This window comes from Lagenorhynchus albirostris, unplaced genomic scaffold (genome assembly GCF_949774975.1).
Source record: "Lagenorhynchus albirostris unplaced genomic scaffold, mLagAlb1.1 scaffold_78, whole genome shotgun sequence".
Classification (NCBI taxonomy): Eukaryota; Metazoa; Chordata; class Mammalia; order Artiodactyla; family Delphinidae; genus Lagenorhynchus; species Lagenorhynchus albirostris.
The window spans coordinates 113,865-185,953 of record NW_026783431.1 but is presented as its reverse complement, the minus strand read 5'-3'; the positions used below and the strand labels follow the sequence as shown (position 1 = coordinate 185,953).

Here is a 72,089-nt window from a genome sequence, read left to right as displayed (position 1 = left end):
AAAGGCCACAGAAATGGGTGAGACCTAAAAAATGCCAGAACAATGCAACGGCCTTAATCAGACTGTCTTTGCTTTGCCTTGCTTACAAGTCACTGACTTTAAACTGAATATGGTGTCATGTCTTTATGTTTCTTGAAGCTTTTTTTTTCAAAAGATCATATAAAGATTTTCTTCCATGGTAAGACTTTTATATTGTATTTTTCTTAAACTGGACTGTGGTACATTTACCCTCCATCAGATGATTGCTTATAACTCACCTTGCTTTGTTAAGAATACCGCTAGAGGCTTCTATGTCCCTACCTAGAAAAATACATTTTCAGGCCCATTGAAACCAATGAAAATCCAAGATTTCAGAGCACAAGATAATGAAAATTCTCTGTATCGCATCTTTTACTGCTTTTAATCTGTTAACAGTCCCTAAGTGTGTCAGATGAAAGGTACTGTCGCGGGAATTGACATCATTAACAGCATTCCGTACAGGTAAGTCTTGATTGTTCCAAGTTCTCAAAAAGTTGGACATATTTACTGCCTCTATGACATCTCTAGGGTGTGTGGAAAAAATAAAAAAGAGGCCTGTACAATGTATTTCTCCAAATATACACACAAATAGTTTGCACATACAAACAGGGAAACCTTATAAATAATGTATGGGGAGCAAAGGATTGTCGGTAACGGAACTACTCATTTCGAAAGACAACACTGTCACCAAGTGTCCCCTCAACAAAACTGACTGGGAATTTTTAGGGACCACCAAACCAGAGATGGAGATTTTTAGGCACATTCTTGCCAGAAAAGAGAGCCTAGGGCATAAACCACTCAACTTGTTGGCACGAATGCCAGGGCAACCCGAGCAAGTGGATATACAAGCCTACGTAACGCTTGGAAGTAGGAAGCTTTGGAGGACTACACCTGGGCTGGTACTGGCCTCCCTCCCCAAAGGGACAAGGAGAGCAGAAACCTGGATGGAGTCAAGAGAGAGAACAAGGAAAGGCAAGGCTGGGTCTGGAGCAACGTGTGGATCCAGGAGCATGTGTCTCAGAACTGCCGGGGCTCTGCAGACCAGCTGCATCCCCATTCTCCTTGACCCTCATGGGTATAATGAACTCAGGATGGGCGCATCCCGGCTGCCAAGTCACTTCCACCTGTCCATGGAGTTGACAGTTACTTGCTCACAGTGAACCAACCTCTCTGGACCTAACAGCTACTGCAGGAGGCGGTAGTGGAGAACAAGGTGACGACAACGACCAGATGCGAAGGAGGAAGCGACGTTCAGCGGACCGACTGGGTGGACTGATGGTGTGGGGTTAAGTCTGCAGAGCTAAAGGGGCCAGATGTAGAAAAGGGAAGGGGAACCATGAGGATATGGTCAAGCCCCATCGTATGGATATTTCATCCATATATTGTATGCAAATTCCATTCAATTTGCTCTGAGTGAACAAGAGAGAACAAAATTATCCTTTAAACCATGTCAGTGACTTTATTTACCATCTCATTTGATGAGCTCCTAGCCCAGGGTCAGAGGGAAATGGGAGCTGTGAGTCTGCCATCTCTCAGGAAGTCTCAGGCCTCAGAGGCCCCTCAGAGCCAAACTACCTCACCTTTTGCACTTTTCAAGCAACGTTATTCCTAAGTGCGAGTCACCCTCTTCATCAGGTTCTCCAAGAAACAGCAATCTCTCCCAATGAGAGAGGAAAAATGGGCTACTTTGGCTTGCTGAGGCACAATATGTAGTTCTCCAAAATGGTACCTGCCTGGGGATTTTTCAAGAAAATTAAGCATCAGTGGTGATTTGTTAGTCTTCACATAACGTATGACCCAGATGTGCTGAGAAATAAGAAAAGGATGAACGAATCAAGGGCGGCTGATCCAAGGAGGCAAGGGGCAACTTCCGCAGCCTACGTGGAAAGCTAGAGGGAGGGAACATCCAGCTGGTGGGAGCTGAAGACAGGGGCCAGTCCTCCTTGGGCTCGGGATGCCACCCCCTCTTCCTACATCTTCACGCTCTCCTTCTCTGTTGGCCCCTCCCAGCCATATTAAAGAGCCACAAGGAAATGCTCTCCTCCATTCCATTCTCCTGTCCTATCCACCCCTCCCTTCTTTCCCTTTGCCATCAATTTCTTGACTTGCCCCCCATTTCTCCCCTCCCATCCACACTGCGGTCTGGTTTCTGCCCCCCTACTCTCGTGAAACTGATCTCCTTGAAGCCCCCAATGATTTCTCCGTTGACAAGTCCAGGGCACTACTTCTCAATCCTTATCTTTCTGACCGCCAAGCCGAGTCAGATCTTAAACAACGTCTGTGTCTTGAAAATCTCTTCCCTTGGCTTCCGCACCACCTTTCCTTTTCTTTCCATGAGACCGATCACAACCAGTGCTGCAGATTCCATCGAATTAAGGAATGCTGTTGCCTACATGTGTGAATGAGCTCAAGTGAGTAAAGTACTGAAGTAGAGGACAGCTAAAGTGAAACGTCTTCATGAATGTCCACGTGGCTGAGCAGCAAGTTAACCTTTCCTACATGTGCTAAAGAAGAAGAGTTGGGTTTTATTTTATTTACTTTTCCCTGGACTGTGTTGAATGACTATCATCTACAAGTTCAGGCTACTTTTGGCTGAGGATTAATGCACTGGGAGAGCTGAGAGAAAACTGAACAATAGAGCTGTCTTTTTCTTGACCAGTTCACCTTAGTTTCCCAAACTCTAAGTCTTTCCCGAATTCTTTCTCCTTTTTAGTGTAGTAAAAGGAACATAACACAACATCCACCATTTGGATCATTTTACAATTCACCGTACCATTCAGTGGAATTTACTACTGTCACAATGTTGTGCAACTATCACCACTGCCGAGCTGCAAAACATTTTCATCAACCAAGAGGAAACCTACACCCATTTTAAGGAGTCATTCCCTATTTCCCTCTCTTCCAAACCCCGGAAACCACTCATGTAGAATCTTTTCTGTGTGTATGGATTTGCCACTGCTGGACATTTCATATAAATGGAACCATACGATATGTAGCCTTTCATGCCTGACTCCTTTCACTTAGTTGCATCCATCATGTAGCATGTATCAGAAATCCACTCACTGTTATGGCTGAATCCTTCATACCCTTTGAATACAAAATTAAAAATACGTTGAGAGTGAAGCTCTGTTTTAATGGCACATCTATTAGGCCAATTCATTGAAAGAAGCTGAAGATGGAGATATTGTTGTGAAATGATAATCATTGAGAAGCCTCAGCCAATTGGATAACGAAAAGTTTGGGAAATGTTGCAAAAAATTATCTGCTTTACGTTAAAAGCCTATTAAACAAGGATGCAGGAGATTGTCTTTTTCTTGCAGGTAACTTAAATGAGGCAGAAAGAAATAACTGCCCTTTAAAACACATTTTGAAAGGATTCTATTTATTCTTAATAGACGAATGGGAGTACAGGAAGTTCACATCCAATATGGACTCCCTGTCCAAACACTGTTTATCGTTCTAGCCACCACTATCGAATTATATTTCTTGAGAGTAAGGCAGCTCAATTCCTGCATATTACTTTCTAAAATTCATCCATCAAATCCATTAATACAGTATAAACAAGAGTTGTTCATGTTTAAGTGCACTTCAAATATCAGGTATAAAGAACCCCCAGTAAGAAAAAGAATCCTATATCTCTTGCCAGAATGTGGTCAGCTGTGGGGTGCTCTGCTAGCTGAAAGACACATTCATTATTAAGGGGATAGAGGCTGTTTAAGTGGGATGAGAGCCAAAAAATTTTAACTACATATATGTGTGAAGAACAGTGCTAGGTTATCTCATATTCTATATCAGTCAAGGCTACCATTTTACATACGTGAAAAGTAAAGTTAAAAGTGTATTAGTAGGGCTTCCCTGTTGGCGCGGTGGTTAAGGATCCACCTGCCAGTGCACGGGACACACGTTTGAGCCCTGGTCCGGGAAGATCCCACATGCCACGGAGCAACTAAGACCATGTGCCACAACTACTGAGCCTGCGTGCTAGAGCCCGTGAACCACAGCTACTGAAGCCCATGCACCTAGACCCCGTGCTCAGCAACAACGAGAGGCCACCACAATGAGAAGCCCACGTACTGCAACAAAGAGTAGCCCCCGCTCACCGCAACTAGAGAAAGCCCGCGCACAGCAACGAACAGCCTAGGCAGCCAAAGATAAATAAATAAATACGTCTATTTTTAAGAAAAGTGTTTTAGTAACTTACTAAAAGGCACGCAAGCAGGAAACGTGAGCAAGAATTCAATCCCAAATCTGTCACACTGTAGTTTAAGCTAATACTTGAGATTAATAAAAACAGCACTAAATTAAAAGTTCAGAGATATTTTTTATTTCATACTTTCACTAATGCTCTTTGGAGATAAATCATGTCATTTATATGGGCCTTAGTTTTCACAACTTTAATAGTTGGAAGCTTGACTAGATGATCTGTATGTAGTCTTCCAATTCTAAAATGTTCCACTAATTTGGATTGCTACAATAATTGCCCTTGCAATACATGCATGCTGCCACCAAGTAGCAGTAGAGACTACTAGTTCCTTTTTTACCCCTAGTGGGGGTGCATTTTGACAGCAGACTTATCCGTCAATAGTACAACCTGTTAATATAACTATAAGATAACAAAATAATCTGGTATTCTTTCCTGTAAAACAGAAGCTTTACAATGTGTCTGTGAATCGTATCAGAATCACCTGTAGGTTTTTAAATATAGAGGAAATCCTGAACCCATTGAATGAGACTCTTCAGAGACAGGACTTGGGCATCTGGAATTCTGGGTTCCCATCATTTGTATATTTTATTTCATTTCATTTTTGCCTATGTACAATATTTGTCACGTCCTTTTGAATCTTTAAAACTTTCTTTTTGTTTTAAATTTTAGAATATTCCATAATCTTCACCTACTTTTCATAAGGTGTTATCTGTTATGTTTATTCGATCTTGTGCTTCTCCCGGTTAAGACTTCTTTCTTTCCTTGTTTTTGGTTTTTTTCGGGGCCCTGCCTCATGTCTTGCAGGATCTTAGTTCCCTGACCTGGGATTGGACCCCAGGGCCCCAGCAGTGAAAGCGTCATGTTCTAAATACTGGACCACCAGGGAAGTCCCAAGATTTCAGTTGTAAATGACTTCTTTCCCCACTCTAATTCATTCCTGGGATCAGTTTCATGTTTGGACATTAAAGCAACCTTGCATTGCCAGAATAAAGCTACTTTGATTCTGATATATGATTGTTTTACATACCATGGATACAGTTTGTGCTTCTCTTTACACATTTTGCATGCATGTTCAAAGGAGAAACTGGCCTGTGATTCTATTCTCGTAATATTCTTTATCGATTTTTTTGTTGCTGTTTTAAGATTCTATACTTTATGTTTTATTTATTCATTTTTGGCTGCATTGGGTCTTCATTGCTGCATGCGAGCTTTCTCTAGTTGCGGCGAGCGGGGGTCTATTCTTTGTTGCGGTGAGTAGGCTTCTCATTGCAGCCTTCTGACCCCATGGGCTTCTGACACCATTCGTCAGTGCTACTTCAGGTCCTCACCCCTTCCCTTCTGACCCTGGGCGGTGAAATCCTCCTTATGCGGCTGGCGTGCGGCAGAAAGTCAATGAGGCAAGAGTAGGTTTGGAGTATCCAAGGAGCAGAAAGGATGTCAGCGTGTGGAAAACAGAGCGAGCAAATTGGAGAGGAGAATGAAACAGTCAGAGAGGAAACAGAGGCCCAGATTTCTAGGTCTGTGGAGGCACTCTGAGGACTTTGCATTTTCTGTGAAGAAGCCACTGAAGAAATTTGAGTGACATGATCTGACTTATGTTTTAACAAGATCTCTCTGGATGCCACGCTGATTAGAGACTGTAGGAGAGCAAGGACAAGCCCCAGAAGACCAACAGTTGATTCAAAGAAATGATTACTCAAACATCGTCCCCCTCCTCAGTGAAGACGCAGAGCAGCAATTGGCAAATAATGGCCACGAATCAAATCAGGCTCTCAGCCTGGATCTGTGGGACTGTGAGCTAATAATGGTTCTCACGTTTAGAAAGCTTGTTGAAGAGGAAAGAGGAGGAGAAGCTACAGAAACTGTATATGGCCCACAAAGCCTAAGATATTTAAAATCCAGAAAATGCTTTCCAACACCTGATGTAAAGCATGGGGCTGGTAGGAGGTCCTCAACCAAATTTGGAAGAGGAATACATGAGGCAGTTAGTTCCTGAAAACACTGTAAAGTGATAGGTGTCAAGAAACATTTACCCCTTCACCCTTAACCTTCACAAATGATGCCAGTTCCATTGAGCTATTGAAAAATACATTCTGGCTTTCAGAAAAATAACCCAGAGGACATTTTCTCACATACGCAAGGTCATAAACAACTGTCAAGTGAAGTTGAAATAGCAACAAATCAAATAATAACAAAAAACATTTTTACTGATTTTTAAATCTTACAAAGCATTTTCATGTTCATTATCTAATTTAATCCTCCAATCAACGTCATGAGATAGTTATTATTTCCCCATTAGAAATGACCACATATGAAATCCTGAGTGATTGCTCAACAAAAGCTGAAATCTTGAGTGTTACATGTATGAAGGCCATGGTTGGGTGTTTTCCCATGGGAACATTGGATGCTAAAATCCACAGGGATTTTCAGCTCAAGATGGCAGACTAGGAAATATATTTACTTTCTGTTCCTCCTGAAACCATATCTAAATAAAACTGTAGAAATACCAAAATTAATCAACCAATAAAAGCCAAGATATTCTGGAAGTCATCAACCACAGAAAGATTTCAACACATTTCGAGAAGGCAAACAATGAAATGGAGGAGCCATGAATAAAATAATGAAGAAAAAAAGGCTGAGCCTAAGTAAGGTCTGCACAAAGTCACTCAGCTTTTGCTGAGCTCTGGTTATAGTAAAGGGCAGAGGAAAGGAGAGGGGCTGAAAACAAGGAGACAAACGTCATTTTAGGAAAAACACTTCATTTAATGAGCTCCAGGGAACACTCAGCCTGCTGCCATACTAACTCATGAATTACAATGGATTGTTGGTAAGCAAGACAAGAAAACAGGGAAGAAACAAAAGAAACAAAAATCAAGACACTGTTTCTAACTGAACTCTTCTCAAATGAGATCGAGGAATTATGGTTCAATGCCACAGCTGTAAATCATTTCTGCTCTTGGAGAGGTTACAAAGGGCTTATAATATTTCCCTTGTTTTCAGACAGAATTTAGGTCTGAGCAAAAGCTTTTGTGTCCTCCAACCCCCAAATTAATTGGGGATGGAAGCCCAGATTTGCTGGGACATACCATAAAAAGAATCTCAAGAGCAGAGGGTCAAACTGATTTTGGAATATATGAATTATGCCCAGTGTGAGTTTCAATAGGTTTATATATATATATATATATATATATATATATATATATATATACATTTTTACTGATCTATATGATTTTGGGTTCTGAAACTTCTACATGTCACATGCGTGATACATAACAGACAATGTCAGCCCCAGGAGGGAGAAAACACTCCAATGAAGCAAGCCAAAGAAACAAGTTTTAAGCAAGATCAAGTGATGTGTAGACCAGGATTGTTCAATTCCTACCTGTCATGCTGAAGCTTCCAGCTCCTGAATAACAACACATGCTTCCCTTGTCCTAGACAGCCAAGAGTACGTCTCCTCTCTTGGGCATAAGAATCCCTAGAGTTACATATGTGTAGTAAAGAGTGGACCCAGCTGTCATACTCACAATGACCAAATTGTGTTGATCGTACTTTATACCAATACATCGCTCCACGCTGAAGTTGTAATAAATGATATATTTGCTTTCTGGACATATGAATGAGACGCCTTACTGGATATACTCCAGGAAGGCCAGAGAAGCTGGCTTCTAATCCATATGGAACAATACACTGGTGAATTTCTTTCAGGATACCCCATGATTTATCTAGAATATCATCTTTACATATCTGGATCCTTCAAACTAGACAAAGGGAAAATACGGGCTTCAAGCCTCAGTTAGAAATATGGAATGGTGCCATGCTGACAACTGGTGCTCCCTGACCTGTATCTTCTGAGATTAGAACACAGTGTGGTGGATGACCAATTCATGCGTTGAACAAAAGAAGACCTCCTACAGGGCAGTGTAGCTGTTCGTTACAGGTATGGCACTTAGGGCTAAGTACCATAAGGACTACAAGAAAAAAAGAGAAACAAGTAACACATGAAGCATATACGATAAGGAGGCACCACAGTCCAGAGCACAAGCTCTGGAATCACACAGGCTTGGATCGAATCCCGGCTAAGCCACTACCATCTATATACCCTGAAGGACAGGCCAAGGTTTAAATGTTCTTTTACCAAATTTCAAAAAAGAAGTGAAGAAAGAACCTATCCGCCAGGAAGGGACATCGTGGGCTGCAGCATCCAGTCGGATCAGGGCTCTGCATCTCCTGCTCAGAAACCTTGGCCACCTGGCTCATGGTGATGCTGGCAGTTGAGCAGCCCTGGAGAAGGCGATCCTGTCTCCAGGTCTCGCAGAGGAGCTGGGGAGGTCTGCGGACGAGGTGGCCCACACCCTGGTAAGCTCTGGCTGCCTCCTGCCCTCAGGTCTGAGCAGGCTCTGGCCTCTGGGCCCCGTGGTGGGGAAGGCCTGGCCGATACATACGCAGGGCTGAGGGGCCTGCAGAGCCAGTCCCCAGGCAGGGTGAGCTCTGGAGGAGGCTTCCACAGTCCCCAACAGTCTCCGCATGGTGGCCCATCTGGTGCCAAACACCTGCCACCCACAGCCAGAAGTCCCAGCCACTAGAAAGTCCAGAAGGGGCCCCGCCCTTTGCCTTTGGGCCGGGGTTAAGCCAGCAGCTGGGCTTGCATGTGACCCCTGCCTCACCCCCTGCCCCGCCCGCACTTTCTGTGACACGTACAATGGATATGTCATAAAGCCAGGCAGAGCCAGTGCTATAAATTCAGAGGAGTTAGAATCTAGGAAGAGGCTCTCCCACTTTCACTCTCTGCTCTCAGATCAGGCAGGCAGTACCTCTAATATGGAAGCTATGGACACCACACCTCCTTCACACGCTGTCCTCTTCCATTCTGCTCCTGTTTTCCCCAGCACCCCATTTACGGCTTTGGCGGGCATCGGTGCTTCAGCAGGAAGCACGTCAGACCCCGAACCTATGGACACCACACCTCCTTCACACGCTGTCATCTTCCATTCTGCTTCTGTTTTCCCCAGCACCCCATTTACGGCTTTGGCGGGCATCGGTGCTTCAACAGGAAGCACGTCAGACCCCGAACCTATGGACACCACACCTCCTTCACACGCTGTCATCTTCCATTCTGCTCCTGTTTTCCCCACCACCCCATTTACGGCTTTGGCGGGCATCGGTGCTTCAGCAGGAAGCACGTCAGACCCCGAACCTATGGACACCACACCTCCTTCACACGCTGTCCTCTTCCATTCTGCTCCTGTTTTCCCCAGCACCCCATTTACGGCCCTGGCGGGCATCGGTGCTTCAGCAGGAAGCACGTCAGACCCCGAACCTATGGACACCACACCTCCTTCACATGCTGTCCTCTTCCATTCTGCTCCTGTTTTCCCCACCACCCCATTTACGGCCCTGGTGAGCATCGGTGCTTCAGCAGGAAGCACGTCAGACCCCGAACGTATGGACACCACACCTCCTTCACACGCTGTCCTCTTCCATTCTGCTCCTGTTTTCCCCAGCACCCCATTTACGGCTTTGGCGGGCATCGGTGCTTCAGCAGGAAGCACGTCAGACCCCGAACCTATGGACACCACACCTCCTTCACACGCTGTCATCTTCCATTCTGCTCCTGTTTTCCCCACCACCCCATTTACGGCCCTGGCGGGCATCGGTGCTTCAGCAGGAAGCACGTCAGACCCCGAACCTATGGACACCACACCTCCTTCACACGCTGTCATCTTCTATTCTGCTCCCGTTTTCTCCAGCAACCCATTTACGCCTTTGGTGGGCATCGGTGCCTCAGCAGTCAGCACCTTAGACCCCGAACCTATGGACACCACACCTCCTTCCCACGCTGTCATCTTCCATCCTGCTCCTCTTTACCCCAGCACCCCATTTACGGCTTAGGCCGGCACTGGTGCTTCAGCAGGCAGCACCTCTAACACCAAAGCTATGGACACCACACCCCCTCCCCAGGCTGTCATTTTCCAGTCTGCCCTGTCTCCAACAGAACCACTACCCATTTCACACCGCTGTTCCAAGTTCTGGGAACACACCACCCAGTGATAGCAATGCCTCAGCCCATGCCTCGACTCATTTACCTGCAACGTGAGCCAACAGATAGACCAACAATTCAAAGTTATGACAGAAAGTTGAGTAAGTTATACGCTTGGAATTTCATTTATTATTATTAACAAGCACAACTGTAGTGCTTAGACTATAACAAGTACTATTCTAAGGGCTTACCAAATATTAACTCACTTATTCCTCATAATGGCAACCCTAGAGGTAGGGAATATTCATAATGTTCACTTTTCTGGGGGAAACTGAGGCCCAGAGACGTTGAAGAGCTTGCCTAATGCCACACAGTAAGTAGGTGGCAAAACCCGGGATTAAAACCAGACCGTCTAGACTTTCATCACTTTGCTGTGTCACCGTACTATAAGTTGTGGTTAGGGAAGGAACTCAATTGACAAGACTCTGAACTAAAAGGAGAAGGGAGAAATGAGAAAATGAGTGATCCTAGAAACTAGAGTAGAGTTAGGCTCAGAAATTTCTGGTGATGAGACCCGGAAGAACAAGAACTTGGTTGGAATATTAACTTGGGTAGTATCTGAATCCATGGAGAAATGGTTTTGTTTTCTGTAAAATTTAGAAAGGTCAGTTGGATGAAGATTAATGAAGACAAAAGTAGAAAGGAAAAGGAAAAGGTGCCTTAAGGGAGACATAACCGCTTCCCTCTACGTAGCCACAGGTGGGGTCCTGTGGGAAAGGATGGAGCTCTCTCTACCGGGTTGGTCACCAGGCTGAACAAGGAGAAACATGGCAACCATTGTACTGGTTTTGATGATCTCTCAAAACCAAGGCTTCAGTTTCCAAGAACGACCTACGGTAGCATAACTAGTGTGTGTCACACATGCCACTAAGTGTGTTTCCACTCACACATTTTAATTGGAGAACTACTTCCTATGAGGTAGGCATCAGTTCCCTATGGCTGCTGTAACAAATGACTACAAATGTGCTTGCTTCTAACAAAACACACTTATTTTCTTATGGTTCTGGAAGACAGAGGTCCAAAACCAGTTTCCCTGGGCTGAAACCAGAAGTCGACAGGGCCATCCATCCTCCTTCTAGAGGCTCTAAGCGAGAATCTGTTTGTTTCCTCGCCAGCATTCCTTCACTTCTGGCCACATCAATGCAACCCCAACTTCGTCATCACATTCTCTTTGGAGTACAAATTCCCTCTGCCTCTCTCTTACGAGAACACCAGTGGTTATATTTGGGCCCATCCAGGTAGTCCAGGAGAATCTTCCCATCTGAGAACCATTACTTTCATCCCACTGGCAAAGTGCCTTCTGCCATTTAAGGTGACATCCACAGGTTCTGGAGAGTAGAATGTGGACATTTGGGGGCAACGGTATTATTCAGTCTACTACAAGGTAGATACTATTATCTTTCTCAGACGTAGGAAATGACGTTTAGGGAAGTAGTTTGTCTCAGGTCTACAATTTCCAGAGTAGAGACTTAAATTCTGCCACTGACACTTTAGGACACACCCTAAACAACTTGAATCTGTGTCCTTAACTACTGCATAATCCTTGGTTAAGAGTCACACTTAGGTATCAAGACCCAATTGAATACAACACAAGTACTGTCTCCTCTTTCACTATGTTTGCCTGGTGTACTGATGAATCTTGCCCAGAGCAGAAGAGTTCAGAAAATTGTTATGCAGGTTTACGAAGAGAAAGCATTTACTGTTTGACGTGCCTGGAGTAACGGAAGGCTTTTTCAAATAAAATATGCCCCCAAATAGTCAAGTGTCACAACAGAGGTAACCCCGTGGGAGTCACGAGGAGACTAAAATTAGCTCCAGTTGTGCAGGAGAGAAAAGTTTCACTGAAGGCAGGTGTAGTTCAGCCAAGCCCTACAGCACAGAAGTAGGAATGTGGGTATGTACGAATGGGAAACACTTTAATGCAGAATGGATGAGAAATATGCATTCGACCTATTCTAAAACAACTGGCTTATTAACTCAGTAAATCGATTTAGTCAGTCAAACTAGCTTTAGCTGATTATTTATCCAGGGAATAGCTGTTTAGAGTAATTTTTGTCATAGAACAGTAAATAAAATGGTTGAACTATAGCTTTAGGCTTGCTAAGTGAAATAGATTGCTCTAGATGATTTTCAAGTTACTTACTTGGTAGTACTCACGAAATTGGGGGTTAACAATTGCTTAAGAAAACAAAGAGAATTGATTTTAAATAAAGTACTTACTGTGTTAACTCTCTGTTCAGTAGCTCATGTTAAACGGATGTTTATAATCCCCATTGGACAACCAACTACTTTTTTGCAAATGGCAATGTGAATTGCTCTCGCATAAACTATAGCAATGACCACCTATCTAATTTGTTGTCCAAACCAGAAATCTTCTAACAATACTGGTGTCCTAATAAAAATAAGCACGAAGGGAACACACACTGGGTGTCTCCCGTGTGCCTGTGCATGCATCTATATCTCACTGAAGCCCCATAACAGCCCCCAAGAGAGGGACTCTGAGTGTCCCCATGCTGCTTGTGGAGAAACAGGCACAGGAAGGTTCAATAGTCTATCTACCTAATATCACACAGAGGGTGGGAGAGCCCGTTTTTAAACCACCTGCCTCCAATTCCAGGTGCCAGGAGCCAGGCTCAGCCCACAGCTCTCTTCTGCTCGCCTGGAGGTGAAACAAGGTGTCATGATTAGTCAAATCCCGGTCTTCACTCATCAAGGTAGCTTGAACACCTGCACGTCCTCCAAGTAGCATGTAGCATAAGCAATAAGATGTTTGCCCCGTGATCGTCCAGGAACTTGGAATCAGCTGTGCCTGGTTAGGCTGAGCTGGTTTAGAGTGGAGAGGACCACCGATCTTCCACCTGGGCAAGTGCCTTTTGACCTCCTGCCATCAGAGGGCCGAAAACTCCAGCCTGAGAATGTGCTGAGGCCTGTAGCCTCGTTACGCCAGCTCAGAACAATGATGAGCACACGTTTTTCCAATCACCTTTCCTCATGCTCCCCATGCCTCATACTGCCCTGCTTCTTTATTCTTTATCCCACAGATACCCAAAGCCCCTTGCCTTTGGGGAGGCGGATTTGAGACCTATTGTCACGTCACGTCCTCGCTTGGCTGCCCTGTGAATAAACCTCCTCTTTGCTGCAAACCTCAGCATTTCAGTGTTTTGGCTTGCTGCGCCTCAGACGGAATGGTTGGGAGCAGTGGTACAGGACCCTTGCATGTGAGGGAAGCTGGTTCCTAGTAGTCACATTGCGGATGTTTTCTCCTCTCGGGGTGGGGGTGGGGCAGACATCCTGCTCTTCCGGAAAGGGAGAAACACAGGTGCCAAACCCTTGCCCTCAGCGTCACCGTCACGTAGGAGCTTGTTAGAAGCACAGAATCCAGGCCCCACCCAGAACTACTGAATACCAGCCTGCATTGAACAAGATCCCCAAGAGAGGCGTACCCATATTAAAGTTGGACAGGCACCAAGCTGTCATCGTCTTCTCCGCAGCTAATGAAAACGAAGCAAAGATTCATCCCGAGCCGACTCTGCCTCAGTCACCTGGATATCCCATGAGCTCATTTAATCCTCCCCAGAACCTGCAAATGAGACTGAGGGTCAGAGTGGTCTAGCACCCAAGGTTCCATAAGAGAACATGACGAAGGCTCACTGGAGCCCAGACTTCCAAAAAAGAAGGCCCCTGAGCACAGCATGGCACCACCACAGCCCAAACCGTGGGCCTGGAGGGTAGGCCAGGCTCCCCACGCAGAGTTCACACCATTCGACAGATGCCCACAGCAGACCACAAGGCAATATGAGAAGTAACTTCTGATTGTGGAATCTCTGAATTTTGAGATTTAAAGAAAACAATCTGTTTTCGGGGGATGGTTAAAACAGTTCTACCAAGGAGTAAAGAGAGGGCATCTCAAGGCTCCTTCTGGACTAAGAATTTAAGGCCTACTTATTGAGAAATGCTCCGTGCATTTGCTCAGCCCTACGTCAAGATGAAGTTCTCTGTGCCCTAGAAGCTTAGGTTCTAAAAAGGCCACAGAAATGGGTGAGACCTAAAAAATGCCAGAACAATGCAACGGCCTTAATCAGACTGTCTTTGCTTTGCCTTGCTTACAAGTCACTGACTTTAAACTGAATATGGTGTCATGTCTTTATGTTTCTTGAAGCTTTTTTTTCAAAAGATCATATAAAGATTTTCTTCCATGGTAAGACTTTTATATTGTATTTTTCTTAAACTGGACTGTGGTACATTTACCCTCCATCAGATGATTGCTTATAACTCACCTTGCTTTGTTAAGAATACCGCTAGAGGCTTCTATGTCCCTACTAAAGAAAATACAATTTCAGGCCCATTGAAACCAATGAAAATCCAAGATTTCAGAGCACAAGATAATGAAAATTCTCTCTATCCGCGTCTTTTACTGCTTTTAATCTGTTAACAGTCCCTAAGTGTGTCAGATGAAAGGTACTGTCGCGGGAATTGACATCATTAACAGCATTCCATACAGGTAAGTCTTGATTGTTCCAAGTTCTCAAAAAGTTGGACATATTTACTGCCTCTATGACATCTCTAGGGTGTGTGGAAGAAATAAAAAAGAGGCCTGTACAATGTATTTCTCCAAATATACACACAAATAGTTTGCACATACAAACAGGGAAACCTTATAAATAACGTATGGGGAGCAAAGTATTGTCGGTAACGGAACTACTCATTTCGAAAGACAACACTGTCACCAAGTGTCCCCTCACCAAAACTGACTGGGAATTTTTAGGGGCCACCAAACCAGAGATGGAGACTTTTAGGCACATTCTTGCCAGAAAAGAGAGCCTAGGGCATAAACCACTCAACTTGTTGGCACAAATGCCAGGGCAACCCGAGCAAGTGGATATACAAGCCTACGTAACGCTTGGAAGTAGGAAGCTTTGGGGGACTACACCTGGGCTGGTACTGGCCTCCCTCCCCAAAGGGACAAGGAGAGCAGAAACCTGGATGGAGTCAAGAGAGAGAACAAAGAAAGGCAAGGCTGGGTCTGGAGCAACGTGTGGATCCAGGAGCATGTGTCTCAGAACTGCCGGGGCTCTGCAGACCAGCTGCATCCCCATTCTCCTTGACCCTCATGGGTATAATGAACTCAGGATGGGCGCATCCCGGCTGCCAAGTCACTTCCACCTGTCCATGGAGTTGACAGTTACTTGCTCACAGTGAACCAACCTCTCTGGACCTAACAGCTACTGCAGGAGGCGGTAGTGGAGAACAAGGTGACGACAACGACCAGATGCGAAGGAGGAAGCGACGTTCAGCGGACCGACTGGGTGGACTGATGGTGTGGGGTTAAGTCTGCAGAGCTAAAGGGGCCAGATGTAGAAAAGGGAAGGGGAACCATGAGGATATGGTCAAGCCCCATCGTATGGATATTTCATCCATATGTTGTATGCAAATCCCATTCAATTTGCTCTGAGTGAACAAGAGAGAACAAAATTATCCTTTAAACCATGTCAGTGACTTTATTTACCATCTCATTTGATGAGCTCCTAGCCCAGGGTCAGAGGGAAATGGGAGCTGTGAGTCTGCCATCTCTCAGGAAGTCTCAGGCCTCAGAGGCCCCTCAGAGCCAAACTACCTCACCTTTTGCACTTTTCAAGCAACGTTATTCCTAAGTGTGAGTCACCCTCTTCATCAGGTTCTCCAAGAAACAGCAATCTCTCCCAATGAGAGAGGAAAAATGGGCTACTTTGGCTTGCTGAGGCACAATATGTAGTTCTCCAAAATGGTACCTGCCTGGGGATTTTTCAAGAAAATTAAGCATCAGTGGTGATTTGTTTGTCTTCACATAACGTATGACCCAGATGTGCTGAGAAATAAGAAAAGGACGAACGAATCAAGGGCGGCTGATCCAAGGAGGCAAGGGGCAACTTCCACAGCCTACGTGGAAAGCTAGAGGGAGGGAACATCCAGCTGGTGGGAGCTGAAGACAGGGGCCAGTCCTCCTTGGGCTCGGGATGCCACCCCCTCTTCCTACATCTTCACGCTCTCCTTCTCTGTGGCCGCTCCCAGCCATATTAAAGAGCCACAAGGAAATGCTCTCCTCCATTCCATTCTCCTGTCCTCCTATCCACCCCTCCCTTCTTTCCCTTTGCCATCAATTTCTTGACTTGCCCCCCATTTCTCCCCTCCCATCCACACTGCGGTCTGGTTTCTGCCCCCCTACTCTCGTGAAACTGATCTCCTTGAAGCCCCCAATGATTTCTCCGTTGACAAGTCCAGGGCACTACTTCTCAATCCTTATCTTTGTGACCGCCACGCCGAGTCAGATCTTAAACAACGTCTCTGTCTTGAAAATCTCTTCCCTTGGCTTCCGCGCCACCTTTCCTTTTCTTTCCATGAGACCGATCACAACCAGTGCTGCGGATTCCATCGAATTAAGGAATGCTGTTGCCAACATGTGTGAATGAGCTCAAGTGAGTAAAGTACTGAAGTAGAGGACAGCTAAAGTGAAACGTCTTCATGAATGTCCACGTGGCTGAGCAGCAAGTTAACCTTTCCTACATGTGCTAAAGAAGAAGAGTTGGGTTTTATTTTATTTACTTTTCCCTGGACTGTGTTGAATGACTGTCATCTACAAGTTCAGGCTACTTTTGGCTGAGGATTAATGCACTGGGAGAACTGAGAGAAAACTGAACAATAGAGCTGTCTTTTTCTTGACCAGTTCACCTTAGTTTCCCAAACTCTAAGTCTTTCCCGAATTCTTTCTCCTTTTTACTGTAGTAAAAGGAACATAACACAACATCCACCATTTGGATCATTTTACAATTCACCGTACCATTCAGTGGAATTTACTACTGTCACAATGTTGTGCAACTATCACCACTGCCGAGCTGCAAAACATCTTCATCAACCAAGAGGAAACCTACACGCATTTTAAGGAGTCATTCCCTATTTCCCTCTCTTCCAACCCCCTGGCAACCACTAATGTAGAATCTTTTCTGTGTGTATGGATTTGCCACTGCTGGACATTTCATGTAAATGGAACCATACCATATGTAGCCTTTCATGCCTGACTCCTTTCACTTAGTTGCATCCATCATGTAGCATGTATCAGAAATCCACTCACTGTTATGGCTGAATCCTTCATACCCTTTGAATACAAAATTAAACATACGCTGAGAATGAAGCTCTGTTTTAATGGCACATCTATTAGGCCAATTCATTGAAAGAAGCTGAAGATGGAGATATTGTTGTGAAATGATAATCGTTGAGAAGCCTCAGCCAATTGGATAATGAAAAGTTTGGGAAATGTTGCAAAAAATTATCTGCTTTGTATTAAAAGCCTATTAAACAAGGATGCAGGAGATTGTCTTTTTCTTGCAGGTAACTTAAAAGAGGCAGAAAGAAATAACTGCCCTTTAAAACACATTTTGAAAGGATTCTATTTATTCTTAATAGACGAATGGGAGTACAGGAAGTTCACATCCAATATGGACTCCCTGTCCAAACACTGTTTATCGTTCTAGCCACCACTATCGAATTATATTTCTTGAGAGTAAGGCAGCTCAATTCCTGCATATTACTTTCTAAAATTCATCCATCAAATCCATTAATACAGTATAAACAAGAGTTGTTCAAGTTTAAGTGCACTTCAAATATCAGGTATAAAGAACCCCCAGTAAGAAAAAGAATCCTATATCTCTTGCCAGAATGTGGTCAGCTCTGGGGTGCTCTGCTAGCTGAAAGACACATTCATTATTAAGGGGATAGAGGCTGTTTAAGTGGGATGAGAGCCAAAAAATTTTAACTACATATATGTGTGAAGAACAGTGCTAGGTTATCTCATATTCTATATCAGTCAAGGCTCACCATTTTACATACGTGAAAAGTAAAGTTAAAAGTGTATTAGTAGGGCTTCCCTGTTGGCGCGGTGGTTAAGGATCCACCTGCCAGTGCACGGGACACACGTTTGAGCCCTGGTCCGGGAAGATCCCACATGCCACGGAGCAACTAAGACCATGTGCCACAACTACTGAGCCTGCGTGCTAGAGCCCGTGAACCACAGCTACTGAAGCCCACGCACCTAGACCCCGTGCTCAGCAACAACGAGAAGCCACCACAATGAGAAGCCCGCGTACTGCAACAAAGAGTAGCCCCCGCTCACCGCAAGTAGAAAAAGCCCGCGCACAGCAACGAAGAGCCTAGGCAGCCAAAGATAAATAAATAAATACGTCTATTTTTAAGAAAAGTGTTTTAGTAACTTACTAAAAGGCACGCAAGCAGGAAACGTGAGCAAGAATTCAATCCCAAATCTGTCACACTGAAGTTTAAGCTAATACTTGAGATTAATAAAAGCAGCACTAATTAAAAGTTCAGAGATATTTTTTATTTCATACTTTCACTAACGCTCTTTGGAGATAAATCATGTCATTTATATGGGCCTTAGTTTTCACAACTTTAATAGTTGGAAGCTTGACTAGATGATCTGTATGTAGTCTTCCAATTCTAAAATGTTCCACTAATTTGGATTGCTACAATAATTGCCCTTGCAATACATGCATGCTGCCACCAAGTAGCAGTAGAGACTACTAGTTCCTTTTTTACCCCTAGTGGGGGTGCATTTTGACAGCGGACTTATCCGTCAATAGTACAACCTGTTAGTATAACTATAAGATAACAAAATAATCTGGTATTCTTTCCTGTAAAAGAGAAGCTTTACATTGTGTCTGTGAATCGTACCAGAATCACCTGTAGGTTTTTAAATATAAAGGAAATCCTGAACCCATTGAATGAGACTCTTCAGAGACAGGACTTGGGCATCTGGAATTTTGGGTTCCCATCATTTGTATATTTTATTTCATTTCATTTTTGCCTACGTACAATATTTGTCACGTCCTTTTGAATCTTTAAAACTTTCTTTTTGTTTTAAATTTTAGAATATTCCATAATCTTCACCTACTTTTCATAAGGTGTTATCTGTTATGTTTATTCGATCTTGTGCTTCTCCTGGTTAAGACTTCTTTCTTTCCTTTTTTTTTGTTTTTTTCGGGGCCCTGCCTCATGTCTTGCAGGATCTTAGTTCCCTGACCTGGGATTGGACCCCAGGGCCCCAGCAGTGAAAGCGTCATGTTCTAAATACTGGACCACCAGGGAAGTCCCAAGATTTCAGTTGTAAATGACTTCTTTCCCCACTCTAATTCATTCCTGGGATCAGTTTCATGTTTGGACATTAAAGCAACCTTGCATTGCCAGAATAAAGCTACTTTGATTCTGATATATGATTGTTTTACATACCATGGATACAGTTTGTGCTTCTCTTTACACATTTTGCATGCATGTTCAAAGGAGAAACTGGCCTGTGATTCTATTCTCGTAATATTCTTTATCGATTTTTTTGTTGCTGTTTAAAATTCTATACTTTATGTTTTATTTATTCATTTTTGGCTGCATTGGGTCTTCATTGCTGCATGCGAGCTTTCTCTAGTTGCGGCGAGCGGGGGTCTATTCTTTGTTGCGGTGAGTAGGCTTCTCATTGCAGCCTTCTGACCCCATGGGCTTCTGACCCCATTCGTCAGTGCTACTTCAGGTCCTCACCCCTTCCCTTCTGACCCTGGGCGGTGAAATCCTCTTTCTGCGGCTGGCGTGCGGCAGAAAGTCAATGAGGCAAGAGTAGGTTTGGAGTATCCAAGGAGCAGAAAGGATGTCAGCGTGTGGAAAACAGAGCGAGCAAATTGGAGAGGAGAACGAAACAGTCAGAGAGGAAACAGAGGCCCAGATTTCTAGGTCTGTGGAGGCACTCTGAGGACTTTGCATTTTCTGTGAAGAAGCCACTGAAGAAATTTGAGTGACATGATCTGACTTATGTTTTAACAAGATCTCTCTGGATGCCACGCTGATTAGAGACTGTAGGAGAGCAAGGACAAGCCCCAGAAGACCAACAGTTGATTCAAAGAAATGATTACTCAAACATCGTCCCCCTCCTCAGTGAAGACGCAGAGCAGCAATTGGCAAATAATGGCCACGAATCAAATCAGGCTCTCAGCCTGGATCTGCGGGACTGTGAGCTAATAATGGTTCTCACGTTTAGAAAGCTTGTTGAAGAGGAAAGAGGAGGAGAAGCAACAGAAACTGTATATGGCCCACAAAGCCTAAGATATTTAAAATCCAGAAAATGCTTTCCAACACCTGACGTAAAGCATGTGGCTGGTAGGAGGTCCTCAACCAAATTTGGAAGAGGAATACATGAGGCAGTTAGTTCCTGAAAACACTGTAAAGTGATAGGTGTCAAGAAACATTTACCCCTTCACCCTTAACCTTCACAAATGATGCCAGTTCCATTGAGCTATTGAAAAATACATTCTGGCTTTCAGAAAAATAACCCAGAGGACATTTTCTCACATACGCAAGGTCATAAACAACTGTCAAGTGAAGTTGAAATAGCAACAAATCAAATAATAACAAAAAACATTTTTACTGATTTTTAAATCTTACAAAGCATTTTCATGTTCATTATCTAATTTAATCCTCCAATCAACGTCATGAGATAGTTATTATTTCCCCATTAGAAATGACCACATATGAAATCCTGAGTGATTGCTCAACAAAAGCTGAAATCTTGAGTGTTACATCTATGAAGGCCATGGTTGGGTGTTTTCCCATGGGAACATTGGATGCTAAAATCCACAGGGATTTTCAGCTCAAGATGGCAGACTAGGAAATATATTTACTTTCTGTTCCTCCTGAAACCATATCTAAATAAAACTGTAGAAATACCAAAATGAATCAACCAATAAAAGCCAAGATATTCTGGAAGTCATCAACCACAGAAAGATTTCAACACATTTCGAGAAGGCAAGCAATGAAATGGAGGAGCCATGAATAAAATAATGAAGAAAAAAAGGCTCAGCCTAAGTAAGGTCTGCACAAAGTCACTCAGCTTTTGCTGAGCTCTGGTTATAGTAAAGGGCAGAGGAAAGAAGAGGGGCTGAAAACAAGGAGACAAACGTCATTTTAGGAAAAACACTTCATTTAATGAGCTCCAGGGAACACTCAGCCTGCTGCCATACTAACTCATGAATTACAATGGATTGTTGGTAAGCAAGACAAGAAAACAGGGAAGAAACAAAAGAAACAAAAATCAAGACACTGTTTCTAACTGAACTCTTCTCAAATGAGATCGAGGAATTATGGTTCAATGCCACAGCTGTAAATCATTTCTGCTCTTGGAGAGGTTACAAAGGGCTTATAATATTTCCCTTGTTTTCAGACAGAATTTAGGTCTGAGCAAAAGCTTTTGTGTCCTCCAACCCCCAAATTAATTGGGGATGGAAGCCCAGATTTGCTGGGACATACCATAAAAAGAATCTCAAGAGCAGAGGGTCAAACTGATTTTGGAATATATGAATTATGCCCAGTGTGAGTTTCAATAGGTTTATATATATATATATATATATATATATATATATATATATATATATATATATATACATTTTTACTGATCTATATGATTTTGGGTTCTGAAACTTCTACATGTCACATGCGTGATACATAACAGACAATGTCAGCCCCAGGAGGGAGAAAACACTCCAATGAAGCAAGCCAAAGAAACGAGTTTTAAGCAAGGTCAAGTGATGTGTAGACCAGGATTGTTCAATCCCTACATGTCATGCTGAAGCTTCCAGCGCCTGAATAACAACACATGCTTCCCTTGTCCTAGACAGCCAAGAGTACGTCTCCTCTCTTGGGCATAAGAATCCCTAGAGTTACATATGTGTAGTAAAGAGTGGACCCAGCTGTCATACTCACAACGACCAAATTGTGTTGATCGTACTTTATACCAATACATCGCTCCACGCTGAAGTTGCAATAAATGATATACTTGCTTTCTAGACATGAATGAGACGCCTTACTGGATATACTCCAGGAAGGCCAGAGAAGCTGGCTTCTAATCCATACGGCACAATTCACTGGTGAATTTCTTTCAGGATACCCCATGATTTATCTAGAATATCATCTTTACATATCTGGATCCTTCAAACTAGACAAAGGGAAAATACGGGCTTCAAGCCTCAGTTAGAAATATGGAATGGTGCCATGCTGACAACTGGTGCTCCCTGACCTGTATCTTCTGAGATTAGAACACAGTGTGGTGGATGACCAATTCATGCGTTGAACAAAAGAAGACCTCCTACAGGGCAGTGTAGCTGTTCGTTACAGGTATGGCACTTAGGGCTAAGTACCATAAGGACTACAAGAAAAAAAGAAAAACAAGTAACACATGAAGCATATACGATAAGGAGGCACCACAGTCCAGAGCACAAGCTCTGGAATCACACAGGCTTGGATCGAATCCCGGCTAAGCCACTACCATCTATATACCCTGAAGGACAGGCCAAGGTTTAAATGTTCTTTTACCAAATTTCAAAAAAGAAGTGAAGAAAGAACCTATCTGCCAGGAAGGGACATCGTGGGCTGCAGCATCCAGTCGGATCAGGGCTCTGCATCTCCTGCTCAGAAACCTTGGCCACCTGGCTCATGGTGATGCTGGCAGCTGAGCAGCCCTGGAGAAGGCGATCCTGTCTCCAGGTCTCGCAGAGGAGCTGGGGAGGTCTGCGGACGAGGTGGCCCACACCCTGGTAAGCTCTGGCTGCCTCCTGCCCTCAGGTCTGAGCAGGCTCTGGCCTCTGGGCCCCGTGGTGGGGAAGGCCTGGCCGATACATACGCAGGGCTGAGGGGCCTGCCGAGCCAGTCCCCAGGCAGGGTGAGCTCTGGAGGAGGCTTCCACAGTCCCCAACTGTCTCCGCATGGTGGCCCATCTGGTGCCAAACACCTGCCACCCACAGCCAGAAGTCCCAGCCACTAGAAAGTCCAGAAGGGGCCCCGCCCTTTGCCTTTGGGCCGGGGTTAAGCCAGCAGCTGGGCTTGCATGTGACCCCTGCCTCACCCCCTACCCCGCCCGCTCTTTCTGTGACACGTACAATGGATATGTCATAAAGCCAGGCAGAGCCAGTGCTATAAATTCAGAGGAGTTAGAATCTAGGAAGAGGCTCTCCCACTTTCACTCTCTGCTCTCAGATCAGGCAGGCAGTACCTCTAATATGGAAGCTATGGACACCACACCTCCTTCACACGCTGTCCTCTTCCATTCTGCTCCTGTTTTCCCCAGCACCCCATTTACGGCTTTGGCGGGCATCGGTGCTTCAGCAGGAAGCACGTCAGACCCCGAACCTATGGACACCACACCTCCTTCACACGCTGTCATCTTCCATTCTGCTCCTGTTTTCCCCACCACCCCATTTACGGCCCTGGCGGGCATCGGTGCTTCAGCAGGAAGCACGTCAGACCCCGAACCTATGGACACCACACCACCTTCACACGCTGTCATCTTCCATTCTGCTCCTGTTTTCCCCAGCACCCCATTTACGGCTTTGGCGGGCATCGGTGCTTCAACAGGAAGCACGTCAGACCCCGAACCTATGGACACCACACCTCCTTCACACGCTGTCCTCTTCCATTCTGCTCCTGTTTTCCCCAGCACCCCATTTACGGCCCTGGTGAGCATCGGTGCTTCAGCAGGAAGCACGTCAGACCCCGAACCTATGGACACCACACCACCTTCACATGCTGTCATCTTCCATTCTGCTCCTGTTTTCCCCAGCACCCCATTTACGGCCCTGGCGGGCATCGGTGCTTCAGCAGGAAGCACGTCAGACCCCGAACCTATGGACACCACACCTCCTTCACACGCTGTTATCATCTATTCTGCTCCTGTTTTCTCCAGCAACCCATTTACGCCTTTGGTTGGCATCGGTGCCTCAGCAGTCAGCACCTCAGACCCCGAACCTATGGACACCACACCTCCTTCCCACGCTGTCATCTTCCATCCTGCTCCTCTTTACCCCAGCACCCCATTTACGGCTTAGGCCGGCACTGGTGCTTCAGCAGGCAGCACCTCTAACACCAAAGCTATGGACACCACACCCCCTGCCCAGGCTGTCATTTTCCAGTCTGCCCTGTCTCCAACAGAACCACTACCCATTTCACACCGCTGTTCCAAGTTCTGGGAACACACCACCCAGTGATAGCAATGCCTCAGCCCATGCCTCGACTCATTTACCTGCAACGTGAGCCAACAGATAGACCAACAATTCAAAGTTATGACAGAAAGTTGAGTAAGTTATACGCTTGGAATTTCATTTATTATTATTAACAAGCACAACTGTAGTGCTTAGACTATAACAAGTACTATTCTAAGGGCTTACCAAATATTAACTCACTTATTCCTCATAATGGCAACCCTAGAGGTAGGGAATATTCATAATGTTCACTTTTCTGGGGGCAACTGAGGCCCAGAGACGTTGAAGAGCTTGCCTAATGCCACACAGTAAGTAGGTGGCAAAACCCGGGATTAAAACCAGACCGTCTAGACTTTCATCACTTTGCTGTGTCACCGTACTATAAGTTGTGGTTAGGGAAGGAACTCAATTGACAAGACTCTGAACTAAAAGGAGAAGGGAGAAATGAGAAAATGAGTGATCCTAGAAACTAGAGTAGAGTTAGGCTCAGAAATTTCTGGTGATGAGACCCGGAAGAACAAGAACTTGGTTGGAATATTAACTTGGGTAGTATCTGAATCCATGGAGAAATGGTTTTGTTTTCTGTAAAATTTAGAAAGGTCAGTTGGATGAAGATTAATGAAGACAAAAGTAGAAAGGAAAAGGAAAAGGTGCCTTAAGGGAGACATAACCGCTTCCCTCTACGTAGCCACAGGTGGGGTCCTGTGGGAAAGGATGGAGCTCTCTCTACCGGGTTGGTCACCAGGCTGAACAAGGAGAAACATGGCAACCATTGTACTGGTTTTGATGATCTCTCAAAACCAAGGCTTCAGTTTCCAAGAACGACCTACGGTAGCATAACTAGTGTGTGTCACACATGCCACTAAGTGTGTTTCCAGTCACACATTTTAACTGGAGAACTACTTCCTATGAGGTAGGCATCAGTTCCCTATGGCTGCTGTAACAAATGACTACAAATGTGCTTGCTTCTAACAAAACACACTTATTTTCTTATGGTTCTGGAAGACAGAGGTCCAAAACCAGTTTCCCTGGGCTGAAACCAGAAGTCGACAGGGCCATCCATCCTCCTTCTAGAGGCTCTAAGCGAGAATCTGTTTGTTTCCTCGCCAGCATTCCTTCACTTCTGGCCACATCAATGCAACCCCAACTTCGTCATCACATTCTCTTTGGAGTACAAATTCCCTCTGCCTCTCTCTTACGAGAACACCAGTGGTTATATTTGGGCCCATCCAGGTAGTCCAGGAGAATCTTCCCATCTGAGAACCATTACTTTCATCCCACTGGCAAAGTGCCTTCTGCCATTTAAGGTGACATTCACAGGTTCTGGAGAGTAGAATGTGGACATTTGGGGGCAATGGTATTATTCAGTCGACTACAAGGTAGATACTATTATCTTTCTCAGATGTAGGAAATGACGTTTAGGGAAGTAGTTTGTCTCAGGTCTACAATTTCCAGAGTAGAGACTTAAATTCTGCCACTGACACTTTAGGACACACCCTAAACAACTTGAATCTGTGTCCTTAACTACTGCATAATCCTTGGTTAAGAGTCACACTCAGGTATCAAGACCCAATTGAATACAACACAAGTAGTCTCCTCTTTCACTATGTTTGCCTGGTGTACTGATGAATCTTGCCCAGAGCAGAAGAGTTCAGAAAATTGTTATGCAGGTTTACGAAGAGAAAGCATTTACTGTTTGACGTGCCCGGAGTAACGGAAGGCTTTTTCAAATAAAATATGCCACCAAATAGTCAAGTGTCACAACAGAGGTAACCCCGTGGGAGTCACGAGGAGACTAAAATTAGCTCCAATTGTGCAGGAGAGAAAAGTTTCACTGAAGGCAGTTGTAGTTCAGCCAAGCCCTACAGCACAGAAGTAGGAATGTGGGTATGTACGAATGGGAAACACTTTAATGCAGAATGGATGAGAAATATGCATTCGACCTATTCTAAAACAACTGGCTTATTAACTCAGTAAATCGATTTAGTCAGTCAAACTAGCTTTAGCTGATTACTTATCCAGGGAATAGCTGTTTAGAGTAATTTTTGTCATAGAACAGTAAATATGGTTGAACTATAGCTTTAGGCTTGCTAAGTGAAATAGATTGCTCTAGATGATTTTCAAGTGACTTACTTGGTAGTACTCACGAAATCGGGGGTTAACAACTGCTTAAGAAAACAAAGAAAATTGATTTTAAATAAAGTACTTACTGTGTGAGCTATCTGTTCAGTAGCTCATGTTAAACGGATGTTTATAATCCCCATTGGACAACCAACTACTTTTTTGCAAATGGCAATGTGAATTGCTCTCGCATAAACTATAGCAATGACCACCTATCTAATTTGTTGTCCAAACCAGAAATCTTCTAACAATACTGGTGTCCTAATAAAAATAAGCACGAAGGGAACACACACTGGGTGTCTCCCGTGTGCCTGTGCATGCATCTATATCTCACTGAAGCCCCATAACAGCCCCCAAGAGAGGGACTCTGAGTGTCCCCATGCTGCTTGTGGAGAAACAGGCACAGGAAGGTTCAATAGTCTATCTACCTAATATCACACAGAGGGTGGGAGAGCCCGTTTTTAAACCACCTGCCTCCAATTCCAGGTGCCAGGAGCCAGACTCAGCCTACAGCTCTCTTCTGCTCGCCTGGAGGTGAAACAAGGTGTCATGATTAGTCAAATCCCAGTCTTCACTCATCAAGGTAGCTTGAACACCTGCACGTCCTCCAAGTAGCATGTAGCATAAGCAATAAGATGTTTGCCCCGTGATCGTCCAGGAACTTGGAATCAGCTGTGCCTGGTTAGGCTGAGCTGGTTTAGAGTGGAGAGGACCACCGATCTTCCACCTGGGCAAGTGCCTTTTGACCTCCTGCCATCAGAGGGCCGAAAACTCCAGCCTGAGAATGTGCTGAGGCCTGTAGCCTCGTTACGCCAGCTCAGAACAATGATGAGCACACGTTTTTCCAATCACCTTTCCTCATGCTCCCCATGCCTCATACTGCCCTGCTTCTTTATTCTTTATCCCACAGATACCCAAAGCCCCTCGCCTTTGGGGAGGCGGATTTGAGACCTATTGTCACGTCACGTCCTCGCTTGGCTGCCCTGTGAATAAACCTCCTCTTTGCTGCAAACCTCAGCATTTCAGTGTTTTGGCTTGCTGCGCCTCAGACAGAATGGTTGGGAGCAGTGGTACAGGACCCTTGCATGTGAGGGAAGCTGGTTCCTAGTAGTCACATTGCGGATGTTTTCTCCTCTCGGGGTGGGGGTGGGGCAGACATCCTGCTCTTCCGGAAAGGGAGAAACACAGGTGCCAAACCCTTGCCCTCAGCGTCACCGTCACCTAGGAGCTTGTTAGAAGCACAGAATCCAGGCCCCACCCAGAACTACTGAATACCAGCCTGCATTGAACAAGATCCCCAAGAGAGGCGTACCCATATTAAAGTTGGACAGGCACCAAGCTGTCATCGTCTTCTCCGCAGCTAATGAAAACGAAGCAAAGATTCATCCCGAGCCGACTCTGCCTCAGTCACCTGGATATCCCATGAGCTCATTTAATCCTCCCCAGAACCTGCAAATGAGACTGAGGGTCAGAGTGGTCTAGCACCCAAGGTTCCATAAGAGAACATGACCAAGGCTCACTGGAGCCCAGACTTCCAAAAAAGAAGGCCCCTGAGCACAGCATGGCACCACCGCAGCCCAAACCGTGGGCCTGGAGGGTAGGCCAGGCTCCCCACGCAGAGTTCACACCATTCGACAGATGCCCACAGCAGACCACAAGGCAATATGAGAAGTAACTTCTGATTGTGGAATCTCTGAATTTTGAGATTTAAAGAAAACAATCTGTTTTCGGGGGATGGTTAAAACAGTTCTACCAAGGAGTAAAGAGAGGGCATCTCAAGGCTCCTTCTGGACTAAGAATTTAAGGCCTACTTATTGAGAAATGCTCCGTGCATTTGCTCAGCCCTACGTCAAGATGAAGTTCTCTGTGCCCTAGAAGCTTAGGTTCTAAAAAGGCCACAGAAATGGGTGAGACCTAAAAAATGCCAGAACAATGCAACGGCCTTAATCAGACTGTCTTTGCTTTGCCTTGCTTACAAGTCACTGACTTTAAACTGAATATGGTGTCATGTCTTTATGTTTCTTGAAGCTTTTTTTTTTCAAAAGATCATATAAAGATTTTCTTCCATGGTAAGACTTTTATATTGTATTTTTCTTAAACTGGACTGTGGCACATTTACCCTCCATCAGATGATTGCTTATAACTCACCTTGCTTTGTTAAGAATACCGCTAGAGGCTTCTATGTCCCTACTAAAAAAAATACATTTTCAGGCCCATTGTAACCAATGAAAATCCAAGATTTCAGAGCACAAGATAAAGAATATTCTCTCTATCCGCGTATTTTGCTGCTTTTAATCTGTTAACAGTCCCTAAGTGTCTCAGATGAAAGGTACTGTCGCGGGAATTGACAGCATTCCATACAGGTAAGTCTTGATTGTTCCAAGTTCTCAAAAAGTTGGACATATTTACTGCCTCTATGACATCTCTAGGGTGTGTGGAAGAAATAAAAAAGAGGCCTGTACAATGTATTTCTCCAAATATACACACAAATAGTTTGCACATACAAACAGGGAAACCTTATAAATAACGTATGGGGAGCAAAGGATTGTCGGTAACGGAACTACTCATTTCGAAAGACAACACTGTCACCAAGTGTCCCCTCACCAAAACTGACTGGGAATTTTTATGGGTCGCTAAACCAGAGGTGGAGATTTACAGGAAGCTGAGATGTTTGAAAAATGGTTTTGGACGTCCTCCTCGAGGAACGCACCAAGCGCCATCCCAAATTGCAATAATGGCTCCAGGTTGACTCCTTGTGTGCTCACTCGTTGCAATGTGACATTGCAACTCCTCCCATCGAGAGGCAGAGTTGATCTCCCCCCCCTGAAGTTAGGTGACTGGCCACGGCCAACAGAAGGCAGCAGAGACGACGGTGTGCCAGCTCAGAGCTAGGCCCCACGCTGCTTCTGCTCTCCCTCTCGGAGCCCTGCTACCCCCAGGAGCACAAGCCCCAGTTACTAGCTGGGGCATGAGAGGCATGTGGCCCCGTCAGGCCCCCGGCCCGGCTACAGCCAGCCCCCAGCTGACCCACAGGGGTAGCAGCAATTCCAGCCATGAGAAGCAGGGTTGTGAGGAAGAATTAAGAGCATAAGCGTATGCTATAATTTATAAACCACTCTGTCAACCTACGACATTATTTTTCAAAAGCATTTTTGTTATTTTGAATCCCTGCGTGGACATATTGAAAACAGCACCCCAAGGATTGCTGGAGAGCAAAGGACGCAACCTGAAATTGAGAGTAAAATATATTAGTTTATCCAGATTCACATATTTGTATAAATTACTAGAAAATCATCTGAAGAAAAACAGACCCCCAAAGAAAAAACAGTCCAGGGTCAGCTGGGGAGTGGCTGTGTTTGGGAAAGTGGTCACACCAGGGACTCTCCAACAGGAATGGTAATGTTTCACTTCACACAGTGGCTGGAGGACACAGGAGTGTCTGCGATGTTATAATGTGAGCACGTTGCATGTAAAAGCCACTGCCGACCACATCTAGGGGATCTGATGCGTGGGAGCTGGTAGTGGGTGGAGGCATCCAGAAGGTGGTGGTAGAAGAGGAACGTTGTACACGTAACGCCTAAGGCCTGACCAGAGGACGACCACTGTTCTAGAAACTGGACACAAATCCAACTTCTACGGCCAATCTTAGAAGACAAACTGAGGCATATTTAAAGTTTTCACACTTTATGTGAGCAAAAATAGATTCAATTCAGGCACCACAAAGCGGAAGAGGTGAGGAGCACTCCAGCCACAGGAGCTGCAGAGATGTTTATTTTAAAAGGGCAGAAGCAAAGCAAGGAAATGACTGATTTGCTATGGCTTTAACGCCTAGTTGGTGGTTTGTGACTGGTTGTCCTCAGCGGTTTCGTCACCCTGAGGCGTTGACAGGCTTAGATTTGGGTTGGTTTACGTAAGCAGCCGCATCACTAGAGCCACTGCGGTCTAACGGCCTCCTTGCAGGGTTAATTTACTGACACCAATCGTCTGAGTCCTTCCTCTCACTCAGTCACTTCACTTCCTACGCCTCAGTTTCTCCTCTGTAAAGTGGATATTCAGTAGTAAATTCTCGGAGTTGTCAGTACAAATAAATAAACAAAGTGATTATTAGTAACCACGATCATGTCCTGAATGCATGGAACACGTCACCGTTTGCCAACCACCGTGTCAAGTCAGCAGAAACTACAGAAATTAAGGGCTCTCCGCAGAAATTCACACACCCGCGCACCAGGTAACGGACCACAGGCAAACGTTCACTCAGCCTTTCCTGTGTCCCTCACGAAGTGCACACTCTCTCCTGGGCGGCGCGAGCACAGACACTTAGTGGGAGTTTACTTTTAAAATGCGCTGATACAATCATGTCTCACTTTTGTTTGGATCAGTCAGCAAACGCGTTTTCGAAACCCCAAATTCTCCACACCTCCTACCTTTCGCGCCGTCCTAGTCTCGAAGTTCCCACCACTGCTCCTCAAGCCGGGTCCCCTTGGGAGGCGGGGCTGCGTGCTGGCGCACAGGGCGTGCGCTGACGTCCTCGAGCCCCGCCCCAAGGGCCCGCCCGGAAGTTTAAACCGCCGCGCCGCGTCTCGCGGGGCGTTGAGGCCGGCGCCAACAGCCGGCGATGCGGGGTCGCGGGGTCGTGGCATGGAGGGGGCCGGCGTAGCTGGGGCCCGTGGCCCTGCGTCTTCCGCCTGCTACGTGGGTCCTGCCCACGCTGCGGCGCCGCAGCCGCCGGGCGGTGGGCGCCCGAGGGGCCGGGAGGCGAGCAGGGACCGCCAGGCGGCTGTGGGCATCGTGTCCGCAGCCAGCGTCCCCGAGGCCACGCTCCGACCATGATCACTCGGTGAACCTGCGCCGCGACAGCGTGGCCGACTTCTGGCGCTGTGAGGAGCTGTGTGCGCTGCAGGACTCGCTGCCTCTGCCCGCCGTTCGCGCTTCCCTGCGGGAGGGCTGCTGGACTTCAACGCCGACCGCCTCCGTGGGGTTGACTGGACGCCGCTCTTGAGCACCCTCTGCCCGTGATCTGTATCCAGAGTTTCTTCCAGCCACGGCTTGGCGAGACAGGTTTGTAGTTCCCGCTTCCAGGGGCCCTCATGTGGGCGCTGAGAAGCGGGGTTTTAGATGGTGCAGGGTGGAGGGTGGGCACTAGAACCGGTGCCCAGTGCCCGGGTGTGCGCGCACTAGACGGGGCGTGCGGCTTAGGACCCCTGCCAGCTCGGTGACCCCGGCCGAGTGCTTTAAGGCTTCTAGGTCTCAGTGTTCTCATCTGTTGCATGGGCTTAACAGGACCCACTCTCTGTGGAGGTTACAAGGTCTCACTCTGTTAATGCTTGTAGACTCTACAATGTAGAACACTTAGCACAGTTTGGAGCGTCGTTAATGGTTGCACAGATGTTACCTGGTGTGTTGAATGACTTTGCCTGGTACAGACCAAAGCGATTAGGAAATTGATATATCCCAGCTTCATTTCCTTTCCATTCAAACAGGGCTCAGGAAAAAGAAATTTTTTTCAATAGTATCCTATAGTGGAAAGCGCACCAGTGTGAAGGCAGCTTAGGGTTTGAATTCCAGGGCTTATGCTCTCTGTGGCCTGGGCAGGTTTCTTTTGCGCTACAATCCCCACACTTGTAAAATGACATTAAAAACCACTCTTTCTGTGGGTTCTTAGAATTAATTAAGCAGGTTATGTGTGTAAAGTATCCTGGTACTTGAATGAGTTGTCAGAACCAAGGGCTGCTGGAGACGACGCTTCTGCCCTAGGTAAGCTCCCCTTCTACTGGGTGGCAAGTAAACACAAGCACAGTAGTCAGTGTTCTGGAAGAAGTGAGTTCTGGTGCTACAAAGCATAGAATCTCTTTTTTCTTTAATTTAATTTTTATTTTATATTGGAGTATAGTTGATTCACAATATTGTGTTAGTTTCAGGTGTACAGCAAAGTGATTCAGTTATACATATATCCATTCCTTTTCAGATTCTTTTCCCGTACAGTTTGTTACAGGATACGGAGTAGAGTTCCCTGTGCTATGCAGTAGGTCCTTGTTGATTATCTATTTTATATATAGTCGTGTGTATATGTTATTCCCAAACTCCTAATGTATCCCTCCCCGCCATCTTTCCCCTTTGCAGAGCACAGAATCTTGGAAGGGAAAGTTCAGGGTAGGCTCTTGGAGGAGGTGCCATCCTTTCTAAGGATATGTAGAAGCTCCTGGGGTGGCAGGAGGGAGCAGTGTGTGTCAAAGTTTGAGAAATATAAAAAAATATGGCAAAACTCAGGTACAGGACTGGAACTCAGGGTTTGGGAAAGCAATGAGAGTTGATACTGGAAACCTAGTGGGGCCCCACAGAAAGGGGCCTTGTTTGTCATGTCAGAAGTTTGGATGTTTATCCTGAAGGCTGTGGGAAACACCAAAGAACAGTGAAATGGAATTCTGGTTTAGAGGCTCACTGGGACCTCCATGTGGAAGGCAGTTGATTGGGTGCAGCGTGAATTGTAATCAAAGGGTCCCACTTAAGTTATAAAAGGTGGGACTGGATTTTGCAGATCTGAGAGAGAATGGGTGAGGCCTGGTGACCAGTTAGAAAAGGGAGGGCAGCAAGTGTGGGTGACAGTTTACAGCTGCATCTTTTTGTGAGACACAGAGCACAGTAGCGAGGGATTGGAGGTGGGGAGAGGATCTTACTTGATCTTCAGTGCTTTAGAGGGGCCTGGTAGAGGGGCCAGGTCTGGGCCCAAGATACAGATCTGGGCTTTCTGGAAGGACAGGTGTTTGAAGGCATGGGAGAGACTTAGGTTATCCACAAGAATATCCAAAGAGTCATAGGTCTGAGAGTTTTTTAAGTGGGTATATTTGAGGATGTTTATAAGCTGAGAGAAAGTAGCTAGCAGAGGAAGGGTGTGAAGATCTAGGAAAGGAAATGATTGTTCGTTTGTTTTCGAAAAGCTGAATACTTATCGTGTGCCTGGCCCTTTACTAGGATCTGGGGTTCACACCATCTGTTCTCTCTCCTGCAAAGACAGTTCAATTCATCAAATCAAGTCAGATTCATCAAAACAGTTCAATTCATCAATTCAATCAAGTCAGATTATTCTTTGCATCCCATTCAGGTGTAAGAACTGTTCTGTACCTCTGAAGGGACTTTACTTAAGCAGATTAATAAGTTAGAAATCAAAAGAAATTAGAGCTGGAAGGGACCTTAAAGGCCACTGTACTTAATTTTGCCACATATTTTACATTGAATGTAACAAAAATTTATTGTTGAGCCCATTCTTTTCAGAGTTCCTTCACTGAACTTCCTTTATGTCTTGCATCCAGTGGGGCTAGCTTGTAGATTTTGGCCTCCTCTTAAATTTGCTTCTTCATCCATATTACATTTTGCCCAGACTATGGCAGAAACTCCTGGGTGGTTTCGCAGCTCCTGGGCTCAGCTCCTCTAAGTTCATCTGCCTACTCGGGTTGAGTGATCTTGTAACATAAAAAGCTATGCTTAAAATAATGCTGCTAATGGCTTGCCCACACAGAGTTAGTGCATACTAGCCACGCAGCGTTTGCCCTGCCTAGAGGCGTGTAGTCTGAACTGTGCTGGGCCAAGCCTCATGGGGCTCTTTTTTTTTTTTTTTTTTTTTTGCGGTACGCGGGCCTCTCACTGTTGTGACCTCTCCAGTTGCGGAGCATAGGCTCCGCACGCACAGGCTCAGCGGCCATGGCTCACGGACCTAGCCGCTCCGTGGCATGTGGAATCTTCCCGGACTGGGGCACGAACCCGTGTCCCCTGCATCGGCAGGCGGACTCTCAACCACTGCGCCACCAGGGAAGCCCCGTCATGGCGTTCTTTGGCCCTGAGGAAGGGGAACTTTCTGGGATCACTCCCTTTGTCTAATTGGTCCTTCAGCAGCGGGGCGCCTTTTTCTAATCAGCGGAGGCACCCTTACTCAGCTAGTGGTAGTCCCAGGCCTCGTCACCTGTGGGATAAAAGCCATGCTCTCTCCCAGGCTTGCTTCTGCCAGCATCTCTATTTGCCTTTGTGTCTCTTCTCACACTTGGACCCCTGGCCTTTAGTCGTCCCCGCCTGAAGTATTTACAGTGCCCAGCAGGAGTCAGGCTTGAGTGTCTTTTCACAGATGTTCCCTCTGCAGTTAATGCACCTCCTACTCCAACTCTGCGTAGCCTCATCTTTCTAGATTCTACTTCAGGGTTCTCATGAAGCTGTCACTTAGATATAACTCTTTGCCTCCATAGGCACCTCTGTGCATAAAGGTTATGTTTATTTATCTCATGTGATTGAAATTTTGAGTTTATACATCTTCCTCCTTAATGAAGGCTTTAAGGGCAGGAGTCGTTTCTAATCCTTAGCACAGAGCAGATGCTTTTTTTCTTTTTATTTAGGTGCTTTTCAATAATGATAAAATGTATGGTTTAAACCACTCATTTTACAATATTTTTGCTTTAGGTTGTGACAGAAATGAAGTTTACAGAAGTCGTGTTCCTGCGATAAGAAATAAAGATGTGACCTTCCAGTTGTGTAAAGCTCATGAAGGCTGTGTAAGTGCGTCGGGTGCGCTAAGGAACCTGGAGCTAAGTGGGCTAGTTCTGAGAGAGAGAGACTTAACTATGTTGACAAAATTAAGCCTTCATTGTGTCCTGCCAACCTTTGATAGTTGCTTTTGGGGCAAACTAAAGCAATGAAATTTTAAACTGTTCCTCCCCATTAAAGGGATTGAATATTTGGCCACTTTGGTGAACCTGTGTCTTGCGAATTGTCCAGTTGGAGACGGAGGTTTCGAAAGTGAGTTTCAGTCTTGTTTAAGTCTCTTCCCATCGGACTGGTCTCGTGATTTCCTACACACCATGTCTGTCTACCTTTTCTTGGTGTTGTGCATGCGTGGATTGTCTCCTGTACCTGCTCAAACCTTGGTCCATTCTCATCTGTACCATGGAAGTTTGTCATGCTGGATACTGTCAGAATTAATCTTACTTAAGTTTGTGTTAAGCCACAAACCACACGTTTTGTATATTTCCTGTTTTTTGTGTTTCTTTATATTTTTATGGTTTCTCTTCAAGAAATATTATGGGACGGGAAATAGCAAGATGTAAAGAGCAAAAAAGTCATCATTCTCTTTAAATTGTTAGAACATCTATCTGCAATCATAATTATAATGCACTGTGGTATGTGTTCAAATAGGAAATATATGTAACGTCCCGTAGGAGCAGCAAACTCAGTGGTGTTGGTGAGGGTGTATGATGGACCTAATCACAAAGCAGGTGATTCTTGATTGGGGTCCTGAAACATTAGTGTACGTTCCCTGTGTCCATTAGTGGTCTGAAGGGGTAAGGAAGCCTGCCTTTCAATTTGAGGAAACAGAGGGTTTGAGGTCCTCCCTCTTCTATTGCTCTAGTATACTGCATAGCAGCTAATAAAATACTGGGTTTATAGTTGACATTTAAATCGCTGATTGATCATCAAGGTTGGCATGTATCATTGGAACTGAAAATCGGAAGAGTCTTATGCTCTTTAGGTTTTTCTTTTTTTTCCTTTGTCTCAAAAGTATGTAGTACTTTACTGAGTGGTTGGTAAGAAAGTTTGCAGTATCCAGTGTATTCAGTTTTAGTACTAAATAGAATTAAACTGTTGCTGTAAACTGGAATAACTTTGTTACTGACAAGCTTTAGAATGCATCAGTTCATCAATTACCTGTTTGGGAAGATTGTAGTTAATGATTTTAAGAATGTGGCTGTAAACCTCCAATTGACTCAAGAAAAGCAAATAAGTCAAGATTGACAAACGTATAGGCTCTTCATCTTACTGTGTGTGGGGGTTTTTTTTTTCCTTTTAGTTATTTGGCAAGGTGTAAATAACTCTATCACTCTTAAGACAGTAAACTTCACGGGGTATAATCTGACATGGCAGGGAGCAGATTACTCCTGGCCAGGATCTTAAAGGTGATTTTATGTTTAAACTTTCATGAAAACATATGTGATTGAAGCACATTAATACATTGACACAGATGGCAGTTAATTTTCGTCTTTTGATACCTGTGAGTGCATCTTTCGTTTTGTTGAAAGAATAAGACCAGTTTTCAGTTTGGGATTCTACCATTTAGTAAAGATAGTCCACTTAATTTTAGAAATAGGAGATTTAATATATAGTACATAATAATACTTCTATGTATTTTTAGTTACTGAAAACATTGATTGTGATGCTGTGAAGAAACTATTATAGTTTATAATAGTCTTTAAGATTTAATTTAGTCTTCAAGACTAAATTATAGTCTTCAAGATTTAAATGAATCAAGTGTCTATTAGCTGCTGTAGTTTATAAACTAATAAACATCACTACATCGGCAACTTGTAAATACAGTTTTTAAACTAATGCCTTAACAACTTTACAGTGGTTATAATTACTGTATTGAGGCCTAAGTTATTTAATAATTTGACATGAAGTCTTTTTAATAGTTTGGTGGTGCAGATCAGGGATAGGTAAACTATGGCTGGTGGGCCAGATCCGGCCCGTCGCCTGATTTTGTAAAGTTTTTTGGAACATAGTGGAACCCATTGTTTACATGGTAGCTATGGCTACTTTCAGCCTACGCCAGTGGGGTTGAGTAGTTGCAACAGAAACTGTATAGCCCACAAAGCTGGAAATGTTTAAATTTAGATTTTAGAAATTGAAAAATTCTTTGAGCCTATACAGGGCAAGTCCATTGACCCCTCGGGTAGAGAACAGTCAAGAACTTGGGTGCCGAAGCCAAATGGTCTAGGTTCAAATTCCCTTTCTCCCTTTTCATAGCTAGTGACCATGGACAAATCACTTAACGTCTGTGCCTCGTTGTGAGGTTTAAATGAACTCATTTGTATAAATAGTGCTTGGCACATACTAAGCACTGTGTAAGTGATTGCTGTTATTTCTGCTTGGAGCTTTTATAAGCCATTGTTAATAGGAAAATGACACTAATGATTTTGCTTTTAGAGTGTCAAAGGCACTTTGAGTCTTTTATGTTTTCAAGAATGTAACAAGACTTTTTTGATTTAAAGTCAGTGTTCCCTGTTACCAAAATTGATTTTATGAATATAAAGAATTGAATGTCTTTAAGACAAGACTTGTGGTTAAATGTCAAACCATTATCTTCCCAAGGCACATCAAACTGGCTGTGCATAGTCCAGGCCTCTGAAGTTTGCGTCCACACCCTAGGTAGCATGTAAGATCCATTTTGTAAATATAGTTTTAAAAATAATGCCTGGGACTTCCCTGGCGGTCCAGCAGTTAACACTCTGCGCTCCCAATGCAGGGGGCCTGTGTTCGATCCCTGCTCAAGGAACTAGATCCCACATGCAATAATTAAAAGATCCGGCAGGCCGCAACTAAAGACCCGGCACAGCCAAACAAAGAAACAAATAAATAAATAAATACTTTTTAAAAATAAATAAAATTCAATAATGCCTTAGGAGTTAGGAAAAGAAAATACTAGAACCTATTTAGCTTTGTATCATTTAAAAAATATCTGTGTAGTTTATAATGTACCTAAATTATATGTATAGAACTTTGTGTATATAATTTGTTAAAAAATAAGATGCATATTAAAAAGTTTTCTTATGGGTTGCCCAGTCAGGTGTTTGGAGACCATTGGAGGACAGAATGATGAAATTTAGAGCCTCAGCAATGAGAGAATTTAGAATCAATTCCCTGACTTAGAAGATAAGGAAAATAATTCTTAGACTGTAATTGAGTTATCCAACTTTACATAACTGTTCAAAAACAGGTCATCCAGTGGCTGGAATCTAATCACTGACCGACTAGAATGTGGGTCACTGGACTCGTAAAGCAGAACTGACTGTTTAATTTCTCAGCTTGATTCTCCTGGCATATATGCGTGATGTGTGTGTGTGTAAATCTCTGACATAATAAGCCATGCTCAGTAGGCACATCCTGTTTCCTTATTGAAGCATCTTAATTTCATCCCATTAGATCTTTGAAGTATCAGACTACCAGAAGGCATGAAGAAACCTGAGCTGAGAGTCTTCGTTCCAGGAGACCTGATCTTGACTGTATGCCTGGTTTGAGGCACATCGCTCTGAACTGCAACAAGCTCATTGGTGACCTGGGTGCTCGTGCTTTTGCAGAATCTCTTAGTGAGGATTTATGGCTTGGAGGTAAATTCTTAAATTGAAAATACTGAATTTTTAATATAATATATGCTTAGCTTTTGGCATGATACTGTTGTGATAGGACTTTTTTTAAGGCCTCATTTTTCTGATAGCTTTTATGTTGCTTTTAAACTTTCTCTAAGAGTTACATATATTCTTTACAGAAAATACAGAGTAACAAGAGAAAAATTACCTATAAATTTAACACCCAGACATAATCACTGTTCATTTTGGTGTATATATTCTCAGTCTTTTTATTGTTTTCTATAAATATATTTGTACACTTAGGGATTACAAAAATAGAATTGTAGTATACTTGCTATTTCATATTCCTGCTTTTTTCATTTAATGAGGTATCATGTAGTGTTCCATCATATTGATGTCCTATAATCAGTTCTTTGCAATTAGATTGAGACAGTTTGCTTTTCCATGTCAGAAACAATGTGAATACGTTGTATATACATCTCTGTGTCCATCGGGCTTACTTCTGTAGAATAAGGTACTACAAGTGGAATGACTAAGTGTGACATATTTTTAAGACTTTTCATACACATTGCCAAATTACCACCCAGAAAGGCTATGCCAATTTGTAGTCCACCCCAAGAGTGGATGTGAATGAAGCCTGCCTCTCACAAACACTGGCTGGTAGCACTTTTAAAAAACTGTAAGACTACAAAAATGAGTACCTCTCCCTTTTTTATGCAAGTGGGATTACTCCAAATTTTATAACTTTTTTCAGTTAATTCAGTATGACCATCTTAGCAAGTCAGTAAATTTGCATCTTTTTTTTTTTTTTGTGGTACGCGGGCCTCTCACTGTTGTGGCCTCTCCCGTTGCGGAGCACAGGCTCCGGACGCGCAGGCTCAGCGGCCATGGCTCACGGGCCCAGCCGCTCCGCGGCATGTGGGATCTTCCTGGACCAGGGCATGAACCCGTGTCCCCTGCATCAGCAGACGGACTCTCAACCAGTGCGCCACCAGGGAAGCCTTACTGCATCATTTTTTTTGTGACCCTTCAGTGTTCCATTATATGAATATGCCACAGTGCACATAGCTTATCCGATCTTGTATAAAAGGTATGTCCAGTTTTTCAGTTACAAAAAGTACTCTGATATATATCCTTACCTATATCTCTGACTATTTCTTTTGGATCAAAAGGGTATAGACATTTTAAAGACTTCTCTTACAGAATCTTGGCTTAATCTGATAGGAGAATAACCACATTTTGTTTTATTTTGTATTCATTTGATTTACTGGTGAGTTTTACTGGCTGTTTGTATTCATTTGGCTAGTTGGTTAATTACACCGGGCGTCCCTTCTTCTGTAGTGACAGTGTGTAAGGGTTGTATCATATGCTGTTAGATCCATATGTCTGACTCGCTATTTCTGTATGTCATGGGGCGTTGAAAGACTCTAGTTATTTTAATGTGATGGTCCACTCAACACTTAAATGACTCATGATAGTTTCCTTTCATGTAATATTTTTAAATACCTGTGCTTTTGCGATGATCCCTTTTGATTAAATGAGTAGGTTGTTCAGCCCCAGAACTACTAGAATTCATGATCATTTGTTCTGGTTTTTGTCTGACCTTTTACCGCGAGAGTTCTTGACCATCATACTTTCATGATAGGTTTTTAGTGTGTATTCTCTATACACACGTTGTTTGAATTTGTTAATTGTTTGTATCCTAGAAAACAGTACTTTTCTAATGTTGTACTTCCCTTATGGTTTGAGCAGATAATTCACTGATTAAAGTGATTTATACTTGTAAATTGTTCTTATCTCTACTCTGAATAGAGGTGAACCTAGATACTAAGCCTGCTTCCACCAAGAGCATTATTTGCTTCTTGTGCAACCTCTGAATTCTTGCAAGGAGCACTTTATTCACTTGTCAGTTTCACAAGGCATGTTTTTAATACCTTCTGTGTGCCAGATGCGGGTTTAGGCACTAGGGATAAAGCAGTGAACCAGACACACAGAAGTCTTGCCCTCGTGGAGCTTACGTTCTAGTGAAGGAGTTCAGATAGAAATGAGTAAAGAGATAAGTCATATAATTTTAGAGAGTAGGAAGTGCAAAAATATCTAAATGTAAGAAGAGTGAGGGGGGCAGGTAGGACTCCATTGGACAGGTTAGTTAGGGGCCAGCTTCACTGGAGAAGTGGCATTTGAACGGAGACCTGAATGAAGAGAGGAGCAAGCCATGGAAGATCTGGGGCAAGCACATTCCAGGACAAGGGGGCAATGAGTATGCAGGCATGTAGGTGGGTGGAGAATTTAAGGAAAAGCAAGAAGGCCAATCTGGGCAGAGTACTGAGTGAAGAAGAATGTGGTGTGACATGAGGTCAAGGAGCTAGCCAGGGGTCTGCTCTTGTAAAGTCTTGAAGGCCAGAGTAAAGATGTGGATTATTCTAAATGAGTAGAGGGTTTCGAACTGGAAAAAGGCATGATCCAAATAGTATCTGAATAAGGTGACCTGGTATAGAGAATGGACTTGGGAGGATAAAGAAGAGAAACAGGGAGACCAGTTAGGAGACTATCACAGGGGTCCAAATAAGAGATGTTTATGGCCTAGGTTAGGTTGGAAGTTTGCAGCAAGTGAAAAGTGGTTGAATTCAGGTTGTGTTTTCAGGGTGTAGCTAACAAGACCTGCAGATAGATTAGTTGTGAGGTATGAAGGGAATAGTAACAAGGAGACAAGTCGTTGATGATTATGTGTGCAACTGGGTGGTATCACTTAGAAAAAGGGGGCTGATGGGAGGAGCAGCTTTTGAGGGAATATCAGGACTTTGATTTGTTATCTTAGATGCCCTTTAGGTATCTAAGTGTCTGGACAGTGCTCAGACTGTACTTTCTATGCAAAGGTATCCAAAGCCACTTTAGATGCAAAATGTTTAAAGTTGACCTTTGTTGCTGCCAAAATAGTAGCCATTGTGGGCAGTCTGCAAGATGGCATCTTAGGTTTCTGAGGAAGAAATTAGAATACACAAAGGGGTATTAAGGGTATAATTACATAATGTAGATTTCATATTTAAATTTATGGGAAAAGCAATAATTAGTTGGCTTTTGGTTTTAAATGGAAATAGCCACTCATTGGGAAATAATTACTCTAACTTCAATTCATTTTACTTTAGATCATTCTGTGATGAAAGCAATTATCAAAAAAGTTCTCCAGATGGAAGGAGTGCCAAGTCAGACATACATAACATGTTTCAGTTCGCTCAGAAGAATTTCTCTTTAATGGCTTGTTTTTCTTTCTTTCTTAAAAGAAAATTATCAAGGTACTTTCTGCCATCTTAAAACTAAGCTTTTAGTCAAATCAAATGGCTTTTCTGTTTTTGAAAATGTTGTGTGATGCTTTAATTTAGGTTCCCAGAAATGCAGATTGAAAACCTTTTAACTTTTTATTTTCTGGAACATATTATCGTTAGTCACAAATAGTCTTTTTTTTTTTTGGTGATAAGAATGAATAGCAGGAGCAGCATTTATGAAACCAAATCTAATATGAAACTGACTCTTTCTTGTGAGTAAATTTGAACTTGAAACAGCAAAACAATAAGGTTTGATATAAAGCAAAATAAATATTTTATGTTTATGATCTGCCAATTTCCCAGAAAGAGTTTTGTGGTGACTTTAGTTATATACCGGATACATTAAAATCACCAATGGACAACTCATCTTTTATTCAGGTTCCCTCTGAAAGTTTTAAAAATTTGTTGACTTAATATCACTGAACGGTTCACTTTAAAATGGTTAAAATGATAAATTTTCTGTTTTGTGTAGTTTACCACAATTTTTTTAAAATGTGTTGTTTGAAGATTTTTGGGTTTTATAAAGGTATTGTATTAGCATAAAAATGAAAAATTTAAAAGACCACCTCTAATTGCATTATCCTATCTAGCAATATTTACATTTTTATTTTCTCTTCCTGCTGTCTATAAACATAATTCCACATAACTTCAATATAATTTGCCATTCTTATCTTTTCATACTAAACTTAAATTCTGTGATTCATAGTTATACTTTTTAACATTGTATTCACAAGGTTTCATTGAGTTGGTCAATTTTTTAAATTGGTGAACAATTGGAAATAACCTAAAATAAACTATTGTAAACATCTTCATAAATACAGCTTTTTTTTCCTACTTAAAGATGTATGTTTTTGATTCTCTGTTAATCAACTTGCTTGGACAATAGTGTATGAAATAAGTTGTTAAGAGTGTTTATGAAGTCAAAAAAAAGCTTATGATTGTCTGCCAGTTGTTATTTCAAGAGAGTGATATTTTAATAATCAAATAGTACATACAAAGAAGTTAAGATTTGTGGTATCACACTAATTAGATATTATTATTAAAAATTTATATCATGTGTACAGTATTCTTAAAATAGCTAAGTTGACTTTTGCTATGATATTAGAAATGGAAATATATATATTAATAAAGCATGTATATTAGGAATTCTGTAAAATTAGTACCTGGTGGTATATAATAGGGCATCATGGAATGAGAAGAAAACAGTTAAACGTTTTTTTTTTATTTAGCATGATGAAGCAAAGTGGAAATATAACTGCAATGTACAAACTCATTGAGCTATTTTAAGAGTAATTTTATTTCTTGGGCTTTTTTTTTTCTATTTGCCTCAGTTATTTGGAGACATAGAGGTAAGCCAATCAGTATCTGGGTATATACCTAGATCCTGGTGAGTGTAGGGTGAAATAATGGTGTGAATTCTGTCACATTTATATTGTCATGATGTATGCCTAAAAACAGATGGGAACTTTTATTAGAAATTTTTTTTATCTCCTAACAAGAAAAGTGTAATTTAAAAAACTTTTAATACAAATGTATTTGCATTCGTTTCTGAAAGTAAAGGAAGGGTATACACATACAAACCACATGCATACAAACATTTTTTTTGACCGTAATTAAGTTAAAAAACACAATAAAATAGCACAAAATGAACTGAGCTCCTATATAGTTTTAAGAGGCATGTAAATCACACAGGATCGTGTGGTGATTATCAATAAGCTACACTCTATGAAATATTTGTCCTATATTACCACATACACTCCATTTTACCCTGCATCCTAATGTTGCTAAACTATAGTAGAAAGCAACAGCATAGCACAGGGAGATCAGCTCAGTGCTTTGCGATGGCCTAGAGGGGTGGGATAGGGAGGGTGGGAGGGAGGCTCGAGAGGGAGGGGATATGGGGACATGTGTATGCATATGGCTGATTTGCTTTGTTGTGTAACAGAAACTAACACAGAATTGTGAAGCAATTATACTCCAATAAAGATCTATTAAAATAAATAAATAAAATAACACAAAATATAGTAGCTTTGAAGGATAAATATAACCATTTTAACCTATGATGTTTGTTTTCAGTAAATTCAAATTAAATATTTAAATGTGAATTTTAATATGTGGCTTGTTCTAAATAAAATATTAACACGTAGGTCTAGTTTTTGCAACCAAATATTTCATATAAAGATACTTGCCTCTTTACTACTGAAATATAGGATAAGTCTCCACATTTCACTCTTTTATCCAGTGGGTTTCATTTGTTTTTTTGTGTGATTTCTGTATGAAATCAAAGGAGCAGTGAAGGTTGACAGGCTTATAGGAGAGTAACATTGACTCACCTACCACCCAGCAACTTGCAGCCTTATAACTTTTATTGTTTTTACATAGAAAAATTCATCTTAAATTGAAATTTTGGTCTAATTCTGAAGATTCTGTTTGGCAGAAGTCATGGGTGTATCTGTGTTTCTGTGTCCTTGAGATTCAGAAATGCCAAAGGTGTTCTAAGATTCAGTAAACTTGAGTGTTTCTGCATAATACATAAAATGTATCATACTTCGGGATTATTTTAAAAATTTATTTTTGCATTTCTGCACATCTCAATACTTTTGTTTTAGTTAAAATAACTTGTTACTGTAGAGAACTTATATTTTTTAAAAATGCTGGCTTATGTAAAACCTTTGTACAAAACGATCCTCTTTTTAATGGCCTTGGCATCATTGTCAAGTGCCTGTTTGATTCCTTTCAAAGTGTACACATGTGACAGTTGCTCTGTAGACCTTTGGTGCATCTTGATTCCTTCTTTTCATGCTTTGTCAAACATAGGCTTGGCCGCAAAGCAACCTGTAAGTAATGGAAGGAAACACTCTGCTGGTAAAGAATGTTATGGTCCTGAACCTCTACCACCTGGTGTGTCTGGTTTCCAGCCGTGGCGTACTGCAGAACGTGCAAAAAGCAACAGGTAACGTGTTTGCATTCCCTGTCTTTTTCAATCATTCAGAGTCCTTTATTTTGGAACTTCTGTTATGTGAGCGGTCTCTGGTGCTTTCTATAGAGGAAAAAAGATAACTCACACATGGCTTCTGCCCAATGAGCCCTCTAAGGAAGAAAAACAAAAGGTAATTGGGAGTTTCAAGTTGTTTCTCAAGTGTCACAACAGAGCTAACCCCGTGGGAGTCTTGAGGAAACTAAAATTATCACCAATTGTGCATGTGAGGAAAGTTTCATTAAAGGCAGGTGTAGTTGCGTGAAGCCCTACAGCACAGAAGTAGGAATTTGGATATGTACGAATGGGCAAAAAGACATTTTAGACAGGGGAAATAGTTTAATACAGAATGGATGAAAATTATGCATTAGACCTATTCTAAAACAACTGGCTTATTAACTCAGTAAATCGATTTAGTCAGTCAAACTAGCTTTACCTGATTTCTTATCCAGGGGATAGCTGTTCATAGTAATTTTTGTCACAGAACAGTAAATAAAATGGTTGAACTATAGCTTTAGGCTTGCTAAGTGAAATAGATTGCTCTAGATGATTTTCAAGTGACTGACTTGGTAGTACTCACGAAATTGGGGATTAACAATTGCTTAAGAAAACAAAGAGAATTGATTTTAAATAGTACTTGAAGTAGTTACTGTGTAAAATATCTGTTCAGTTGCTCATGTTAAATGGATGTTTATAATCCCCATTGGACAACCGACTACTGTTTTGCAAATGGTAATGTGAATTGCTGTTGCATAAACTATAGTGTTGAATCCCCAGTCTTTGCACTTGAGTTTAGCAACTTTGTGGTTTCCTATCTTCTTCCTGAGACACTTAATCTCACATCCATCCTCCTCACACAGGGTGGTAAATTAGAGAATGATTAATATCACCATTTAAAGAAGTGAGACTGAAATCTCAAGCATCCTGAACATAGGAACTGAAGGGGCCTCTCAGCAGTTCAGAGAGTTATTACCGAGCCAGTCACCTGAATTCTGTTCGGTTTTCTCCATAGCAGAGCCCTCCAGGTCCTTGTTTTGAGCTTATTTATTTTTATACACAATTCTGTGTGGATACTGTACATAATAACTAAATAGTTGTATTAACTGGGTTTAGCTGGTGATGTATTTACATGAAGATCTAACTTCGTTTTGTTGATATCTTTTTAGGGGCTTTCCATTCATCAAAGCTCGTGATGTATGTAATCAGTTGCTGGTGTTTAGCTATCATATTTATGATATATAGGACTTGAATTGGGAAAGGTGGATGGTCATTCTCCTTGCTTTTTAAACTGACAGAGCCTTACAAGAAGCATTTCCCTCTCTGAAATAAATCCATGTAAAACATGTTTGGTCGCTCTCCCAATGCAACTGTGTAGTTGTGTGGATTTGGCACACAACTGGCAGCCTTGTGGTTATGCCTGTAAACAAGGAAGCCTGTTTTCCAGTCCGCAAATCAGCTGTTACCCAGTGAAACGAACTTGAGTGCCATTTCTGACCCCCTCACATGGAGCTCTCATACTGAAGAATGTTCACATGTTTTCAAGAAACGTTGTTTGCGGGCTATATGTACAAATTCCTGATCTGAAAGCCAATATAAAGCAACATCTCCCAAACCTCTGCTCTCTCACCAAGGCCACACACATTCCCTCGCTTATGGCCTCATGGCAAGCTAATACTGTCAGTATCAGATTCTCCTTCCCAGTGGTTCGGGGAGACTGCATAGTTGCTCTGTGAAAGGCACCACTGCTGAGGTTGAGAGAAGAGCACCGTGGGTGTCAGTCCTGCCCTTGCATGCCCAGAGAGAGAGGTGTGCACCTCGTTCTCCTGTTACGGTTTTCCTGTGCTGCAGGGTTTGCTGCTTGTTGTCAAAATGATGTCCTAGTGACTTGTCTTCTGCGTGGTTATATAATCCCAGCACGCTTCTTTATGATCTGTAGACTTTTATGGGGTTGTGGCCAGGTCAGGTTTTAAATGTTTGGAACTGTCCTATTGAACAACATTGCAGTGGCAGTGAATCTTGATGGGAGAATTGTATTACTGTTACCCTAGTTTTGGCTTAAGTGTGGTGAGAAGATGAAATTTTTGATGGGTTAGTTTTAGTTGTGTATGTGTATGTGATTTCTTTTTTAAAATTCTAATGTCTGTTATTCCCAGCTTAGATATGTTGACTTTCTGATTATTCATCAGTCCCTTTACTGATGTATTTTCCTCTGAAAAACTACATTTTCTTCCAGACTGTTTGTGTCTGATGGTGAAGAATAAATTTTTCATTTGCAGTATAAAGTTGATCTGAGAAAAAATGTTTACCTTGGCTCTTCACTTGGCTTCTGTGAAAGAAACTTAATAAAATAATATGGGCAATTCCCATTACTAATCCTAACCATGTACAACAGAGGTCTGTACAGTAACATAGCAAAAATAAGTTCCTGTAATTTTACTTAGTCATTGCCTGTTTTAGACTAAGGAGCAGTGAGAGACATTTATAAATAATGATACCTCAGATCACTTTTGTTAAATGTTCTCTAATATTTGGATATTTGGATTTGGCTTGTGTTATCTTTTTTTACAATCTTGTCTTCTTTCTTTGCACTTTAGTGTAACAACTCTGTGATTTCCTGTCTTCTTCTTCAGACACTCAGGTCCATCAGAATTTCCTGTGACTGTGACAGTAGAGAGTCCTTCCTCCTCAGAAATCGAAGAGGTCGATGATTCCTCAGAAAGTGTTCAGGAAGAGCCAGAGAAAATCCGTTTGAAACAAGAAGCACTGCTGGTACAAAGTTATCACTTTAAAGCTATAGAGAAGATTCTTTTTCAAATGGAAGCCTGATTGCAACACGCCACAGCTTGTGTGAGGGTTCTGTTTTCCCCTCCCATCTGCATTGTATCCCCTTGAATGGTTCCTTAAGCTTAGACCAAGGTGAATGGTGGACATTTGAACTCTAAGAAATAAAAATAAAAACATGTCGTTAGTAATATATTTTCCTTTCCTTAGAACCTTAGTATATTAGATTTAGGGAGAACCTTAGTGATCATACGATAAAGAAATTGAGTTCTGAATGAATATAGTCAGCTGATTCAGTGTTCTTGTTTTACAGATGAGGAAATTGACAGTTCTAGCTGATCTCTGTTTTTATAAGAGGAAAATATGGCCTCATTTTAAATAAAAGTAAAAAAAAAGTTTTGATGTTGATATTCTCCTTTCCTAAAATAAAAAATATCAAGAAGCTACATTCTGTTACCAACTAAACCTGACCTCTAATGTCATTCCATATTTTTGTTTGTATGGACAGAAAAGAAAAATTGATTTTCATAAGAAATTTTTGTACCTCAAAAATAATATATTTCTTTTTTTTTCAGCTTTAATGCAGAGCTGAACATTTCTAGTAAATAAAGGGACACCATTTGGGGGGACCTTGTCTTTGTGCTACAGAGTTCATGTTTAATTTTTAAAAATTATTTAATGTGATTTTCTTTTCATATGAAACATGAAACTTGACAGGTTTCAGAACTAATTATCCCATTATTGTAGGACTATGGGAATTACTCTGATTTTCAAAAGAGAAAGTTAGATTTTTATTTTTTTAATTAAAATTAATGATAATATAGAGAAATTTTAAGAAAAGAACTTAGAAAATTATGAAATGTTAGAGTAGGAGAAATCTATAGTTCGTGTAGGGTTACCCCCTTTCGTTTTATAAATGAGCACCTACAATTTGTAGCACGTAGTGGTTTATTAGTAAATGGCAGAGTACGACAAGACCCTAGAGCATCTAACCCGCCTTCCTTGTCATTTTAGATGTGATGTATTCATTTCCTTCACGAATAGACCAGGAGATTGTATTTCTAAAAGCAATGATAGACACTGGGGAAGACCAAGAAGTTTAAACACTGGACCACAGAATAGCAGATTCAGAAGGTACTGAGAACCCTTTTAGCTCTTCTCCGTTTTCACAAGACACTACAATGATGGTATCAAAGTGTTTAAGTATATAAGCCCACAAGAATCAAGAGATTTCAACATAGTTTTGAAAGACGGAAGACAAGTGGAAGAGTGTGAAACTGAAGCAGTAGGACAGAGGACAAGCATCACCTAGAATATGCACAGCGACCACCTGCAACTGAGGAGGATTCTGACCCCACCTGCAGAAGTAGGCCCATGCTCAGATGCGCATGTAGGAGAGAGGGTGGAGTTAGTTAAAAGTGTGACTGAAATAGGGGAGCTCATTGAAGGGTTGTGTTTGGAGGAGTGGACTCCCAGCCCCGCCCTCACACTCCTGAAATGAGATGATTTCATTTTGAAACCAGTGAAACTGGCAAGAACTAGGGCAGCTAGTGTGAGTTTTTACACCCTAGAAAATTGTGTTTGGGGGAGATCCTATTACAGTTACTCCCCGCTTTTTCCTGCATAAGAAACCAATCAATCGTTGACTTCAGGGAGCTTTCTGCACTCATTCTTAAATAGAAAATAACTGTCATTTGCGTGATAGTTGAGTAAAGCTTCCAACGTGAGAGGGGGAAAAAGAGTGAAAACGTATCCTAGTAGGGCGAGGGACAATTTAGGGAACAAAATAATTTAAGAAAAAACCCTAATTAGTATCCTGAGAGAGGTTTAAAAAGAGCTGTAAAAAAGCTATAAAATAAGATTAGGGTGTTAATTAAAAAGAGAATGGTCAGAAAGCAAGAGAGGTCTCTCGGAAATGAAAATATGGTTGCTGAAATAAATTCAGTAGGAATTTAAAAAATTTCTCAGTATATAAAAAAGAAAGACACAATGGAAAAAGTGATGATAGAAATATGTTAGAGAGGCTGCATCTGGGAGATCCAACATGTTACTATTAGAAACTCCAGACCCAGAACAAAAATGGAAGGAAGCTGTCAAAGGGCAACAAAATTCCCCACAGCTGAAAGTAGACATCAGGCCTCAGATTGAAAACAGTTACGCAAGATGAGCAAGAATAGACTCATACCTAGGCACCCTTCATTGTGAAACTTTAAAATACTGAAAAAATAAAATAGAATAAAATACTGAGAGGATACATCCATTCCAGAGAGAAAAATACTGGCCACCTAAAAAAAGGAGTTAAAATCTGACCTTATCATACTTGTCGTCAGCGCCATGGATCCTGGAAGGCATTAGAAAGATACCTCCAAAGTTTTTCAGGCACATGATAATTTTCACCCTAGGGGTTTGTATCCAGCCAAACTATCAGTCATAAGTGGAGGCTGAAGAAGATATTTTGTACCCAAAGAAATTTGAAAATTTGACCTCCTGTGCTACACCTTAAGCTATTTATAGAAATAATCCAGCAAAATGAGGCAATAAACCAAGAAGGAAGGTAATAGGGGATTCGGTGCAGACTGCAGCTAGTCTAGAGTGGAGAGGCTTCTATTGATTGTGTGATTGAGAGCTGAGAAACACCTTGAGGCGTATTGTACTTACTTGGTATTAGGCACTGTTGGAAGGGAGGAGGGAGAGGAAGAGGAGAAGGAACTTGAACTCCAGAGGACGAAAGGCTATATGGACATAAACATGAAGCAAACTAAACTATCATTGATTTTTAACGTACTATTGGTGAGGAAGAGAAGAATCCACTTAAACTTGACACTATAGATGTGCCCCTTTTCAGTGACACACAGGGGTAATGACCACCTGTCTAATTTGTTGTCCAAACCAGAACTTGTCCAGACTCCTTACACTTGAGTAGTGTAAGGAGGCGCTCTAATGCTGTGACATCCGGACAACAGGTATAAGCTGGAAGAGCCCAAGGCGGCTTGGGGTATGTGGTCGCCCTGCACAAGGGCAGTGGCACTGGCACAGTATGGAGCAAGGTGTAGTCTGTACACAGAGACACAGTACATCTGCAGTGGGCAATATTGATTTAATTGTAATAATGGCAATACTGTCTCGGTTTGCAGCTCTTATCGTCAACTTGCATGTAATCACTAATAGCTAAAGTAAACTATACTTAGTGTGTATTAGTATTAAGTTGGTATGTACTGAAATGTATTGTGTACTAGTATGTACTTAGTATATATTAGGCTCTAAGTGTTTTTGCATATATTAACTCATTTAATCCTCTGAGTAGCCTTATGAGGTTGGTGCTAATATCATTCCCACTTTTTTTTTTTTTTTTGGCGGTACACGGGCCTCTCACTGTTGTGGCCTCTCCCGTTGCGGAGCACAGGCTCCGGACGCGCAGGCCCAGCGGCCATGGCTCACGGGCCCAGCCGCTCCGCGGCATGTGGGATCCTCCCGGACCGGGGCACGAACCCGTGTCCCCTGCATCGGCAGGCGGACTCCGAACCACTGTGCCACCAGGGATGCCCCATTCCCACTTTTGAGAACAGGTAACTAAGACAGGGAAGGAACTTGCCCAGGCTGTCCCTATTTTAAGGTTGGATTGAGGCTTTGAGTTGAGGCTCTCTGCCTGTTCTCTTAAACCTTACTCCTTACTGACTCTCGAATAACAGAAGACTTAACTGCACATAGAACAGAATATAAATTTCAACTTTGACAACGTAAAAGCTAGGTTTGGAAGGTAGACAGGAGGTAGAAAAGAGGGAAGATGGTATGAATGTCCTCATTTTACAAAGCGTGACGTTGAGAGAGTTTATAGTTGATCAACAATGTAGGTTTTTAAGTATATCACTACAAGTCAAAGAGATCATGAGCAGTGGAATAACTCATGATGACATTACAGAGCAGTGTGGACACAGGAAAGAGTGTAAAGGAACTAAACCCTTACTTAGTAGTAAGTTAGAAAGTGAACAGATAATGCCTCCAAATTAGTGAGAAAATAGTCATGTAAGAGTATTACTTGGAAATGGAGAAGAATTCAAATAACAATAGTTGGACCTCCCTGGTGGCGCAGTGGTTAAGAATCTGCCTGCCAAGGCAGGGGACACGGGTTCGAGCCCTGGTCCGGGAAGATCCCACATGCTGCGGAGCAGCGAAGCCCGTGCGCCACAACTACGGAGCCTACGCTCTAGAGCCTGTGAACCACAACTACTGAGCCCACGTGTCACAACTACTGAAGCCCGCGTGCCTAGATCCTGTGCTCCATGACAAGAGAAGCCACCGCAATGAAGAGTAGCCCCCACTCGCCGCAACTAGAGAAAGACTGCACGCAGCAACGAAGACCCAACACAGCCAAAAATAAATAAATAGTAATAAAAAAATAAATAAAAAATAACAATATTGATGTAAACCTCATGAAAAAGGAAATCCAAACAGCCAGTAAACACAGAAAAGTGTATGACTTCATTAAGTAATAAGAGAAAAGTGAGTCAAAACCAAGGAAACTACATGCCAATCAGATTGACAAATACCTAAATATAGTCTGGTAGTATCAGGTATTGTAGACCTGAAGTACTATGAGAATCTTCTACCCTGTTTATACTGGAGTATAAATCGACACAACTACTTTGGAAAGCATTTAGCACTCTCCATCATCAACTGAAGGTACATAAATAGCCTGTGAGCCAGCAGCCCTCACCCCCGCCCTGTGTAAATGCACCAGAATAACCGGTACAGCAGGATTCCTGTCCATGATTTGCATTAGCACAAACTGAAAACAAACCAAATGTCCATTAAGAGTCAAAAATTAAATAAATTTTGTGTATTCGTACAGTGGGAAAACTATCCAGCAATAAAATTGAATGAACTAGAGCTACAGGCAGCAATGTGGATGAATTTTTTAAACCAACGTTGAGAGAAAGAAATAAGATAGAAAAGACTTCATATACTATGATCCTCTACATAAAGTTAGATGTTGACAAAACTAAGCTCTTTTGTTAGGGATGCATGCAGGTTAAAGGAAAGGATTGTCAAGAAGTGAGGATGGTGTTTAACCTGGAAGAGGGAAGGAGCTTGTGATGAGAAAAGGATATGGAGGGGGCGGTTTGAGATGCTGACAAGTATCAATACTTTCAGATTCGAGTAGTGTTTATGTGAGTATTCTCTTTTTATTTGTCACATTGACAGTTTTTTTCTGTGCACTTCTCAGTACTTCTCATATCGTATTTTACAATTAAAAACCTGCGTAAAGAATCGGTCACTTCTTGAGTGCTGGATGTGGGAGTGGGATGAGACCGTTTCATTTTAAGCCCTTCACTACTGTTTGCATTCACATGTTCATTCATTCAGCATTAATTGAACATATTCTATGTACCAAGCGCTCTTCTAATTTTATATGTGTTTTAACTCATGTAATCCTCACAAGAGCTCTGTGATATGGGAGCTTATCTCCATTTTATAGATGAGGAAGTTGAGGCCTAGAGTTATAGAACTTGTCCAAGGTTATATAGCTAATGGGTAGTGCCAGGCCCATTTGCCTCAGAGAATCTGAATTTTTACAATACAATCTAAAAGAGAAATTTAATTACTAATTATAAGCAAAAAAATTGCACATTAAAGAAGATGACACGTTTTCATCTATCCAGTTAGAGAAAAACACACAGTCTGTCTTTCACACACATACATCTTGTATTGGCAGGGATTTTCCTTATTAAGCAATCATTTATTGACCGTCTACGCTGTGCTAGGCACAGGTGCTGGGGGTAAACACTTAATAAAATACACCCCCTATCTTCAAATAACTTGCACTCTAAGTGAGGAAGTAAGCCAACAGTTATAGTAGAGGTTATATACCAAGTGATACATCGCTGATGGCAGTGTAAAATCTCAGAAATCTTTTGGAAAGAAGTTTGGAGACAGGTACCTCAGAGCCTTAAAAATGTTCATTTGCTTTGATCTCAAACTCATTTTTATGGATTTATTGTAAGAACGTTATTCTCAATATGGAAAAAAGCTTTCATGCATAAAAACGGTTATTGTCTGATAATATTGAAAAGTTGGAGAGAATTTAAATGTGTAAAATGGTTAACCAGTAAACCCACTCAGTGGAATATTTTGTAGCCCACAAAAAAAAATCACGGTTATGAATCCCCTGATTGTATGAGAAATGATTGATTTCAATGTTAAATGGAGAAAAGTTGAACATAAAATTTGATATCCAATATGATGGAAGCTTTGTCCCAGAAAAATCACCCTAGCCAGTGTACAGAAGGGAGGAAGGAGAGCAGATGACAGGAAGGAAAATTATTCCAAAGCCTTATCATTAGTCTTACTTAAGTAATAGAATATCAAGCAATTTTACTTTCTAACTTTTTTGGTTCCATATTTCCGTGTAAGGGACATGAATTATGAATACTTTGTAGGAGGAGGATACACTTTTTCACAAAAATTTAACACTTCTAACACAATTAGAAGATTGATTAAACCATCGTATTAAAAGTAGAGGAATTTTGCATTTTTTTTTTCCTTTTTCCCCATTGAAAACTTGACTGGCTTTAGTAATGGAACATTAAAGAATTTGAAGTTCTTAGACTCTCAATTTTTTAAACATGTTCTGAATATAAAAATATATGCTCATTGAGCAAATGTTTGTAAACAATGAACAGCTTCTTGAAGGAAATAGAAGCCACCTCTGCATGTACACACACCTAATCTGCTCTTTTGTCTTAAAAAAGTATCAAAAATATTTTGCCATGTCACTAAATACTCTTCTACATCAGAGAATTTGATTGATTAAGCTTTTGCATCATCTCCCAGGAAAAACGCACAGATATATTATGAATGTAGAACTCCTGAAGCCCATTCATTAACTCTGGTTGAGACCTCTTGTCATTCTTTTCTTAGTGGCTTCATAGCGCATTCCTTCAGACGGTGAGCTGTTTTTCTTTAAACCAGTCCCAATTTGGAGGCTCTTAGCTTTCTTCTAGGGTTTGGTTATAAACAATCTTATGACATCATGCTGGTAGATAAATCTTTGCCCACATCTTTGATTTCCTTAGGGTAAACCCCTGATGTAGGATTATTGTTAGGTACCAAGAGTTACTCTTCAGAAAGTGATACCAGTTCCTCTCCCAATGATGGCATATAATAGAGTTCCTCATTCTTTAAGTGATTGTTCAAAGCAGTTAAAAGGTATAAATATACCGTACTGTTTTCATAAGTATAGGAATTCTGATTGTTTATCGCTGCATAAGAAACCACCCCGAAACAGTGGCCTAAAACAATGACAGTCATTTATTTTGTTCACGAACCTGGAGGTTGAGTAGGATATTGATTCTTTTACTACACTCTTACTGACTGAAAACAATACCTATTTGACTAGCTCACAGCTCTGCAGGTCAGAAGTCCAGGCACAGCATGACTGGGTTTCCTGCTCAGATACACACGGGAACATGTGAGTTCCCTCCTGAGAGTGTTAAAGCACGTGAAATTTAAGTGTAAGACATTGAGCCCCAAACGTTGGATGTTCACCATAGTTTGTGTGGGTCACAGAGCTGAAATGAAGATGTCAGTCTGGCTGTGTTAGCATCCAGAGGCTCTGGGAAAGAATGGCTCCAAGATTCTTCGGCTCGTTGGCATAATTCAGATTCTGCAGTTGCAGGACAGAGGTCCCCATTTCCTTGCTGGCTGTCATTCGGGGGACAGTCTCAGCTCCTAGAGGCCTCTCACTTGCCTTCCCTGCCACACCATTGGACTTCCTCAGAGCCAGCAATGGAGAGTCTCCCTCTTGTCCCTTTTGTACTTCAATTCAGGAAGAGTTCAGGTCCTTTTCATGGGGTGCCTGAGTAGGTCACATCCACCTAGAATAATCTCCCCATCTTAAAAAAAACAACTGATTTTGAACGTTAATTCCGTCTGCAAAATCCCTTCACTGCAGCACCTAGATTTAGAGTTTGATTGGATAAGTGGAAGGTTTGTGTACTTCAGTAAGTAGGAGTCTTAGGGGCTCTGTTAGAATTCTGCCTATTGCAAGCAGTGTCCCCACTTCACGGACCGAAGTGTCTTATTTCCTGAAACTCCTAAGGGAGTTTATCAGTGTTCATTTTATTTCAGTGACCTTGGTGAATGGGAAGACTACCACCTCCGTGAGCAGGAATGGCACCCAGCTTCCTGAGTCCACAGTGTGGCTCTGCTACTTAGTGGTGTGACCTTGGCTGTGCTGCTCTACTTACTCTACTTCTCTGCCTCTGTTTCCCTCATCTGTAAAATAACATGGAGTTAGTGATTGTTCTTTCCTCGTACGGTTTGTTTTTTAAATAAATTTATTTTATTTATCTGTTTTTGGCTGCGCTGCGTGTTTGATACTGCTCTCGGACTTTCTCTACTTGCGTCGAGCGGGGGCTACTCTTCGTAGTGGTGTGCGGGCTTCTCATTGCGGTGGTTTCTCTTGTTGCGGAGCACGGGCTCTAGGCGCGCAGGCTTCAGTAGTTGTGGCACGCAGGCTCAGTGGTTTTTACTCGGGGGCTCTAGAGCGTAGGTTCAGTAGTCGTGGCGCACGGGCTTAGTTGTTCCGAGGCACGTGGGATCTCTCCGGACCAGGGCTCGAACCCGTGTCCCCTGCACTGGCAGGCAGATTCTTAACCACTGCGCCATCAGGGAAGCCCCCTCTTAGGGTTTTGATGATTAGATTTAATGCCCAGGGAACTCCAGGAACAGTGCTTGACTGTAAATTGCTTTAAAAGTGATCACTTTTGGAGCTTCCCTGGTGGTGCAGTGGTTGAGAGTCCACCTGCCTGCCGATGCAGGGTACACGGGTTCATGCCCGATCCGGGGAAGATCCCACCTGCCGCGGAGTGGCTGGGCCCGTGAGCCATGGCCGCTGAGCCTGCGCGTCCGGAGCCTGTGCTCCGCAACGGGAGAGGCCACAACAGTGAGAGGCCCGTGTACCGCAATAAAAAAAATAAAATAAAATAAAGTGATTACTTTAAAAAAAAATGCTTTTGAATCTGCAATTATGCAATTCAGGTGTGTTAAGCATGTTCATTAATAGGAGTTCCTACTATAAAGAGACCCACAAATAAAAATAGAACTTTTCTTTCTTGTTCTTAACTATTTATTTCTGACTTGCTATGTTATACGCATATGCCTTTTATGGTGGGCTGCCACAAATTTATGTTGGAAAAAGTGGAATTTAAATAAATCTTTACTATGCTAATTTGATAGATTTTGATAACTCATTTCACTAGCATGGTACGATATTACCAGTAGCAGACTAAAATCTGAGTTCACTTCTGGCTCTGCCCCTAAATCCTGATGAGTCCTATAGCTGGAAAGGCTTTTGGATATTATACTACGAATTAGTTATAACATTTACTCTGTTTAGGAAAAACTGGAGGAGTGCCTAAAGCAGTTAAAGGAGGAGAGAGTAATAAGACTTAAGGCTGATAAATGAGTCAATGAAGTAAACAATTTCTTATACTTTTGGGAGTGTTTTGGTTTTATTTCGATTTGATTTTAATCCATATACACATAGTTTGTAAACTTTAAAACTGTAATATGTTGCAAATTGGTTGTATCATCTGGACTTTTGCATTTACTGGTATTTACTGATCATATGATCTATATTCCAGAAAGCATGTTTTTAAAAATATGAAAATCTCGTTGTGTGTGTGTGTATGTGTGCGCGCACACGCGCTTTATGACATTAGCTTATGATCTGTTCATGATTCTTTGATTCAAGAAAGCACTTTTTGTGCATATACTATATATACAGTAGCATAAAAGACATGATGAGACTCTCCTGGCAATGAATTAGGAAAGTGAATCATTTAAATAAATTTAAGATATTGGAAAACTTCTAAGAATGCAATGAAAGATAAAAATATATACTATAAGAATTACATTAGGTAATGTGCATGAAAGCAGGGCATAATCTAAAGAGTTCTAAATATACTTTATCAGAGGTTGAGCGTAGGGAGGAATTTTTCAAAGTGCATATCCACTGGATTGGCGGACACTCATTCAATAAGTGGAGAGCACCTGCTTATATAAGGCAAAAGGGGCATCATGAACATAACAGCCTTTCTGAGAAATACTGGAGTTGAGCTTATAGGGGGTTTTAAGTGCATAGGTGATGAGCGGAAGGGGAAGAGTGCACGGGAGTGAATATTTTGAAGGAGCCGAAGAAAACATTGGTGATCGTACATTTAATAAATTGGGTTGGGTATGATTTAGGACTTTTAAACGTAAGCATTAGATATTTTGTTCACTAAAGTTAATTCTTAACATTCAGCAGAGTTGTAATATGTTTTGTTCAGATCAGATTATATAATTCACTTTCTAATTTAAGGGAAACTTAAAGCAGGTAATTTTCTGATGTGGAATGAGGCTCCATTATGAATTGAACCAGTTAGAAATGTGATCTTTCGTGAAAGATCATTAATAAAACGATAACTTTGGTTTACTTATATACCACCTAAGCCTTATATAGGAAACTTTGTTGGGTGCCTGGGGGTTTTGGTTATTATGTGATAATGGTCTCTGTCTTTACTGGTGGAGAGTTAGGTTAATTACAGATTAATTACATTTTGAGTGTTTTAGTTTTGTTCCTTGAAACTAGGCAAGACTACTTTTGATGACAATGAGAAAAAAATCATGTCAGACATTTTCCGTCTTCTTTTATAGTTAGAACATGAAAATGCCCAGTTAAGAAATGTAACTTTCTCTTTGTCTGAAGCCCTTCATGTCCACAAGCATGATCCTGGATGATGAAGGTGTTTTGGGCAGCATTGAGAATTCTTTTCAGAAGTTCCATGCTTTCTTGGATCTCCTTAAAGATGCTGGGTTAGTTCATTTCTCTTCATGGCGTTCTTCTCTTTGCGACTGTAATGGTAGTTTGCTGAGGAACTGGAGCAATTCTCATCACTTACGTGGCCATATTTAGCCAAATTTAGTGTAATTATAGGTAATATAGTTGACGTTTTAAAAGGAGGAATTAAATTTTTTAAGAAATGCAAATAGGGGAGCCTGCTTTGGTAGAGTGGGGAGCCCATTATAAAAGAGTAACCTGTAGAGAGTAATTAGTAGGTACAGTTTTTTGTAAAGACTAAATTGAAAGCAGTTTTCATTGAAAATATTCGGGAATGGATAAGAATTTTCCTATCTTTCATTTACTTTGCTTGTCTGATAAGTTTGAATTAAAGTTATTTTTGTCTTAGACATAAAAATTATTATTAATCTGCAGGGAAGATATAGGTCAGTGGTTCTCAACCGTGAGCAATTTTGCTGAAAGAGGGAAGTGGAGATTGATAGTTGATGGAGTGGTGTTTTGTCAGTGAATGAGCTGGTGTTGGGAAGGAAGGAACAAACACATTCTTGGAAACTGGAGGAAAGGTGGTAAAGAAGTGTGGGAATGGAGGTGTGACTGGCAGTGGACGGGGTGCATGGTACATGTTGAAGCTGCTAGTGAGACAGTGGGATGTCTCCTAGAGGATGAATCTGGAAAGGGCTGAGAATTTGGGGGAGAGAGAGGCTTGTAGTATGGAGTAGGATGTTGGCTTTTAAGATTTTAGAAGTATTTCATGATTGTAGGTCTGGGGAAATCTAAACTGCTCTTCTGTGATTATAATAACCTTTATCTTTTCTCCTTTCCTCCTCTGGTCCAGGCTTGGGCAGCTGGCCACAATGGCTGGTATAGATGATCAGTCAGATTTTCATTTACTAGGTCGTCCCCAGATGAATTCTACTGTTAGTAGTCCACCTAAAGAAGAAAAGAAGGCACTTGAAGAAGAAAAATCAGAGTCAAAGCAGAGTGCCCCAGGACCAACGCAAAATCTCCAAGTAAGTGGAGAGGACAGCACTTAAGGATTCTAAGAGTGATTAGCAAAAAGGAAATGACCAAGTCAGAGAGAAAATAATAATGGTCAGTCTCTAATAGTTCACATGCTCGGGAGCTAGAAGACTCTGGAGTCCTCCCCAAATCTGAGATTAGTAAATGTGGGCCCGTTTCATGATACTGTATTGTTGTACATAAGAAAACTGGAAGTTCTTTAGAAAGTGTATGAGTTAAAGCAAACTCTCCTTAATGAAGAAAGAAAACATTACAGAAAATATTCCAAATTTTAAGTTGTATAAATGTCTGTTCTATTCATATTTTATCTAGGTTTCTATTTGTATGCAGTCAGCTTAACAATGAAGGAACACTAATGGAGGTACACGTACTGATACAATTCTTAAAATAAGTAATCTTGACATAGCTGATACGTAAGGTATCACAGTGACTCACCTGGTCATGGGAGTGGGAGGGGAAACCTGTCAGCTTTTCCTCCAGCCTCACTTGGAGCCCCCTTCGCCCAGCTCAGCCAATCTCAGACTGGTCTTGGGAACTGACAGTCTGGTCACAAACTATATTATATACTGTTCACATGTGCCTGGAGGATAGCAAAGAAATTAATTTTCTTACAGAGTAGGGTTTTATTTTTCGTGAGGGGAAGGAAATGGGTAATAACTACCCCAGTCACCAGAGTCTGAAAATGTAGCGGACATAGCCTTGGATATAGCTCGGTTAAGCTGAGAATCACTTGGCAGGATATCATTAGAGAAAAACTGGCTCTGAAATCTTCTGAAGAATCAATTGACTGTGTTAATAATAAGATCACAGAGTAACACTGAAGTTTTGAACTCTACTTTTTAATGGTTGGCTTTGTTCATCACTGAATTTTTGTCTTGTCTTTTGTCTTTCCCTCCAGTTTCAGAAAATTACAGGTGATGCTGGGATTCCTTTGCCTGTCGACTCCTTCCATGTCTCAGTCTCTACTCAGGAGGCCTTAGAAACTTCCAAAGACAACCTGGGGGTCGCAGTCACAGAGCAGCAGCAGGAGTCTTTTGAAGATTTCATTGCTAGAACATGTTCTCCTTCAGCAGACGTCATTTCTGGAACTGGAAGTCAAAGAAAAGAAGAGGAATTACCTAGATATAGCAGGTCTTCTTCAGAGAAAATGACCAGAGCATAATATACCAAAAACTACTCTGCTAAGAAACAACCTGGGAAGGACCTGCATTCCTGCTCTGACTCACCTGTAAAGCAGAAAAGCAAAGGAATTGGGCAAAATAATTCTTTGCTTAATGAACCAATTAGAAGTGAGTCTTCGAAAAAACACATTTCTGTTAAGAAGGAGAGTACAATAGTGACTGTTTCTTCAAAGACAACTAAAAGTAAACTCAGTCTACTAGAACATTCTGAAAGTGATACTCTTGGATCTGATTGTGAATTTCCAGAAAGCATCCATATTCCATCACACCTAACATAGGTCTAAATATTTTAAAATCTTTTAAAATTATGTTTTTGCCTTCAAATTTTAATAAATTACTTATGTTTTTATTATAGCATATGGTGTTTTAAAATACTTGACTGGAAGCCATTAGAGAAAGATTTATCTATACTTTTTTATTATAATGAAAGTTTTGGTGTATTTTTCCTTGTGACAGTTTGCACCATTCATTCAGCTAGTGTTTACTGAGGGCTTCATATGTACAGTACTTTTCTGGGTGCTATTGCTTTCAGCAGTGAACAAAATAAAGCTTTTGCTCTCCTGGAACTAACACTCTGTGGTGGGAGAAAACATAAACAACAAAACAGGGTAAGGGGTAAAAAGAGATGGGAATAATAAATGGCATAGTTTTACCATTTGGTTAACTGTCAAACTATTATAAATCGTATGGCCAGAAGCCATTGACATATTTTAATTCACAGAGAGCATCAAACAATTTACCAAGGCACTTAACCGTGTTTATGGATTACAGCAACAGTATGAGGTAGGGAACTATTACCATCCCCATTTATAGATGAGGAGTCTGAGGAGACATTATGTGAGTTGCCCAGAATTACACAGCTGTAAGTAAGTGGGAAGCTGGGATGTGACCAGAACCCATGCTCTTTTTTTTTAATGTATGGACTTTATTATGTTTCATTTGTTTCTGATTTATGTGATTTTTTTAAAGATTTTTTTTGATGTCGACTATTTTTAAAGTCTTTATGGAATTTGTTACAGTATTGCTTCTGTTTTATGTTTTGGTTTTTTGGTCGCAAGGCACGTGGGATCTTAGCTCCCCAACCAGGGATCGAACCCTCACCCCCTCCATTGGAAGGCGAAGTCTTAACCACCGGACCACTAGGGAAGTCCCCCTTCTGTGGTGATTTTTATGGCAGTTTTTTTAAATTTTATTTTTTATTGACGTATAGAATTACAGTGTTGTGTTAATTACTGCTGCACAGAAAAGTGACTCATTTATACATTTATATACATTCTTTTTCATATTCTTTTCCATTATGGTTTATCACAGGATATTGAATATAGTTCCCTGTGCTATACAGTAGGACCTTTTGGGGTTTTTTTAAATACATCCACTTTTTAAAAAATAAATGTATTTATTTTATTTTTGGCTGTGTTGGGTCTCCATTGCTACACGCGGGCTTTCTGTAGTTGCGGTGAGCGGGGGCTACTCTTCTATGCGGTGTGCAGGCTTCTCATTTTGGTGGCTTCTCTTGTTGCAGAGCATGGGCTCTAGGTGCATGGAGTTCAGTAGTTGTGGCACACAGGCTTCAGTAGCTGTGACTCGCAGGCTCTACAGCGCAGGCTCAGTAGTTGTGGCAAAATAGTCAATAATTTAATGCTGAATGGAGAATTAAGGACTCTAGAGCTAACCTTTGGAGAAAAGTAAGAACAGAAAAGATAAGATTTGGAACAGAAAAGATAAGATTTGGAACACTCATTATCCCTGTTTTCATATAACAGGGTTTCTTGTCATCCAACTATTCGTTATCTACATCCTAATTTTAAGGTGTCTATAGATTCCAGCCCTTCTAAGTCAGCAAACTGATCATCCTGTTTCAGCAAATTACTCACTGATGGATTCATAACATAAACATAATACCATATAATAGAAATAAAATTCAAATCAACTTTAAAGTGGAATTCTGAATTTTAAAGATATAATATCATGAAGCCATTGTAAATAATACCAGAGATCTGCTGGGTTAAACATACAAAGCCATTGATAAATGAGGATGTGTAGTTAACAATTTAAAAAAGAGATACAATAGAAGTAAAAGAAAAAACAATTGAGTATCAAATAATTAAGAGAAGGCCTCGGAAAACTGTTGAATTTTTACCAGAATTAGCCTGTTTGAGCTGCTAACATTGAACATGCAGTGAAGGACAGTTTACTGTCCCATAAACCAGTTTTGCTGAAATAATCACTCAAAACAAAATGTAATTCTTTTTTTTTAATTGTGGCACTTGTGCTTAATTAAAATTTAACCTAAATTTTACTGGCTATAACAGAAAATATACTGGATTCGTTTATATAATAACATATTTTGACATAAATTTCAAATGAAAATTATTTTCAAATGTATTTTCAATTACTCTTCAGTCACTACAGATGATTTTAAGTATATGGATTTTTTTTTTCATGTACAAATCATCCTTGAAAAATAAGGATTCTTTTACTTGAGTAGGACTTATCTTAATCCAGAGATCAGATCTAGGTCCAATAGACAAAATTTTAAAACTTAAAATTTTCTAATAGTAAAAGGCACTTAAAAGGTTAGAACCTCCTAACAGACCAGCATTCCGACTATAGAATCAGCTGATTTATGGGTAGTGAGCATTTTGTTATCAAAATACTCATCCACAGCTGAGTGAGCCTATAGCATGGATACATGGTAGATTTCTGTACCAGAAATTGGATGAGCTTGTGTGTGGATCTCCTTCCAAATGCTAAGATTTCAAGGGCTTAACTGAGACCAGAACAGCATTTTCCAAAGTTGCTGGAAACAAAGAGTCCTTTAAAATGTTCCACTGACAAAGGGTTGTAGAGCCAAATAAAGTTTAAAAACACTTCAGACCAAACTCTACTTAACAGTGAAATTCACAGAGCACATTATAGCTTATTCCACATCTCAAAAGTCCTGCAGTCAGGAAACATGTTTAAATTTACTGAACCCAGGATTTCTCAAGTTTATTTTACTACAAAATCCTTTTTCTTACTTTTTTTTCTTTTTTGTTGACTTCACATTCACTAATGTCCCATGGGAGCATAGGTGATATTCAAAATATGTAACAAACTTCAAGTGAAGGCGCTAAACAATCAGGAAGCTGTCTGACTAATTAGACTGACCCTAAAACTAGTGTTCTTTGGATCACTATTTAGAGGAAAAATCTGGTTTAAAACTGAGATCTTAATTGATAATCTAATGCCATCAATCTGCAAAGTTGCCTTAATTAGTAGGGGTTTTTTTTCTTTTTTTTTTGGTTACAGTTGCTGGACTTAAAGTGTAGCTGATATAACGTAAATCATTTCAAAAAGGTCAAATGTATGATGTCACATGTTCTCTAGCATCAAATCCATTTCACTAAGTCTAAAATAATCTCTTTCAAGAGACGCAATATTTTTTTAACCCTGGAAGGGTCGGTTCTAACCTTAAAATAACTTAAAGACACTTTTCAAAACTAAACTAAAAATTGAAAAAATAAATAATAAGTAGAAAAGGGCAAGAGCTAAAGTAAGAGACATTTTCACTGGCCATTAAAAAAATTCTCTTCTTAAATCTGATTTTTAAAAATTAATAGAAAAGACTGGCAATTAACTTATTTTCCCTGGTGACTACTGCCTGTTTGGGGTGATACAAACATTTACCTAGATAACTGTGCTTTAGGAGTAATAATTATATTTTTGGTCTCTGTCCCAGTTTCTGCCACAGAGTTTCTAACACCCTTGGTATTTCCTAAGTGATGAGATGATAATGGTGTCTTTTGTTATGTTAACAAGGTGATCTTTGGAAAGCACCTAAGGATGGGAGCGGGCAGCCTGTGGAGCCAACCTTGTGATTAGAGGTTGGAACTTTCAGTCCCACCCCCTTGCCCTCAGGGCAGGGAAGAGCCACTCAAGACTGAGCTCAATCGCCCGCGGCCAATGAGTTATTCAGTCACACCTGTGTACTGAAGCCTCCATTAAACCCCCAAGGACAGGGTTCAGGGAGCTTCCCAGTTGGTGAGCACATGGAGATTTGGGGAGGGTGGGCTCCATGCTTTCTCCCCATACCTCGTCCTATACATGTTTTCTATCTGGCTGTTGCTGAGTTTTATCATTTTATAATACACCGGTTAATCTAGTTAATAGAATATTTCTGTGAGTTCTATGAGTCACTTGGGCAAATTAATTAAAGCTAAGAAGGGGGTCGTTGGAACCTGTGATCTGTGGTACAAGGGTCAGAAGCACAGGTGACAACATATACTTGGTGACCGGCACCTGAAGTGTGTGTGTGCATTCCTGCTGGACTGAGCCCTTCACATGTGAGATCTGATGCTATCTACAGGTAGATAGTGCCAGAATTGAGTTGAATTATAGGACACCCAGCCGTTTGAGCATTGCTACGCGCTCTCATTGGAAATGGGGTGCTCAGGACCACTTAATGCTTTCCAGGCTCTGGCTTCTGTGAATTCATGACAACAGTAACCTCTGAAACATACACATGTACCTTTGCCACAAAAAACTTCTGATAGACACGTAAGAAATTAATAAAAGTTGCTAAGAAAGGGGGTAAGGGACCTAACATTGGTTGGATGAGGGGGAAAAATATTCCAGAAGGAATTACTACTACTATCTATCTTTTGATAGTATGTGATTTTTAAATGTGTGATCTCATTAGATTTTCCAAATACAAATAAACAAGATAATTATCCTTTTTTTAAAAAAAAGGCTGAAGAAAATGTAGTTTTATATACTTCAGGAAAAAGAAAATTGAGGGCGGATTTGATTATAGTGTTCAGTAGGCCAAGAAATGTGAATAAAGAAAGAATTACTATAAAGGGGCCAGAAAAATGATTTAGGAGACAAGACTTTAGGAGACACTTTCTGATAAGCAGAGCAGTAACTCTTGCCCATTTCCTTGTTTTTGGCCACGAATGGTTAAAGGCTCCTGTGAGAGGGCTTACAAGGGGACTAGTGTCCACATCAAGTGGATAGCTTAGATCCTGATACCAACTACTGGAAATTATCCAGGGCCCAGGAAAGAAGTACTGGTAAGCTGCAGTTGCCAGCACGGTGCTTGGTAGATGTAAATATTTGTGGGTCCGCTAAATTAACGGTAAGACTATAATTCATAATACCTTGCACACAAACTAGATTGGTAAGTTTTCAGTGGATGACTTTATTACCATTCCGAACTCAGTTAGATGGAACAGTACTCCTCAATGACTGAGAAATCAATCTTCCTCAATCTTCATGTATCACCATCTGCAAACATTGCTCTCTGTCACAGATTACCTGCCTTCAGCTATGGATGAGACAGTGAGATGCATTTCATTCTCCTCTTCCTGGACACACAGAACAATGACCTTTTCTAACCTCCCTTGGAGCCAGGCAGAGGTCAAGTTTTTGCATTCTTGTTGAAAGGGTATGGGTCTACCACTTTCAGGCCTGGCCAGGAGATATTATGCATGATTGCCCATGTTCCCTTCTGCTGTAGTTTAGGCAGTCATGCATTTAAGACAACACCTCAAGGTGGAGGGGGCATGGGTTCCTGATTCACTACTTGAAAGCAATCTGCTAAGAATGAACCACCTAATTCACACGGGTCTCTGACAAGAGAAATAAACATTTATTAAGTTAAGACACTTGGCTTTCAGGAGTGTTTGTTATACCACCTAGCATCAATTACCTTGAGTAATTCATTGCTAAACTGGTACACTGGTAATAACCACGGACTAGTGATGAGTCTACTTAATTCCAATCCTCTCCATTTCTCATTGATGATTTACTCTATACTCACCAGAAATTATTTTTCATAGGACTTCTTGATGACCATGTCAGTCTAGAATTATCCATAGTATCTCTGTCTATCTCTTCCTCCAATTCAACTTCCCAGTAGGGGACTGGCATTACCCCTCTGTGTAGATACAACCATGGAGGATCAGGTCCTAACGAGATCGTATCTAGAAGGGCCCTGTTCTACAAGGTTAATGGTTTATTTTGCTATACCTTGGATTCATACGTTGATTTAAAATAAAAAGTGACATGATTTTTGAAGGTTGAAGCTGAGTGGCTGAACCAAATTTCTATAATCAAGTTAACATATATTTTCCCCCTGAGTCTGTACTAGGTCATTTCTTAAAAATTATTTTTTCTATCCTATGAATCTATATGTTTACATGAGCATTAGTTATTATTCCCAACGTCTATGTTACGGACGGAAAATAGGATTCTTCTTGTGTCCCAACTCAAATCAAACAGTAAAGCACTGTTTACATTATACAAGGTTTACATTGCACAGGACTGTTTATATTCTACAAGCATCCTGAGGTCATGTCTAGACCCAATGGGGAAAAATGTCATAATAGATTAGTAAGGACTGTAATGAAGATGGAAGGGGAAAGTGGTGGCATATGTGCTAGGCATTTATTTCCCCAACGGAGGTCATTTCCTTGTCATGTATCACAATGCTACTGTAGTTGCTCATGTGCTGCAATCCACTGCCCACCCATCCACCCATCTAACATTTTTGAGGACTTAATCTGTGCCAAGGACTCTACTCTCTGCCTGATGGCAAGTGAAAAGTACAACCCAGGTCTTTCCTGAAGGAGCACATAAAGGAAGACTGATCTCTGAATAGTAAGTGACACAAGATAATGGCTGAATGGGTGGTTGCTTTTATCGTGTACTTGCAGGATAGAAAGCAGAGAGAAAAATAGCTCCAAAGAGTTGGACAGTTATATTATCACTGATTTTCGAGTGACCACCAATTAAAGGGCATGCTTAGCAGCTAGAAATGAGGACCTCATTAGATGACTACAAGACCCAGACACTTTCAAAACTTTCCCCTAAACTCTCAGTTCCATTTTCATTTCATGAAGAGACAGCTTGGGAAGTCAGAGGTCACGCTCTTGTATGTCCACAACAGGGATGATTTAAGGCACCGGTAAGCTCCTGCTGAGCTGCCACCTAAGGTCATATGACTGTGAATCATGGCGGGATATAATGACTTGGGCAACATTCTTTCCTGCAAATACGTACAAGATGGATGATGAATAGTATTGAAGTATAATATATGGTGCCGATCATGAATTTAAATTCCCTCAGAAATGGAGGAGAAACAATTAGCAAAGGGCATTCTTGACTTCGTTGAGCAGCAATGCCTCTCTGACTCCCGAGACACTCATTTTCAGCAGTCAGGCCACAAGATGTGTCTTCAATTTCTGCAAAAGCTAGTTCTAGCTAGATTTGGGGAACTAATGGGAACATGATCTTAATGGACATCTCATGTTTCTCATGCAGTGTGGCTGTGGAATTTTATGGGATGGAGTCAACAAAAAAGACAGGTCCTTTTTTACAGCATTCTTTATATCTGTTCAATCTTGTCACTACCATAGTGTCCTACTAAAAGGACGTTTCAGGGACTGTGTGAGGGCTGGTACAGTGCGTTTTTATAGTCAGAGTGGGTCAGCGGATGGAGAATCACATGAGAGAAAACAAGAGGATGAGGTGCTATTCCTGGCTCCAGCTTCACCTCAGAGAATGACCTTGGCAGAAGCACTTAACCTCACTTTGAATCTTTGAACCTCAGTTTTCTTATCTGTGAAATGAGGAAAGAACATCTGCCCCTTTGCTCCCTCTCAGGATTGTTGGAGGATTAAACAGATCAGGGCTATAACCTGAAGTACAGTGAACTCATGAGGAAAAAAATTAGACATCACTTAACTGTATAATATTCTTTTTAATCATTACTAATTTCCAAAGGTGAAGAAAACCTTGTTTAAAAAAAATATGTAAGCTGATTGTTTTTCTGGAAACAAAATAAAGGCTCAACTAGCAACCCTGCATTATAAAAGAGAACCTGAAATGCACATTCCAAATCTACTTCGAGACAGAAAGACCCCCAAATTCCTTCCAGTTTCCTAAGATTTTTCCACTATAATTTTTTTTGTTATTGTCTTCTTCATAAAATGTTAGTTATATTTTGGGCTTTTGCTATTGCATAGTTTAGCATATATAAGGAAATCGTCTTTCCAATTCACTAATAAAAAAGGGAGTACAGGAGAGAAGAAGGAAGAGAGGGAAGACGGAAGGAATAAATAGAGAACAAACCCGCGTGGCTAGAAGAAACTGACCTGAGAAGACAAAACAATTCATAATTTAAAATACTATATAATACAAATGAAGTTAAAGATGTGTTTGCCCAGAAGAGGACTGACTTGAAGTAAACTGATATGATTTTCTGGATAACACCCTGTATTTCCCTGCTTTAGTGAAACAGTCGCTCATAGAAGAGCTCTATCTACAGGGAAATTATGAAAGAAATAATCTTCATTTCTCCATGATTCTTTAAAACCAAATTGGACTTTATTCCTTCTTATTTCTCTCTCAAGCTCCACTCTTTGACATAGAAAATAGCATTCTGGAATGACTTAGAATTAGAGATCAGTCAATATTTCATGATTTTAAGGTTCTTCATTATGAACAATGTGAATTTGGACCCAATAATCCTAATCCTAGCTTTTTCTTTAGTTCTATAGTTCTATTAGGCCATGTTGTTAGAGCACTGTTTACACTTATTGCCAATAGTCTCTGGATTGGAGGTCAAACTGTTACTTACCTTCTTCAGCATACCCTTCAATGATTAAATGCCCCCAAGGACTTTTAAGAATCATTTTCATCTTGTAAATATTTTTAAATTGACATCTTAACTTTATAGTTGCTTCCCCTGTGAGGGAAAGAGACTAGGGTGATGGAGGGTTTTTGCTTCTTACTTTGTATTTTTTCAAGTACTTGTTACTTTTTAAATTAAAATCAAGGAACCAGCACAAGAATGCTAGTAAGGTGTAAGTGAGATGTAATGCTTGGTGTGCATAAGGGTTCAATAGTCCACTGTGAGAATGCAGCCTTTTGAACAACCTCAGTGATAAGTGGGAACCACTTGTCCACGACTATTTTATTTAAGATGCAATACTCATTTCTATCCCCTTCAATACATTTTAAGTACCCCAAGCTAGAATAATGGGGCTAGAGGTGCAAGAAGAATATTATACCAAACAGGGGCAATATAAAAAAACATTACAATCAAATTTTCCTTATTAAAAATATAAGTCAAAAACCTAAATACACTATTATTCCACGGAGTTTTAAGGTATATTAAAAACATTGTGATAGGATGTTTCAAAAATTATGGTACAATCCCCTTCTGACACCCTCATTCCTGAGTCACCACTTCAGCAGGACTGGGCTTTGGCATACTCAACCCACATGATGAGACAATAGCAAAAGAGCTTGATGGCTCAGTTGCCGAGGACTAGCCCACTAGGTTCTGAAGACAAGTGGACCAGGTGCTCCCACTGTCCATGCCAACCACCAAACCTGTGAGTGAGGCTGTCTCAGACCAGCTCTCACTCAGCTGATCCATCAGTTGACTAAAACTGCAGGAAGGAGCCCAGATAAAACCAAAAGTAAACACTACCCAGATGAATCCAGTCCCAAATTGCCAAGTAATTGCTATTTTAAGCCACTAAGTCTTTTGTTGTTTTGTTTTTTATATCTTTATTGGAGTATAATTTCTTTACAATGGTGTGTTAGTTTCTGCTTTATAACAAAGTGAATCAGTTATACATATACATATGTTCCCATATCTCTTCCCTCTTGTGTCTCCCTCCCTCCCACCCTCCCTATCCCACCCCTCTAGGTGGTCACAAAGCACCAAGCTGATCTCCCTAAGCCACTAAGTTGTGAGGTGGTTTGTAATACAGCAAAAGCTAATCTATACTCTAATACGATTTGGTCAAGTGGGTTTATCCTTGAGAAGGCAAGGTTGGTTCAGTATCAGCCAATCAATTCATGTGATTCACTGTATTAGTTAAAAAAAAGGAGAAAATCATATCATCATTCTTTTTAGATACAGGAGATAAAAAGCATCCCATGAGGTTCAAAATCTATTGGGTAGGGTAAATTTTATAAAACTAGATCCAAATAATAACTATCTTTCCTTGATAAAGGCTATATACCAAAAATACATGGCACATGTATACACTAACAAAAATTATTATACTACTAATTTTTTAAAAAAATTAGCATTTCCTTTAAGGAGAGAATTGAGATAAAGATTTCTAACATTACTGGTCTATTGGAACTGACCTTTTTGGAGCTGTGTATTGAGAGAAATAGAAAGAGAGAAGGTTTAGAAGAATATAGATAAAAATGTCATATTTATAGATTGTTTTGATTATGTATTTCATTGGAAACACAGGAAAATCAATAAGCTATTAAATCTAAGAAAAGAGCTCAACATAGGGGCTGGAAAAAAATTAATACACCAAAATCAATTGTGTTCCTCCATAGCATCAATATCTAGATACAATACAAGATGAATTTACCATAGTAACAAAACCTATAGAGAGTATGGGGTTTCACCTAATAAATTATGCAGAAAATCTTCATAATGAAAACTTTATTAGAGGACACATGAGTAAAAGAAATATATATCACAGGTACGGATGAGATGACTTGCTATAAAAATATAAATGTCCTTATATTAATCTATAAAATTAAATGCAACTGTAATAAAAGGCCAAGCTGTTTTTTTTTTTGAGGGACAGCATAAAAAAGTGATTCTAAAAGGTATCTGGGGGACTTCCCTGGTGGCGTAGTGGTTGAGAATCCGCCTGCCAATGGAGGGAACATGGATTCAATCCCTGGTCCAGGAAGATCCCACATGCCACGGAGCAACTAAGCTGGTGCACCACAACTGCTGAGCCTGCACTCTAGAGCCCACGAACCACAACTACTGAAGCCCACGAGCCTGGAGCCTGTGCTCCGCAATAAGGGAAGCCACTGCAATGAGAAGCCTGTGCACCACAACAAAGAGTAGCCTCCTGCCCCACCCCTCGCTGCAACTAGACAAAGCTCGCACGGAGCAATGAAGACCTAATGCAGCCAAAAAAAAAAAAAAGAAAAGAAAAAAAAAGAGCAGATTGTTCTATCTCCTATAAAAAAATTAAAATAAAATAAAATAAAATGTATCTGGAAGAATAAAGTTCTTCATACAGCTAAGGTAGTTTTGAAAAATAAGCTCAAAATGGAGAATGTGCCCTATACATTAAGATATATTGGGAAGTCATGATAGATAAGAACTGTGTGATGCCCTTGGAAGAAACGGCAAACAAGAAAACAAATCAAACAGGTGGCCTAGAAATAGAGCTATATACAGATAGGAAGTTGGCACATGAAAGAGATGGAATCATAGTCCAATGGAGGAAGCTGAATTACAGCTTTTGGGGAAACAGTCTCATTTTATTTTTTTTTTTAATTTATTTTTTTTTTGGTACGCGGGCCTCTCACTGCTGCGGCCTCTCCCGTTGCGGAGCACAGGCTCCGGACACGCAGGCCCAGCG

General features: G+C 41.5%; 1 long non-coding RNA gene and 1 pseudogene across 1 annotated transcript; one reads left to right on the top strand and one right to left on the bottom strand.

Moving 5' to 3' along the window:
- Nucleotides 1-13,704: 13,704 nt before the first annotated feature.
- On the bottom strand, nt 13,705-30,930 carry LOC132514337 (uncharacterized). Its single transcript, XR_009538754.1, has 3 exons — nt 30,862-30,930; nt 27,750-27,886; nt 13,705-13,842 (listed from the first exon to the last, which is right to left on the bottom strand). It is a non-coding gene; the product is annotated as an uncharacterized LOC132514337 (long non-coding RNA).
- Nucleotides 30,931-31,075: 145 nt separating this feature from the next.
- On the top strand, nt 31,076-60,940 carry LOC132514335 (centrosomal protein of 78 kDa-like; annotated as a pseudogene).
- The last annotated feature ends 11,149 nt before the right edge of the window (nt 60,941-72,089 follow it).